This window comes from Nyctibius grandis, chromosome 33 (genome assembly GCF_013368605.1).
Source record: "Nyctibius grandis isolate bNycGra1 chromosome 33, bNycGra1.pri, whole genome shotgun sequence".
NCBI classification, from domain to species: domain Eukaryota; kingdom Metazoa; phylum Chordata; class Aves; order Nyctibiiformes; family Nyctibiidae; genus Nyctibius; species Nyctibius grandis.
In genome coordinates, this window is record NC_090690.1 from 4189215 (window position 1) to 4247092 (window position 57878).

The window sequence follows — 57878 nt, forward strand, 5'->3', positions numbered from 1 at the left end:
GAATTAACTTTTATAATATTTATTTTTTAGCACAAAAAACTTGGTGATCAAGGCAGGAATTCCCTCCTGCATCACTCGGGATATGGGAATTAAATAGGCAGCGTGTGTTGCATCCAACCCTGGACCGGTAAGTTGAGCAGCATTGGGAAACGACCTCGCGGAGGGAAACCTCAAGGAAGATGAATTGCAAAAATACGACTGTGTTTTTATCAAAAAAAAACCCACTAAAACCCTCTGCAAAGCTCCCTGGGCTGCTCTGGTGTGGGCTCAGCAATAACCTACCGACGGCAAAGCTTCCCCCAGCAGCCATAAGTCAAGTGCAGAGCGGGGAGCAGAGAGCAGGGACCTGATTTCTTTCTGAACCAAAGCCCCGCGGGTGCCCCGGGGCGGCTGTTGTTGCCGCATCTGTCAAGGAAGAGGAATCATTTCAAAAGTGAAACGCAAAGAAAAATAAATCTATTTTTCCAAAGAGCGACACGTCCGCAGAGCCGCGGGGTTTATTACCGGCGCTTTTTATTAATAAGGGTATTTTGGAAGCCGGAGGTTGGCTTCGTGTCAATCTGCTGGAGGGTAGAAAGGGTAGGTAGATCCCCTACAGAGGGATCTGGACAGGTTGGATCGATGGGCCGAGACCAGCGGCATGAGGTTCAACAAGAACAAGTGCCAGGTCTGACACTTGGGCCACACCAACCCCCTGCAGCGCTACAGGCTGGGGAAGAGTGGTTAGAAAGAGCCCTGGGGGTGCTGATGGACAGCCGGCTGAACAGGAGCCAGCAGTGTGCCCAGGTGGCCAAGCAGGCCAATGGCATCCTGGCCTCTGTTAGGATTAGTGTAGCCAGCCGGTCTGGGGAAGGGATCATCCCTCTGGACTTGGCACTGGTGAGGCCACACCTTGAGTACTGTGTCCAGTTCTGGGCCCCGCACTTCAAGAGAGATGTTGAGGTGTTGGAGCGAGGCCAGAGGAGGGCGACCAAGCTGGGGAAGGGTCTGGAGGGTCTGACCTGCGAGGAACGGCTGAGGGAGCTGGGGGTGTTTAGCCTGGAGAAGAGGAGGCTCAGAGGTGACCTTAGTGCAGTCTACAACTACCTGAAGGGAGGTTGTAGTGAAGTGGGAGTCGGCCTCTTCTCCCAGGCAACCAGCGCTAGGACAAGAGGACACAGCCTCAAGCTTGGCCAGGGGAGGTTCAGGTTGGCCATTAGGAAGCATTTCTTCTCAGCAAGGGTCATTAGCCATTGGAAGGGGCTGCCCAGGGAGGTGGTGGGGTCACCATCTCTGGAGGGGTTTAAGAAAAGTCTGGCCATGGCCCTTAGTGCCCTGGTCTAGTTGCCATGGTGGTGTCAGGGCCATGGTTGGACTCGATGAGCCCAGAGGGCTCTTCCAACCTCATTGATTCTGTGGTTCTGTGATTCTGTTTGTCTGGATGCCCAAGCAGGGAAGGGTGGGTGAGCGCTGGCCTGCGACTGCCGGGCTCTGTCTCCCTCTTCTGACTGTTCCCAGGCTTTATTTCATACCTAAACAAGAAGCAATTCCCTGCACAGGCCTGAAAAAAAACACTTTTCGAACCGTTTTCTTCTTCAAATCACGTTGAAAATGGAGCTGTGAACTACAAGAGCTGAGCAATGGGGTTATTGAAATTTTTTAAAACACTATGGCCAAAATTGAGGTGGTTTATTTTTTTTTTTGCAAGTGGAGAAGGTAAAACCTGCAGCCTGGGGAAATGGAGTTAAGGAATAACAGGGTGGCTGCCTTTACCCAAGCGGCTCGTGGGCTCTGGGAATTTTGCTTTTCTTCCTTTTTCCCCCTCTCTCCAGGAGTTGTTTAGTAAAACCTTATAAAATACAAGCTGATAAATTCAACCTGCTCTTTATATTTCCATGTATTTAGAGAGAGAAAGTTCATTTCTATTATTTTTCTCCCTTCTTTTTTCATTTCTATTATTTTTCTCCCCTTTTTTTCACCAGGACAAGCAGCCACCAACATCTTTATACCATTTTCATGACTGGGCAGACCCTGCCGAGGCTGGACCCCCACACAGGCACCATCGAACAGCTCGGATGCAAGTGGGTTTTCACTCCTGGGTTAATACTGGGAGCGATGGGATGTGGGGAGAAGTCCAGTTCACGCATCTTGGGCACCTCTATTCCCACGGACAGTTGGGCTGCAAGTGCCTGGACAAGAGAAAGGAGGATTTAAGCAAGAGCATAAATCATAAGTGCATTTTGCAGAAGCTTTTATCTCTGCTTTTGTCTCATGACTCTGACTAAAGGGGATGCCGATAACATTGCTTAATTCACCCTAAATTTTGCATCTTGAAATCGCTGCTGCCTTGCTCCAGACCTGACCCTGCTACACATGGAAGAGTAAATATTAAAATATATAAAAATATATTAATATAATTAATATATTTTAATAAAAAATATAATAAAAGTATAAAAACACAAGCTGAGAAGAAAAAGAGAGCAAGGGATAAAGTATCCAACAGGTTTTGCTTTGCTTCTCCTGACACTCTGGATCGTGCCATCAAATAATCTCCCGAGAGACGAGAGAAAAGCCCCGATCCCGGCTGACCTTAAAGCACAAAGTCTGATTTCCCAGCCCTCATTTTTTTGCTGAACGATGAGGCCGGCCATGATGAAGTGCCGGGCGCTGCTTCGACGTGGATTTATCGATCCCCCCGTTAAAAGGCTAAGCGGAGGCGAGGAAGCCAGGCGTTAAATAGAAGCGGACATCTCGGGGAGCGAAGCGGCTGTACGCTTGTGACCGCCAGCTTGCTTCTCGTGTAATCAAATTTACAGATGTTCAACGTGTTAAAAGCAAAACGTGGAAATTGCAAAATAATTCAGTGTGCAACTCTCATCAAAAAACCCCTCCAAACTGTATTTGATGGCTGTGGGGCTGATCCTATCGTCCCCGGGGGTTTTAGGAGCTTCCCCACCGATGATGAAGTTTTTCTGAACCTCCCTGAAGAATTTCCATCCATTCCTTAAGATCCAGATGTAGATGATATCGCACAGAGCAAAAAAAAATCAACGCAGTTGCCCTCCCAAATCACAGAATCACAGACTCAATGAGGTTGGAAGAGCCCTCTGGGCTCATCGAGTCCAACCATCGCCCTGACACCACCATGGCAACTAGACCAGGGCACTATGTGCCACGTCCAGGTTTTTCTTAAACCCCTCCAGAGATGGTGACTCCACCACCTCCCTGGGCAGCCCCTTCCAATGGCTAATGACCCTTGCTGAGAAGAAATGCTTCCTGATGTCCAACCTGACCCTCCCCTGGCGAAGCTTGAGGCTGTGTCCTCTTGTCCTATCACTAGTTGCCTGGGAGAAGCGATCAAGCCAAAACTGATGAAAAAAAAAAACCCAAAACCCCCAACAACCCCAGAAGATGCAGATTCTGCAAGCTGGGGATGGACAACTTGATTTTTCCTACATCCTCATGGTCTGGTATCTAAAGATATCTCTATGCAAGACCAGGTCTCTGCTGGCTTGACTCTCCTCTCCTCTCCGGAGGTCTATTTGCATCCCGTGATGCCTTTCTGCTCCCAAAGTCAATCAGCGTCGCCCCAAATACATTTTAACCTGGGAGCTACAGAGCATTTGGCAGTAGGCATCGATACGATGGTCACGAGAGCAGCTTTATCTCAAGGCAATCCAGGCTCCTGCACCCACCCGCACCCGTGACTTTACTCCGCAGCCCCGTCCTCCGATTTCTGAGTGTTTTTGGGGAGCTCGAGGTGAGTTTGTTAATGGTTAAACTTATTTTTGTGCAACTGAGAGCTGGTGGGGGGGGAGTGGGGTTTAATTGACAAAGATAACTGCACTCTTCTTTTCCTCCCCCTTATTTCTAGAGCGCTTATGGTCGTGTTTTCAAACAGTTCTAGTTTGTGTAATGTTTGTGTTTGTATGCGAGGATTTAGAGAGGGAAAAGCTTTATATATATAAAAAATTAGAGGAAAAAATCCCAGGCTGAATGACTCTCATAAATCAGCCGTAATCAATCAGGACCTTTCATTTATCGGTGGGACCTTTCATCAGTATCAGATGGGTTCTTTTTGCTGCCCAACAGAGCCGTGGTAGAGCTCTCACCAGCCAAGCTGGGTTGGAAGAAAGAAAAAGTCATATTTCTTCCCAATATAGACCCGGCTGAAGGGTTGTGTGTCCCCGTCCATTAGCTGGGGACCCCCTGACCCAGCGTAGGGAAATCTCTTGGGGCTGGGAGGGTTGTGACACTTCATCTGTTAGAAGGTACCGGCTCATTTTTAGAGCAAAAATATATATACCTGCAACTAAGTGGATATTTTGGTGTTTCTCCTGCCAGCACCAGCTTCCTAAAATCTTCAGAATTAGCCCCATAACATTATTCTCAGGAAGCCAAGGCTTGTGACTCTTGTTATGGCCAGGTTTGGGGCACGGTTGTCCATCCAGAGACGTTTGCACCTAAAATAAACTGGTTCCTGCAGCTCTGCAAAAAGTATTGAGTTAATGTGGTCAAAAAAAAAAAATGCCAAATCTGTTAAATCAAAAGGGGTCTTTAAATAGCAACTGGGTTAAGGCTGGAGCCTGTATTGGGCTAAAGATGGTCTTTGCCTTGGGGGAAAATGGGTCAATAATTCAGCAACCCAAGCAGAGCCGACCAGGCCAGCCCTGGATCCTTCCAGCTATTTAGGTTTGCTTTATATTTTTAACCTATTTGGCTTAAATGGAGACTTTTCACCCCTAAAATAGATGGATAATATGATATTGCCATGGATGCGAGCAGCCGGAACGGGGGACACGGAGAGGCTGGCTCTGCGACCGCTCTCAAAGTGACTTTGGGAGGTATCGACCGGGCTGCCATGAATAGTAACCGTTCTCCCATCCAAGTCAAGTGTGAAAGGCAATGACTGGAGGTCAGATAATTAGGAGATTAATTAGCATCTGTGGCAAAACCCTAAGAAACTCCTCTGGGGAATAAAACAGCAGGTTTGAAGGAAGATATTGGGAAGCGGCAGCATGTGTAGGGTGTAAAATCTGTGCTTAGGAGGTGGGGAAAAGTAAACTCTGCTTCACAAAACCCCTTTTATCTGTGCAGGTCCCCCCAAAAAACATTTAACGGGTGTTTATTGCCAGCAAGCAACCGCTGTTAACTGAACTTGTGTCCATAATGGTATCGGCAAATCTCTGTACTAATCTCTTACACTTCACTCATGCCTTTGAGCAGCAGAAATAAGAGACCGGAGACGTAACCCCGGTGAAATTTATCTGGATTTTCTTAAACATGGGGAGAGAGCGGAGGTGGAGCACGAGCAGGGCCAGGAGCTCGCTGAGGTGAGCGACACAGGTGCTCGCAGGAGGTGCTGGAGGGTCCCCGGTGCATCCGTGGGGAAGGTCCTGGCTCCCCAGTGCCTCCTCGCCCTGGCCAGGAAGGACCCTGTGGTTTCAGTGGGGTCCCCACAGCGGGGAGCACCCAGCGGGTGTGCAAAGAGCCTGTTCCCATACCCAGCACCCTTTAAAATCTCTCTCCTGTCTCCTCCCCACGGCTCAGCTCTCCCCGAGCAGCAGGACCATGCTGGAGGATGAGGATGGGATGAGCGAGAGGGGGCTCAGCAGCTCCAGGAGGAGATACGACGATGAGGAAGGTGAGCGAAACCCCGGGGATGCCCCAAGCGGCGGCGGGGTCTTCCCTGCATCAGATCGCTCAGCTCAGCACATCCCACGCACGACGTGGGAAAAGCTCTTGAGGGTTTTTTAAGCCTGGTGGGAAAAAGTCAAATATCTCTCTGGCTTTTTTTATTCCAAATGAGTAACACCCAGATCTGCTCCCTAAAGCGTTTCCCCCCCCATCTAGATTACCACTCCATCTATATCGGGGTGCCGGTACCCCGGGGTTACCGGAGGAAACGGCGTCGGCGAAGATCTACCTCCAGCCGGGACAGGACGAGCGAGAGCGAGCGGCACTACGAGCGCCAGGATCGCTCCGACACCGACGACGGCGGCCACGGCTACTACGATAGTGGCAACGAGAACGCCAGCAGGACCAGTGAGTCGCCCTCGGGCTTCCCGAAAAAGCAGGAGGGGTTTTGCAGCATCATTTAATCCAGGATTAAATCGCCCTTGTGCACCTCGCCATGGCGCTTGGTCCAGTGTTTGCACTTGGCGCTGCTTTTCCTGACGCTTCCCAGGTTTATTTTTCCCTGTGGATGTCTCTGAGAGCTGGGCACAGGGTGTGAACTGGGATTTGAGGCTGCTTGGGTCATGGGTGGGCTAAAAAGAGGTTGTCTTTGCCCTTGGGACGTTGTCCTTGCCCTTGGGACGTTGTCCTTGCTCTTGGGACATTGGCCTTGCCCTTGGGACGTTGGCCTTGCCCTTGGGACGTTGGCCTTGCCCTTGGGACGTTGGCCTTGCCGTTGGGATGTTGTCATCGCTCTTGGGACGTTGTTGTTGCCCTCGGGACATTGTTGTTGTTCTCAGGAGGTTGTCCTCGCCCTTGGGACGTTGTCCTCACCCTTGGGACGTTTCCCTCGCCCTTGGGAGGTTGCCCTCACCCTTGGGAGGTTGTCCTTGCCCTTGGGAGATTGCCCTCACCCTCGGGAGCTTGTCATTACCATCGGGAGGTTGTCCTTGCCCTTGGGAGGTTGTCCTTGCCCTTGGGACTTTGTCCTTGCCCTTGGGACGTTGTCCTTGCCCTTGGGACGTTGTCCTTGCCCTTGGGATGTTGTCTTCACCCTCGGGAGGTTGTTCTTGCCCTCGGGAGGTTGTTCTTGCCCTCGGGAGATTGTCCTTGCCCTTGGGAGGTTGTCCTTGCTCTTGGGATGTTGCTAACGAGGAAGTCTGGGTACAGCGAGGTCCCGGGGGTGCAGACATCCTCCAGGCATCCCTCCTTGTTCCCTCCAGGCTTTTGCCCGGGGCTTTGCCTGGTCTCCTTAAATCTCCTTAGCGCAGATTAACATTTTGCACAGCAAAGGACCTGTCGATCTCTTGGTTGGCATTTTTTTTCCGCTCCCTCCTATAGAAATTTGCGTTAGGCGTCATGTAGAGCAGACCCCGGCGCGGCTCAGCAGCGCGGGCAGGGGCTCGGCTTTGCTTTTCCCTACGGAGGGGAAAGTTTTCCAGGTTATTTTTCACGGGGAGAGGTTTTTTATTTGCTTTGCTCGCAGCTCGTTCGTGCCTTCAGCGGCGCAAGAGGGACCACGTCCCCTCCTTCCGCAGGCGGTAAATACCACCGGGTTGTAACACTGGGCTGGTTTTGAGGGGGGCAAAGTCCTTTTATGGAGGAAAAACACCCCAGAAAGCCTCAACTCCACAGCAGCCCAGCTTTCCCCCAGGAAATCTCCCTCATTTCATGGTTTTTCCCCCCAAAAAATCTCTACCCTGAACTTGCAATACAAGTGCCTGTCTATAACACAGATCTGCAGACGCTTTTAATATCAATAGTGGTGTTTTTCCCACTTCAATCCAAATGGGAAGGAAAAACCCTCCACAAAATAACCCTGAATTTGGATTTCTGTCCTCCTGCCTCTCCCTCCCTCCCCTTTTCTCCCTCGCTCCGTCCCGCTGCCACCCAAAGCGCTCACCTCTCCTACACCGCATCCCGTTTGATTTGGTAACTTCCCGTCATGAGAGCCCAAGGGAAAGGAAAGTGCTTTATATTCTTTATAATCTGCTCCTTAAGCCGTGGGAGTTTAACAAGCCTGAGTGGATAAAGGAGGAAGTTTGGGGTTTGGTGGGGTTTTTTTTTTGGTACGGTGCAGCGAAGGTTTGGTTTAGCCGGGAAGAAACGGGAGAAAAAATGGAAACGATTCTAGGTAGGTTATTTCCATCGCTCTTTGCGGGGAGCTGGAGGGGAAGAAAAGCTCCATTTGGGGTTTTTTTTCAGCTTTGCTTTTTTTCCCCCTTGTAAAAACAACTCGGGTGCTTGCGTGGGGTTGGGTTGGGCGCTCGCTCAGGGCACCGAGCTCCAAAGCTCACCCTAAAAATATAACGGGGCGAGATGGGGGGGAATCTATCAGCTTCCACCGCTCGGGGAAGCAGAAAAAATATTTGAAAGGAGAAAAGTCTCCCAGACTTGAATGTTTCTTGAACAGGAACGGAGCATCTAGTCCCATGGGATGTGCACCTCGGCCTCTGGGCTTTTTTTTTTGGAGGGGGGGGACCCTTCTGAGCCCCGAAACGCCGGGGAAAGGCTGTTGTATATTCACAAGGACCACGACAGCGGATGGTTAATGAGCCGGAGCCTTAAATGAGGCTTAGTCCCGCTGCCCAGCCGGATTGCAAACCCCAGGCGGCACCGCGTTCCCCCGTCCCCCGTTTTATCACCTTTTTTTTATTGTACCTAAAGCCAGAGGGGGAGTTTTGGTTTGGAAAAGCATCGTTAGGTGAGGTTTTAGGGCTGGATCAAAGCTGGGGTGTGAAGGGCTCTGTGCACCTCAAATTAAAGGAGGTCTAAATCAGTGCGACTGGTCTGTCCTGTCCAATGCCCCAGGGAAATGCAGGTTCTTGTGCGTGTAGAATTATCCTGTATTAGCACCAACATCAATTCTGAGTTAATTCCGCGGCCGTGGGCTCGATTCGGATCCACCGTGGCTGAAACCGCGATGGAGGTTTGGTGGGTGTAAAGCAGGAATTGCAGCTGTGAGTGGTTTTCCCATCGTAAAAGCTTGTTCGGGGAGGTAGGGATCTGCTCTGGGCACCCATTGAACTACGTCTCGCAAGAAATTGGTGCCGATTTTGGGGTGACTTTGGGGGTTTTGGCCAGCGTCGCTGCAGCAGGTTTTACTCTTGTGTTCCACGGAGGTGCCAAGCCCTGGATGTCGTTATTCAGAATATCCTCCCGAGCGAATACCTGCTGCTTCCCGGGGTTAATTTAGGTGCTGGATCCAAAAAAAACGCCATGGAGAGTTGGTTGGAACCAGACGCTGGGCTGGGTGTTTTCCCTGGCACGAAAGGGTCCTCGGGGTGAATAAACCCCCCGGATTTCAGCTGCGCGGTGAAGCCCCGGCGCTGTTGGTTTAGCAACCGGCTTCTTGCTCGGGTCAGCGAGCAGCGGGGAGAGGAGGTGGCTGGAGGGAAGCGCACGTGTGGTGTTGAGAGAGGGGTTTATTCCTTAAACTGAGGGAGAATGGGGGGAAAAAAGCTTAAAATACCCCAAAAAAAGCTCTTTATGTGTAAGTTTTCCCTTTTTCTTTTGTGGTTTCCAGTAGTTTGAGTGTGTCACAGCCCCGACAGCCCAAAATGAGGTACTGGGGGGACCCTCCGGCAGGCTGAAGCAGGAGGGACCCGTTCTTAACGCCACAATTTGAGCAGAGTTGGGAGCAACAACCGCCAAGTCAAGGATTTACAAAGCTCCAACCCCTCCGCCCCCACAAGATCACAAATCCCCCTTTTTTTTTTTACACATGCAGCCAGAGATCCCGCCCCAGATGTGTATTTCCAGCAAACTCCTTTTATTTTTTATGGTCCCGCTCATGAATTTGAGTGTTTGCAGGAAATTTGAAGTTTGGGCTGTAGAACAAAGCGGACGGCGTGAGGCCAAGGCGGGGGTTGTTGTCGCTATCGCACCGATTTCATCCCCTTTTCCGCGAACAGCACTTAGGCTTAAAGAGCCTGAAGCCTTCCAGGCATGTAGCCCAGCTCTAAAATTAACAGGAATATTAATAATCATAATAATGAAGCTTATGGAAGTGGAAGGAGGACTTGACAACGGGGCTTTAGACCTGGTGGTGGGGCTTAAAGGGCTTAAGCGGTTAAGCAGGCTCAGAGTGCAAGGGACATCCTATTCTTTCGCGGCTGTCGCGACTTGGGTCTTGTCTGCTTTGGGGGGGGGACAGGGGCAATATTCCTGGTTTTTAATTCCACTCACACATGTCAGTTGAATCACCTGCTTTTTTTGGATACACCGTTACCCGACTTTCTTATTCCCAGGTTTGAGAACAGGAGGATTCTGCTAACAACGACATTTTCCGAGCTGGATTAACTCCTGCTGTATTAGGAGAGGGCTAAGACCCAAGATTTTATTAAAAATATGCTATTTCCATGGAGCCCTGGCGTGGGGCTGATTTTAACCTCTTGTTTGAATAACAGGGCAACTGGGGAGCGATCCCATCCGTACCACGTCCAGGTTCATACCCAGGTGTTTGATTCCTCCCTGCAAGCGAATTGAGGAGAGGGTTAAGACAAAAAAACAGCCTGGCTTTTTTTTTGGCTGGAGAGGGCAGGTCCGTCACCCTCCCGTGGCCGTGGGGAATGCACTGAAGATGAAAAAACCCTTTTCCCATCAGTCGGGCAGGTGACGTGTCACCGTTCCCCTTCCCGAAACACACCGCGGGGAACAGGAGGCAATAAGTGCCCTCCCCAGCCTGGCCGGTTTATTTGCAGCAAGAAGCTGGATTTTTTCTGCAGAAATAGTAAATTTATATTATTCCCCTCAAATGATACACATTCCTCTCGGGGATCCAGCAGGAAAACGTGTGCCGAGCACTCGTGCTTCCCAATACACGGTGCCAGAGACCATCAGGGTTTTGTTGCTGATGGCAGGAGGCTCTAATTTGGCAAAACCAGGCTCCGTGGTGGGGAAAAATGTGGGATACCCCATGGAAACAGGGTGCACGATGCTCCTGGAAGGGGAATTTGACCATATTGTCTACAGGGGTGGCCACGTTCCTCGATTCCCAGCCTGGACCTATATATTCCCCTCCTGGCCTCTGCTCATGCTTTCCACCAGCATCCCGTATCTCTTTGCACAGGGATTTTGGGACAGGATTACTTAGAGTTTCCCCACTCCTCAATGTCTCTCACCTTCAACATTTTCCTCAAAATCTCCTTTTTTTTACCCCAGGATCCTAAATAACCCTACAGATCCCTTTTTTACCCCTCCAGGGCTTTCCATATGGGAATGGGGTGGGATCATCTCATCTCCAGCTGATGTTAAACCTCTTTTTTTTTTCCCACCCCTGACAGTGTCACCGGCTGCCGAACGCCTCCGCTACATCTTGGGGGATGACGATGAGCCTCCCAACCCCACGCTCTTCACGGAGATGGACACGCTGCAGCACGACGGCGAGGACATGGAGTGGAAAGAGTCAGCCAGGTGAGGTGGGGGGGTAAATGCTTTGGGGTGAAAATGTGTCAGGTAAAGATCCCCCCCTTAAATATCCCTGGGTAGAAATGGGGTCAGGGAATGAGCATCATTTTTAATGAAGTTAAAAAAATGAGGCAGGTTTTAATGAGCCTGATGAGGAGGAGGAGAAGGGAGGAAGATTTCCCATCTTGTCCCACATCTCCCCAGGTGGGATCGACCCCAAAGCTGGGGTTTTTCCCATTCCCAGTTACAGAAAGGGCTGGGGGGTTGAAAAAAACCCGGGTAACACGCTGGGAAACTGGAGAATTAGAGCAGAGAGCTGGGCAATGGGAATAGGGGACGTAAAATACATTTTCCCAGGTCTATTTTTTTTCCCCCCACACTTTTGCTGGCCAGGGCAAGAGTTAAACTTCTCCTACCCCTCAAGCAATAATAATAACAATAATAAAAACCCACCCACTATATCTTTAATAAAAGTGTTAGAGGAATTGCAAGTGGCTTTATTGAATGAGGAGCTCATCCAAGGGAAAAATCCCAAATCCAAGTGGGATTTTTCTCTTCCCAGTCTCAGCTGTGTAAGGGCTAGTAGGGTTGGGAGTTTTTTGGGGGGCTATTTTGGAGGGGAGTCAGGGGTGCTGCTGCCATCCGAAGCCCTTTCCTTTCAGTGGCACATGTGGGATTTCTGAGCCTGGGCATGGAGGTTTGCTTGAGGGATGAGGAGAGAGCATGATCGGGCCCTGCAGGTGCTCATCTTATCTCTTGGGTTGGTTATTTGCATCACCAAAAAATTTGGAAAGCTCTTAAGCATCCTCCTGGTTAAGCAGCGCAGGGATGGTTGTTGCTAAAGTCCTTTATTCCCCTCCCAATTTTGCATAGATCTGTATCTACTCATCCCAAAAAGGTGGGAAGACAAAAAATCAGCGATTGCTTTGGGATTTTCATCAGGGAGGGCTTGAGATGGAGGTGCCCAAATTCCCCCTGGGAGGATGGAGGTTTCTCAAGTCCCGGATTTCCGCTCGCCGGGTGAGGAGAGGTTGAGCCTCTTTAGCCACGGGAGAGCAGCTCCTTGGTGGGAGCAGCGGCTAAACCCGCAATAAATGGAAATCAATGGAAATAAAGCAGCCGAGCACAGCAGGGAGACGGGGTTTTGCCGTAGCCTTGGCAAAAGCATCGTGGGATGCCGGTGCTGGGGGCAAAGGCGCCGCTGGAGACGTGCCTCGAGTCCCGCGCGCAACCCCGAGCTGCTGCCTCAGCCCGCGAGCACCAATAACCCACTTTCCGCAGGAAAACGGGGCAAAAAAGAAACGAGGAGCGACGTAATCGGCTTTGGGCGAGCTCAGACAGTGCTGCCGTGGGAAGTTTGAATTTCCTCCCAATAAAAGCATCGTTTAAAGGGCTGGAGAAGGGGTTTCTGCAAAGGAATTGGGGTGGGGAGATCCACACGCTTTGGAGTGATGGGCGCTAGGGCCAAATTTTCTATTTTTGGATGCTCTGGGGTTTTGTCCCCAGCACAGACCATTCCTGGCACTCCCAGATAATATTTTGGGGCTTTTTTTAATAGGGCCACCCAATATTTTCTCTTTGCAGCAGCATTTTAATGCACCCCCCTGCAGATACAACCCCAGGCTCTCCCCACCATCAGCTATTCCCCAAAACCCTTCTCCTCCTACATCCTTTCTGTCTGTGCCCTCTGTGGTGACAGGAGCCCAAATCCCAGTCATACCAGTTAAAAAGTTGCAGGCTAAGCCCTGCGAAGGCTAATCCAGGGAGCCTGCAAACCTCCTGTAAAGAAGAAGCAGTTTTCTTCCTCAAAGCAACATCTTTGTTGTCTGCCCTCCCCGGAGCCTGAGCCCCGTTCCTGGGGAGCTGGGAGAAATCAGTCACCGTTCCCAGATTTCCTCCGAAGTCTTTGGTTCGTAAAATGAAGGAAAAATAAGGAGGTGGAAGGGCTGATGTCCAAGGGCTTGCAAACCCTCTCTTCTCCTGCCATGGGAACGAAGCCCAGGTTGAAGTCTGAGTGTTGCTAAGGAGTTGAACAGACATTTGGAACCCCCTGGGTTTTTGCTTTCCTGCGTGCACGGCTGGTCCATGCGGGTGTGGATCCTGGCTAAGGCAAGGTCAGCTCCGTGGGAAAACCTCCCAACCCTCGCAGGAGCAATTTAAGGAGAGTGAGATCGTAGAATCACGAGATGGTTTGGGTTGGAAGGGACCTTAAAACCTGTCTCGTTCCAACCCCCCTGCCACGGGCAGGGACACCTTCCACCAGACCAGGGTGCTCCCAGCCCCATCCAACCTGGCCTTGGACACTGCCAGGGAGGGGGCAGCCACAGCTTCTCTGGGCAACCTGGGCCAGGAAAGAATTTCTTCCTCAGATCTCATCTCAATCTCCCCTCTTTCAGTTTAAAACCGTTCCCCCTCGTCCTGTCACTCCATGCCCTTGTCAAAAGCCCCTCTCCAGATTTCCTATAGCCCCTTCAGGCACTGGAAGGTGCTTGAAGGTCTCTGGAGCCTTCTCTTCTCCAGCCCCAACTCTCTCAGCCTGTCTCCAGAGCAGAGGGGCTCCAGCCCTCAGATCATCTTTGTGGTCCTCCTCTGGCCTTGCTCCAACAGGTCTGGACTCGCTCCAAATCTGTAGGGTGAAGTTCAGTGGTGGAGCTGAGAGCTTTTGCTCCGCTCTGCAACTGTGCAAGCAGGACTTTGTCTAATGATGTTACTTGATTTCTCTATTCCCATCCTGAATAACAAGCAAAAACGTTGCAGGATGAATTAATTCAGGCTTGCAAAGCCGCCTGCAGAAGGGAAACGTCGCAGGAAAAGCAATTCTCCTCTTCTCGTACGCCATCCCCGCTCTGTGCCTGTCCCCACGGCTGCTGCTCTCGTTTCAGGTGGATAAAGTTTGAAGAAAAGGTGGAGGAAGGCGGGGAGAGGTGGAGCAAGCCCCACGTGTCCACGTTGTCTTTGCATAGCCTGTTTGAGCTGCGGACGTGTCTACAGACGGGAACGGTGCTCCTGGACTTAGACGGCTACTCTTTGCCCCAAATTATAGGTAGGAGCTGGTGGATATCAGTGGTTTTGGTTGGCTTTTTCCCCATGTCTCAGAGTGCTGGGAACAGATTTAAATTTGCATTTACTTGCTGCATGCAAATATAAACCAACTTGCACGGGAATAAGCAAAGACAGGAGCTGAGAGCCATCACCTTGGTTCAGTAAGTGTTGTTGTCTTGAGCTTTCTGGGAGGGTTTGCAGTGGGGTAACCCATGCACCTCCCTCATTTGGTGCTTGCAGATGATGTTATTGAGAAGCAGATTGAGGACGGTCTGCTCAAGCCGGAGCTGCGGGAGAAGATAAGCTACGTGCTCCTCAGGAAGCACCGTCACCAAACCAAGAAGCCAATCCACCGGTCCTTGGCTGACATAGGCAAGTCCGTCTCCTCCAGCACAAGTGAGTTCTTGGGGTCCAACCTGCGCCTGGTTGCATCCTTGAATCTTTGGTGAGCAAACCCGGCGCGGGGGGGGATCTCAGGAGAAGGAAAGGGGAGAAACCCAACCATTTGGGGCACCGAACTACTTACAGCCCCAAGAAAGACCCCAAAAGCTCTGCCACTGGTGGCTTTAAGGGTGGGGGGTCATTGGGAGACAGAAGCCGAGGAGATGTCTGCTGAGATGTACGATGGCGTTGTTGTGATGGACAACAGTGTTGTGTGATGGGACAATGGCGTGGTGTGAGGGACAATGGCGTGGTGTGATGGACAATGGTGTTGTGTTGGACAACAGTGTTGCGTGATGGACAACAGCACTGGCGGTCACTCGGCCAAGGGCCTTTCTGGCACAGCACCCTACAGACAAATCCAGTCTGCTCCGTGGTTGAACCTGCCTATTTTTGAGCCATTATAAAAGGGGATTTGTTTGTTTTCACGCTAGATTATTTACTTAGGTTTAAACAGAGGTCATTTGGTGGAGCCTGGGATTTGCCGGGCTTTGGCTGCTCCCCAGGTAGACAGAAACAGCAGCGCCCAAGCTCAAAGTGCACATGGAAGAGGCCATCAATAAGCAATATTCCCACCCCATGGGCATCCCCAAGTTTCAAAGCAGCCATCATCCACGCTGGAGGACTAGATATTTGAGCAAACATTTGCCCAGAAGCTCTCAAAACGGAGCACGACTTGGAAATGTTGGAAAGCAAGTCCAGAGGAGGGCGACCAAGCTGTTGAAGGGTCTGGAGGGTCTGAGCTACGAGGAACGGCTGAGGGAGCTGGGGGTGTTTAGCCTGGAGAAGAGGAGGCTCAGAGGTGACCTTAGTGCAGTCTACAACTACCTGAAGGGAGGTTGTAGTGGAGTGGGAGTCGGCCTCTTCTCCCGGGCAACTAGCGATAGGACAAGAGGACACAGCCTCAAGCTGTGCCAGGGGAGGGTCAGGTTGGACATCAGGAAGCATTTCTTGTCAGCAAGGGTCATTAGCCATTGGAAGGGGCTGCCCAGGGAGGTGGTGGAGTCACCATCTCTGGAGGGGTTTAAGAAGAGCCTGGACATGGCACTTAATGCCATGGTCTAGTTGCCATGGTGGTGTCAGGGCAATGGTTGGACTCGATGAGCCCAGAGGGCTCTTCCAGCCTGATTGATTCTGTGATTCTGTGATGTTGTGGTTAGTTCCTGTAGATAGGAAAAATAGGGGCATCTTTGGTGTTTCTAGTTCCTTGCTGAGATGATGGCATCGCTTTGAGTTTGCCAATAGGGACACCAAGGAAAAGGTGATCATTGTCAGGAGCAGAAGGGTCCCTCGCATTTTTTGTGCCAACGGCAACTCTGTGATATTGGAATAAATACCACCAGCATGCCTGGTGGGGATTTCATCATTAGTGGGTTTAACAACAAAAAATTATAAGGATAGGTGCTGTGGTTGCAGCTGGTGTCTCCGAGAGATGTGGAGCAGCTCAACAAAACCAGTCTAGAGGGTTTTCCAAAAGGAAAACACAATTTGGGGAACTCAGGAGGTTTTCTGAGAAAATGCTGGGCTTAACACAGAAAATGCACGGGGGAAGAGGGAAGTCTTTATAGCTAAGTCACTTTAAACATCTGAGGTGAAAAATGGGACTTGTCACCCATTTAGGGAGGAGAAACGTTCACGTGAAACTCGGTGATGGCCAATGTAAATATTTTAAGCGTGAAGTTCGTGGCAAATCTCAAGTGTAGGTTTCTTTGGAGAATTAGGAGATTAAGAAGCCAAATAAAGTGTTGAGTCTTTCTAAGTGACAGAAATTGCACTTCTGAACCCATTTATAGCCTTGAAGAGAGCGTTGGTGGGGCGGGGGGTGGTTGCATGGAGCCTCTGCAGTGGGAAGACTTGGGTTAAGGCAGTTTATTCTTTGCTAATGGGAAAACTACTATGGGTGGGATAAAAGTGCAAATGAGAGTGGGAGGGAAAAGCAAATTGCTGGTGGATCAGCGCTGGAAGGGTCACGTCTGTGCCAGGCAGCTGATTTTCAGCCCAGCCTCTTGCCTTGAGCATCACCCAACAGTTCCCCATGGCACCTACATCTCCTCTAATGGCTCCTTTCCCCCAGCCCGCAGCCCCGTCCGGAGCCCGGCCACCGGCACCGCCTTCCACCGCTCCACCGAGGACCTGCGGATGCGGCAGAGCGCGAGTTATGGCCGCCTACGTAAGTCGGGGAGGTGGAAACAGTCCTAAAAGAAGAGGGGGGCGGAAAAATCCACTGCAATATGCGAGTGGGCGATTGCAGTTACAAAGGGATCCCACCACGACCATAAATGAGATGTGGTTTGTGTAACCACGGGGTGACTGATATCAGAAAAACTCATATTATTGGGTTTTCTTCTTATTGCATCTGGTATTGCATCAGCTATAATAAATAATGGGTTTTTTCTTCGCGCTGAAGTCATAGAATCATAGAATTGTTTTGGTTGACAGCCGGTCCAGGGAAGTGATCGTCCCTCTGTACGTCCCTCCCCACTGGTGAGGCCACACCTTGAATCCTGTGTCCAGTTCTGGGCCCCGCACTTCAAGATGGATGTTGAGGTGTTGGAGCGAGTGCAGAGGAGGACGACCAAGCTGGTGAAGGGTCTGGAGGGTCTGACCTCCGAGGAACGGCTGAGGGAGCTGGGGGTGTTTAGCCTGGAGAAGAGGAGGCTCAGAGGTGACCTTAGTGCAGTCTACAACTACCTGAAGGGAGGTTGTAGTGGGGTGGGAGTCGGCCTCTTCTCCAGGCAACCAGCGACAGGACAAGAGGACACAGCCTCAAGCTTTGCCAGGGGAGGGTCAGGTTGGACATTAGGAAGCATTTCTTCTCAGGAAGGGTCATTAGACACTGGAAGGTGCTGCCCAGGGAGGTGGTGGAGTCACCATCTCTGGAGGGGTTTAAGAAAAGACTGGACATGGCACTTAGTGCCCTGGTCTAGTTGCCATGGTGGTGTCAGGGCAATGGTTGGACTCGATGATCCCAGAGGGCTCTTCCAACCTCATTGATTCTGTGACCTTTAAGCTCATTGATCCAACTGTCACCCCAGCACTGCCAAGGCCGCCACTAACCCATGTCCCTCAGCACCACATCTACATGGCTTTTAAATACCAGTCCTCCCACCACATTTTCTCCTTGGAGCTGAAATCAGGCTGCGCATCACGGGGTGATTTTCTCACCTTCTCTCTCTCATCTCCATCAGGTCAGGCGCAGAGTCGGAGTATGAACGACATCTCGGACACGCCGAGCACCGACCAGGTAATCATCCTCAAAAAGATTAGTGTGATGCTGTGGGGAGCATCTCCAACACGACCCGCAGTTGTTAAGGTCCTTGTGTGGCTTTGCTCGGTCGATAACGACACAAATTCTTAATTAGGGCAATTAATACGTATATTGATCCCTGCTAATTCATGGGGAAGCTGGCCCAGAAATAATACCTTGTGCTTGCAAGCTGAATGCAGAATTAAAGGATGTGTGAGGATGCTGATGGAGCTGAGATCCTTAGGATGGAGAAAATACTCTTTCAGATCTTTGGGTAGGAAAGGAAAGGTGCTTGGGAGAGTGCAGGGATCCTAAAAGAGCAATTTAAGGAGAAGAGAAGGATGGAAATTCATGCGTTTCTGGGAGTCACGGGACGGGGGATGCCACGATATCAGGGAGGCAGAAGGTTCCCAGGACACCTTCCAAAATCAGAGCTGCAATAAAGCAAGCCACCCGCCCACTAACGAACCCCAAATCTCCGCCTCCAGCAGTAGGGTGCGGAGGGTTAATCCCAAAATATGCAAAGCATTTAGGTTTAATCGCCCTATTAGGCCCACTACAAAGGGACTTTTTAAGTGTTACTTGAAGCTTAGTGGTCACCGTTAACTCCTGCTCTTGCTTGTTCCAAGCTGCGTTGGAGGAGTTGCTTTATTATTATTATTTTTTTGTTGTTCCATTTGGGTTTAAAAGATTAGAAAGGGGCGAGCTTGCTGCTCGGCTCACATGCCTCCCCTCACGCTGGCATATAGATTATAATAACACCCTGCCTGGGTTGGTGTTGAACCCTTGGAGACTCATAATGAAAGAGCTGAAGGGGAGAAGAGACCCCAGGGAAGAAATCCAGGAACGACGTTTCCTACTTCCATTAGGGCCCCGCAAGGCCCCCGAAGGGCCCTCCCCCACCACGAAGGGCCCCGCACTTCAAGAAAGATGTTGAGGTGTTGGAGCAAGTCCAGAGGAGGGCGACCAAGCTGGGGAAGGGTCTGGAGGGTCTGACCTGCGAGGAACGGCTGAGGGAGCTGGGGGTGTTTAGCCTGGAGAAGAGGAGGCTCAGAGGTGACCTTAGTGCAGTCTACAACTACCTGAAGGGAGGTTGGAGCGGGGTGGGAGTCGGCCTCTTCTCCCAGGCAACCAGCGATAGGACAAGAGGACACAGCCTCAGGCTGCGCCAGGGGAGGGTCAGGTTGGACATTAGGAAGCATTTCTTCTCAGCAAGGGTCATTAGCCATTGGAAGGGGCTGCCCAGGGAGGTGGTGGAGTCACCATCTCTGGAGGGGTTTAAGAAAAGACTGGACATGGCACTTAGTGCCCTGGTCTAGTTGCCATGGTGGTGTCAGGGCAATGGTTGGACTCAATGATCCCAGAGGGCTCTTCCAACCTGGTTGATTCTGTGATTCTGTGATTATTTGTTCCTGCTCCAAGGATGGGATTGGGGAGGAAGGAAGCCACAAAAACATCTCCCCGTGCGTGGTGCCGAGCGGGGTTTCTGCATTATATAGGGAAAACCCTGGGTTTACACAGGGGGTTCCTGGCGTAGACCCCACCTTGTGCAAACCCACCCAGCTGCATGTCGCGTTATGGAGCTCCAAGCGTGTGATTTCGAGTTCACCTCGGGCTCGGTGATGGTTTTGAATGATGAAGAAATTCAGCTTTATGAATTCTTGCTGGTTTATTCTTGGATATGGCTCTTGAATCCCCACCTCCGGGAGTTCCGTGACTATGAGAGATCAAGAGGTTTGAGCCTGCGGCTTCAGCTGGTGGTGTCAGGGCAATGGTTGGACTCGATGATCCCAGAGGTCTCTTCCAACCTCATTGATTCTGGGATTCTGTGATTCTTTTGCGTTCAGGGTGTGGAAAAGAGGGAGAAAAGCCAAAGTTGGCCACCTGCTCCCTTCCCCACCCTTGTCTTTCCAACAGCTGAAGAACAAGTTCATGAAGAAGATCCCCAAAGATGCAGAGGCCTCCAACGTGCTGGTGGGAGAAGTGGAGTTCCTGGAGAAGCCCTTCGTGGCTTTTGTGCGGCTCCTCCAGGCAACGATGCTGGGAGGGGTGACAGAGGTGCCCGTCCCCACCAGGTGAGAACCATTCCTTTGGGTCCGAAGCACCGAGTGGTCTCATGACATGGATGCTGGTGGTCCGAGCAAGCAACATGGCACCTTTCCCTCCCCAGGTTCCTCTTTATTCTCCTTGGTCCTGCGGGAAAAACTAAATCCTACAACGAGATCGGCAGAGCCATCGCGACCCTCATGGTGGATGATGTGAGTAGATGCAATGCTTGGCCCTCACCAGGAACCCCCTTGCTCAGAGCCAAGAAGAAAACGTGATTTTCATCCTATCACCCAAACAAATGAGCTTTAAAATCCCATAATGACGTGGAACACGTGTGTGCTGGACGGCGTTCCCAGCTGACACTTCTTCTCTCTCGACCCCCAGCTCTTCAGCGACGTTGCCTACAAAGCCCGGGATAGAGAAGACCTGATCGCCGGCATAGATGAGTTTCTGGATGAAGTCATCGTCCTGCCGCCCGGCGAGTGGGACCCCAACATTCGGATTGAGCCACCCAAAAAAGTGCCCTCAGCTGACAAGAGGTAAGTAGGAGACATGGGGCTGGTCCCAACCCTGTGGCCATCCCCATCTCTTCTGGTTTGGAGATGCTGGAGGAGGACAGCAGCTTTGCTTGCCTTCGTTCCTAGACAGAATCTGCAAGTTTTCCCAAAATGCTGCTTTTTCAGCAGTTTTTGCCCCCAGATCAGCTCAGAGCTGTTTCCACTCTGCAAAATCTGCATTTACCCCCCTGGGCTGAGCAAATCCAGCTCTTGGTCTTTCCAAATTCACCCCAAAACCCAAGCTCTAGTGCAGGCAGAGAACTATGCCATGGCCTTGGTCGTGGTCCCTGTATCAGGACCAGCTTGGTGTAGGGCAGGTGCCGTGGCCGACGCCGGTGGCTCTGTACCGCAGGAAATCGGTTTTCTCACTGAACGAAGTGGGGCAGATGAACGGCACGGCCGGTGGGGCAGGCACCGGGGGCGGTGGAGGAGGCAGCGATGACGAGGAGATGCCCGAAGTTCACGAAATCGGAGAAGAGCTCGCATGGACCGGCAGGTGAGCAAGCACCCCACCACCCAAAAAACCTCAGAGGGTGCTAGCACCCATCAGCATCTCCTGGTGGTTCACCCCGTGGTCTCCTGGGGCACGCAGGGGTGAAATCCTTTTGGGCACAGGCTTTTGCGTGGCACCGTATCTATTTTGGTGGAAGTCACATGCATCTGATCCTTGGTGGTGTCTCCCCCAGGTTTTGTGGTGGTCTCTATTTGGATATCAAGAGGAAGCTGCCCTGGTTCCCAAGCGACTTCTATGAAGGCTTTCATATCCAGTCCATCTCTGCCATCTTGTTCATCTACCTGGGCTGCATCACCAACGCCATCACATTTGGGGGCTTGCTTGGGGATGCTACGGACAACTACCAGGTCAAGTCCAAGGAGGGAGGGGTTGCTTTGGCTTGGGACCAGCAAGCTGGGATGGGATGGGATGGGATGGGATGGGATGGGATGGGTTTTACCCTCCTTGTGCCATGCCAAGCCTTAATCTGGGGATGGAAATCCATTGCCAAGTGGGACTGGCAGTCCTGAAAACCCCGCAGGATGGGAAAACCCATCTCAACGGCAATGCCAGGAGCAAGAGGACATGGCCCCAACCATCCTCTTTAGGTCGAAGCAGAGGTCCTTAATTCCCATCTCCACCCGGGGTGTCCGTAGGGATGTTACGTGGCACAGCATCACCATAACGCTGGGTTTGATCCAATCCCAGGGCGTCATGGAGAGCTTCCTCGGCACGGCGATGGCAGGCTCTGTGTTCTGCCTCTTCGCTGGGCAGCCGCTCATCATCCTCAGCAGCACCGGCCCCATCCTCATCTTCGAGAAGCTGCTCTTCGACTTCAGCAAGTAGGTGCTGGGTGATGCCGGGGGGAACCAGGACCCATCCATACCGGGTGGGACCTGTCCTCCAGCCCATGGCGTGCTCTCAGGGGACCACTCTTGCCTTGTCCCCGCTTTCAGAGGCAACGGCATCGACTACATGGAGTTTCGCCTCTGGATCGGCTTGCACTCTGCCCTACAGTGCCTTATCCTGGTGGCCACCGACGCCAGCTTCATTATAAAGTACATCACCCGCTTCACGGAGGAAGGCTTCTCCACCCTCATCAGCTTCATCTTCATCTACGATGCCATCAAGAAGATGATCGGAGCCTTTCAGTACTATCCCATCAATTCGGACTTCAAGCCAGACTACGTGACCACGTACAAGTGCGAGTGCATTGCGCCCGACCCAGGTGAGTACACGTCTTTTTGGGGAAGATGAAGGGGATGGGAGGGTCCCACCACAGATCGTTGGCCGAGGACATGGAAGGAGGTAGCTACCTGGTCAGCGCGGGGTGGAGAGACCTCATCCTCCTCCTCTGAGGGTGATTTTGGGCAAGATGGAAGTACAGCCTTGGCCTCCATGGATGAGTGCGTCGATGCTTGGCAGGGACAGGGCGAATGGTGCCGGAGGGACGGGGCCTCAGCCTGGAGCAGCCAGACCTGGATGGATAAAAAGGAAATATGGAAAATAAAAGACATTTTAGGTCACTAATTCCAGCCTGTTGCCGATGGAAACTTATTCTTCAGGAAATACACTGGAGGGGTTTTGTCCTCTCTGGTGTCTGGGATACACCAGGATGTCCCGGTTGGGTGTGGAAACCTCCTTGGACTGTTTTTTCTCCTCTTTCTTACTCCTTTTCAAAGAGGAGAGGCCATCAGGCTCGGACCAGACGGTCTTTTAGTGGCTTCCCTGGTTTTGCTCTTGGATAGACGTACCCAATGATCCCCAGTCCGAATCGTGCAGCTCAGATGCTCTCGTGGCCACCTGGAAGGGAGTGGAGATCTTCGGTTTGGGCTGATGCCGGTGACTGCCTGCTCTCAGACGAGCTGAATTTATTTAAAAAGCTGAAATTCTGACAATTTTGGGGAGTCTCAGCTGCAACCAGAGGAGACAGAGGTGTGACGGGGAAGCTCTCCCCAGAAATAAAAGCATCCAAGACCTGCCGCTCAACGTGTTCCCAATATATCCATCATCACGGGACGAGATCTGCCCTGCCACGATGGAAATAACATTTATTGGGTTTAATTTTGTATTTTGCCTCCATTTCTGCTTATCCACCACCTGCTGAGCGAACCCATCCCGCTGGATTTTGAAAGCCCTGCGCGCAGCGAGGAGCACGGGCAGATGACGTGATCCTTCCCACCCCAAAACCCTCCCAAACCTGACCTGCAGGAAAGCAGAGCCCGATGCCCGATGCAGTCCCCAAGGGCCTGAAATATCACAGAATCCCAGAATCACTGAGGTTGGAAGAGCCCTCTGGGCTCATCGAGTCCAACCATTGCCCTGACACCACCATGGCAACTAGACCAGGGCACTAAGTGCCATGTCCAGGCTTTTCTTAAACCCCTCCAGAGATGGTGACTCCACCACCCCCCTGGGCAGCCCCTTCCAATGGCTAATGACCCTTGCTGAGAAGAAATGCTTCCTAATGTCCAACCTGACCCTCCCCTGGCGAAGCTTGGGGCTGTGTCCTCTTGTCCTAGCGCTGGTTGCCTGGGAGAAGAGGCCGACTCCCACCCTGCTACACCCTCCCTTCAGGTAGTTGTAGACTGCACTAAGGTCACCTCTGAGCCTCCTCTTCTCCAGGCTAAACACCCCCAGCTCCCTCAGCCGTTCCTCATAGGTCAGACCCTCCAGACCCTTCCCCACCTTGGTCACCCTCCTCTGGACTCGCTCCAACACCTCAACATCCATCTTGAAGTGCAGGGCCCAGAACTGGACACAGGATTCAAGGTGCGGCCTCACCAGTGCCGAGCACAGAGGGACGATCCCTTCCCCAGACCGGCTGGCTACACTAGTCCTAATAGAGGCCAGGATGCCATTGGCCTTCTTGGCCACCTGGGCACGCTGCTGGCTCATGTTTAGCCCAAATGGGACCAACCACCTTCATCCACCCACGTGTGCCGGCAGCACCCACTGCCGTGGCTGAACGCAGGGGGAAGGTGAAGCCTTCAGCCTCCGGGGAGGTCTCCCCCTTTTCCAAGCCCCGTCCCAAGCCTCTTTGCCACCCCACTCCTCGCCCTCGCTGCCCCGGGCACCCAAAGCAGTGCTGGATTTTCCATTCCTCTAGATATTGAGAAATTATATTTATTCCTCCCTACATCCTTTTTTTTAATCTTTTTTTTTTTTTAATTACTTCTGATTTTTAATTATTATAACTGATTTGTACCATATTTATCTCTGCTGCACACATCAATTTGGGCTGATTTCAATCTCAAGTGAGTATCGCCTTCTAAATATTAAAACTCTTTTAATATTTGATACTCTTCCCCCGTGGGGGGGGGTTTATTGTTGTTTTTTTTTCCCCATGTATTTTACTTTTCTCTCTGCTCTGCTGAAAGGGTTTGTGTAGAGCCCTTAGGGGTCCTCTCTTAAACTACCACCGGTGGTTTGCTACCTTTTAAGTTGTAGAAATCACAAATAAGGATGATTTTTGGAAAAATAAAAGGTTATGGAGGGGAAAATATTAATAATAATAATAATAATTGATTATTATTATTAATTTTATATATAATATTTTTTATTATTATTAATTATTATATACCCAAGAGCAGAGCTTTTTGCACTGGAGGAGAAGGTGCTGGGCGCTAGAAAGGAGTGAGACCCCAAAATACCCCTAAAATATTAAAAAAAAACAAAAAAAAAAGCAAAATAAAAGCAATTTGGGAGCCGCCTCTCTGTTATTACAGGCTGAAAAACAGTCTTCTACCCCCATGGTTTAAGATGTGGGTGTTGGGATGCTCGACCCCGCTGCCAGCTGGGAAGCTCCTAAAAATTTTAGGAGCTGGGAAACTCCTTAAAACACCTTCCCCCACCCCGGCACTCGCCAGCCCCGGAGGGAGAAGCCCCGTTCTCCGCCGGCACGTGGGGATTAGGGAGGGAGAAGTGGCTGCGGGGTTAGAAATGAGGGGGTTTCTCCCCAAATGTCTCTCCGGGTAAAACCCATCTGCTTTTAATTACAGAAACCTCGTTATTAGCCCCCAAAACCTCAATAACAAACTCCTTTCCCGCAGCCAACGCGACCTTGTTCGATGCTTCAGCTCCGGTGGCACCAAACACCACTAACGTTTCTCTGGTAAGTGGGTTTGCTCGTCCCAACTTGGGGACGAGGGAGGGAAATACCCTTTTCCTTGCACTTTGCTGTTCCTCAAAATGCTAATTTTGCTTTTTTTGGGGAGAAACACCCTTTTCTTTGCATTTTTCTCTTCCTCAAAATGCTAATTTTGCTTTTTTGGGGGAGAAATACCCTTTTCCTCGCATGCTGCAATGGCTTAAACTTCTAATTTTGCTTTTTTTTGAGAGAAATACCCTTTTCCTTGCACTTTGCTGTTCCTCAAAATGCTAATTTTGCTCTTTTGGGGGAGAAATACCCTTTTCCTTGCACTTTGCTGCTCCTCAAAATGCTAATTTTGCTTTTTTTGGGGGAGAAATACCCTTTTCCTCACATGCTGCAACGGCTTAAACTTCTAATTTTGCTTTTCTTTTTGGAAAAATACCCTTTTCTTTGCAATTTGCCGTTCCTCAAAATTCTAATTTTGCCTTTTTTGGGGAGAAATACCCTTTTCCTTGCACTTTGCTGTTCCTCAAAATGCTAATTTTGCCTTTTTCGGGGGGGTTTCTCCCCAGTACAATGCTATTAACCTCACAGCTCTGGACTGGACTCAGCTGAGTAAGAAGGAATGTCTCAAATACGGCGGCAGCTTAGTGGGGAAATCCTGTAAATTCGTGCCCGACTTGGCCCTTATGTCCTTCATCCTCTTCTTTGGGACCTATTCCATGACCTTGACTTTGAAAAAATTCAAATTCAGCCGCTATTTCCCCACCAAGGTAAGGAAAACGCCAGGTTTTAACCCTCCTTTTTTCCAAAAGGTAGGAAAAGTGGGAGCTGTGGGTCTCTTTGCTGGATGTGAAGAACTCCAGGAAAATAAATCTACATTTCTAGATGTCGGTAGCAATTAGGAAAACCCTTCCCTGAGCTTTTAGCCGCTGATTTGGCTCTTGCACGCTGAATAACCCATCACCTTGTGATGCAAAGGGGAAAAAAATCTGCATTTTATGGGTTATACCCAGGTTATTGGTGGGTGAGTGGAGCTGGAAGGATGCTGAAGCAGGAGCAAACCTCTCCATCCCATTAGTTACCCTCTCCATCCCATTAATTCCCCTCTCCATCCCATTAATCACCCTCTCCACCCCCGTTTCCCTGTCTTACCTCCAGGTCAGGGCTTTCATTGCTGATTTTTCCAATGTCTTCTCCATCCTCCTCTTCTGCGGAGTGGACGCCTGCTTCGGCCTGGACACCCCGAAGCTCCACATCCCCACTATCATCAAGGTTTGGTCACACCAGGGGGGACCCCTCCCCTCTCCGCCCGCGCTCTCTTTCCAGCTCCTCACTGCTTTTTGGGGGAAAATCGTGGCTCCTGCAGCGTCCAGGCACCTTCTTAAATGCTACTTTGTCTTTTCTGGGGGAATATTCTAATTCTGTGACTTTTTTTCCTTCCTTTTTTTGTTGTGTTTTTTGTTTTTCTCCCCCTTTTCTTTTTCTCTCAGCTGCGTAAACTTATTAGCGATTTCTCTATCTTTATGTCCATACTAATGTTTGTGGGGCTGGATGTGCTTTTTGGACTCAACACCCCAAAGCTCCAAGTGCCTACTGATTTTAAGGTAAAAAAATAAAAAAAAAGGAATAAAATCCCTTTCTGGAAATGTTGCCAAAAATTTCCAGGAGAAATTTATTCCCCCCATCCAGGAGGATAATTTGGGGTTGAGGCATGTGGATGCCTGGGGGTGGTTTGGGTACCGATGCGTGGTGGTGGGATTGAGGGATGGGTGTGGGATAGGGTGATGCTCGGCGGTGTTGGGGTTCAGGGGTGATGGCTTTGTCCCCGTCTCTTCCTCCCCAGCCCACGCGCCTGGACCGAGGGTGGTTCGTGTTTCCCTTTGGGAAAAACCCGTGGTGGGTTTATCTGGCGAGCGCCCTGCCCGCCCTCCTTGTCACCATCCTCATCTTCATGGACCAGCAGATCACAGCCGTCATCGTCAACAGGAAGGAGCACAAGCTGCGGGTGAGCCGGGTGCAGCAGGGTGATGTGGGGTGCTTCAGGATGGTGTGGGGTGATGCAGGGTGCAGCGTGGCAATGTGGGGTGCATCAGGGTGATGCAGGGTGCTTCAGGATGGTGTGGGGTGATGCAGGGTGCAGCGTGGCAGTGTGGGGTGCATCAGGGGGGTGCACGGTGCACCATGGCAATGTGGGGTGCATTAGGGTGATGTGGGGTGCACTGCAGCAGTGATGGGTAATGCAGGGTGCACTGCATGGGATGCAGGGTGCAGCGTGGCAATGTGGGGTGCTTCAGGGTGATGTGGGGTGATGAAGGGTGATGCAGGGTGCACCAATAGCAATGGGGGGTGTATCAGCACAATGTGGGGTGCTCTGCAGCAATGATGGGTGATGCAGGGTGCTCTGTAGAGGATGAAGGGTGCAGCGTGGCAATGTGGGGTGCTTCAGAGTGATGCAGGGTGCTCTGCAGCGATACGGCATGCACTATGACAATGTGGGGTGCACCATGGCAATGTGGGGTGCATTAGGGTGATGCAGGGTGCACCATGGGGCTGCAGGGTGCACCATAACAATGTGGGGTGCATTAGGGTGGTACAGGGTGCACCATGGGGCTGTGGGGTGCATCGGGGTGAGGCAGGGTGCACCATAGTGATGAAGGACACTTCAGGGTGTGTGATCGGGGTGTTGCAGGGTGCATCCCAGGGGAACCCCCACCTTGCTGGGCTCTGGGGTGAATCTAGGACCAGCTTTGTTGCCCCCCTGACCCTCCTGGGTGCTGTGTTGCAGAAAGCCGCGGGCTACCACCTGGACCTCTTCTGGGTGGGCATCCTCATGGCCATCTGCTCCTTCATGGGACTGCCCTGGTACGTGGCGGCCACCGTCATCTCCATCGCCCACATCGACAGCTTGAAGATGGAGACGGAAACCAGCGCCCCGGGGGAGCAGCCCCAATTCCTGGGCGTCAGGTGAGGAAGGCTCGGCCGTGCTCTTCCTCAGGGTGGGAGCGGGGGGATTCCAGACGCAGCAGCGGGTCCAGCCAACGTGGCCTCATCCTGCTTCTCTCGCCCTTCCAGGGAGCAGAGGGTGACGGGCATCATGGTCTTTGTCCTCACGGGGATTTCTGTCTTCCTGGCCCCTATCCTGAAGGTAAAACAACCCCGTTCCCCATCCCTGCTCCCTCCCTGGGGATGTTTGGGGACCTGGGAAGAAAAAGCAGGATTTCCCACCCCCGCCACAGCCCCCAGCATTGGTCCCCGTCCCCAGGAATGAGCTGCCGCCTTCCTTGGGGTAAGCGCCGTGTTTTTTCCGTGTCCCCAGTACATCCCCATGCCGGTGCTCTACGGCGTCTTTCTGTACATGGGCGTCGCATCGCTGAATGGCATCCAGGTAAGCGCTCCTCCTCCTCCTCCTCTTCCTCCTTAACGGCCACGAAGGGGTCCTACACTGGGGCAAAAAGGGGCGTTTTGCCCCCCAAATTTGCTTGTGTCCAATATTTCCTGCTGCACGGGACAGCAGATACCCAAAACCCTTCGAGAAACATCAAAAAGCCCCAAATTCCCCATTTTGGGGACCAAAAGAGGGTCTATCTGGGGAACGGGGCCGAAGGCTAACGCCGGCCTTCATCCCACCACAGTTTTGGGACCGCTGCAAGCTCTTCCTCATGCCGGCCAAGCACCAACCCGACTACGTCTTCCTCCGGCACGTGCCGTTGCGTCGCATCCACCTCTTCACGTTGGTGCAGATCATCTGCCTGGGCATCCTCTGGATCCTCAAATCCACCGTGGCCGCTATCATCTTCCCCGTCATGGTAAGGCCATCCCTTTAGAAGAAGGGTCTTTTTTGGAGATTTAAGGAATTTTTGGGGCTTGTGCTCGTGGTTGGTCACCAGGTCTTGGGATGAGAGATGCTCTTGCAGATCCTGCTTCTTGCATCTCTTCCCCTCTTAGATCTTAGCCCTGATCCTGGTGAGGCGGCTGCTGGATTTTGTCTTCTCCCAACATGACCTGGCCTGGATTGACAACATCATCCCCGAGAAGGAGAAGAAGAAGGAAGATGACAAGAAGAAGAAGAAAAAAGGCAACAAAGGAGACAGCAGCAGCGATGAGGAGGTGGGTGGGGAGTTCCAAAGGATGACGGGGCCATCTCGGACTGGCTGGGGAGGGAAAGGTCCCACCGAAACCTCCAGGTTGGTGGATTTGGGATGAAGATCTTTGATTCATGGAGATGTTTCACTGCATATATAGGACAGGCTGATTGAGGGCCTTTAAGTGATGCTTAGGGGCTGGCCAGAGGCTCCAGGGAATGCTCAAAGTGTCCTGAAAGCTGGAAAATCGTGGCAAAAAAAAAGAAATCATTAGGGAGAGGAACCAAAACCCCGTGGCTGAGGGTACGGCACCCATTGTACGGTGGCAAAGAGTCATTAACCCGTGCCAACCCCCTGCTGCAGACCCTTCCCCGGGCAGAAGGGCTGCGAGTTTATTTGGGAAGAGGAAGGCAAAGCCTCCTCCTCCTCCTCATGCACCCACCTCCAGAGATGTCGGGTTCCTTTGGGTGCTCTCGGAGCCCACCCAGGCGCTGCCTTCACCGACTTTCCCCGCTTTCCTCCCCAGTTCCCACCTCCCTCAGTCATTAAGATCCCCATGGAGCCCCTGCCATCGCAGCCCCGAAACGGGGGGCCCCATTGCCTCAGCCGTAAGTAAAGAGCCTCAGGAGCTTCTCTCACCTTCCCTATCGCTCCCTAACCCCCCGCAACGGGATCCCCTCGGCCACCGACCCACTAACCCCGCTCAAAGACGCACCCTGGATCCGTTTGCTCTATTTAAAGCAGGTTGGAGAGGACGCAGCAGGCTCAGTGCTGCTGAGAATTTTCTGTTCCAGGTGGCTGGGAAGCCCGGAGTGTCCTGGGTCTTCCCCACCGAGCCAACACTGATGGGGATTTTTAAAAATATATATAGTCAGGAAGGTTTTGAGCCCCTAAAAGCAGGAGATGCAGAGCTTGTGACCACGTTATCCCCGCTGCGAAAGAGCAGATGTGTTCAATTTGGCTCAACATCATACGTGAGCCGGTGCAAAGCCAGCCACGACCCAAAAAAATCCCCAATAAATCGGGGTGAGTCGATTCCAGCTCGGCACCAGGTTGCGTCACGCCGCCAGCGAGATTTAACGTGATAATTCATTGACTCTGTCCTCAAGCTGCCGCTCGCAGGGGCTGGTGGGACCTTGCTCTTTCTCTAATCAGCCCAAAAATCAGCATTTCTCAGGAGCTTTTCTCCTCCTCCCACCATCCGGAGGATGCTGGACCCAGTAGCACATTGGAGGAGGGGGGTGAGTGGTTTTTTGGGGGCTCCTTCCCCACCTGAGAAGTGTTTCACCTCTTATGTCCTCCCCCCCCAGGAAAGAGGTCCTCTACCTGGAGCTTTGCGTTCTGATTCCTCCCCGAACGGTTCAGACCTGGATCGCAGGTAAACGGCAGCAAACGGGCTCCCCCCACCCTCTCCCCCATCCCCGAGGGACCATTTTTGGGGTCACCGGCTGATGCTCCCGGCTGAGCATCGCTCACTCGAGCCAGTTACCATCATCCTTGTGTATTTCTGGAATATCTGAGTATATTTTGGCAGCATCTCTCTGTATTTTGGGGGTTTTTTGCTTGCCAGCCCCAGCTATCAGGTTGTGGGGAGCACGAGCCCAAACCTGGCACGAGGGGAATAAATTTTTATAATATATTTATAGGAATAAATTTTTATCATATATTTATAGGAATAAAAATGCCGCTGGGCAACAGCCATGGGGATTTTTAGGATGTAAAGCTGAATCCTGCGAGCTTGGGGTTCTTCCCCACCTGCAGCTTGTCCATATTAAAGGCAAAAAAATAATATTTTAATTAATTTTTGATTAATATCAATGCGGTAGCATCATCCAAAGCCTTTTGCTGGGGGTGCTGGGGTGGTTTTGGGATGTGGGTACCCAGACGCTCACTTCCCTCTCTCCTCCTCCTCCTCCTCCTCTTCAGTATCACGCTTCACCTGAAGATTTCGTGCCCGTCGTCTCCCGCGTTTAACTACTCCCGAACCCCCATCTGCGCCGTGCCCCAGGTGAAGATAGAGATGGAGTCGGACTACGAGGACACCGACACCGACAAACCGCCTCGGGACATGGGCAGTGAGACCACGCTCTAGCCCCGCGCAGCCCCGCTGCCATTTTATATATATATAGAGATATTTAGGTATTTATATATATATATAAAGCAAATTGGGCTTATTTTTCTATATGAGACGGAGGAGACCGGTGGCCTCAGGGGTCTGTTGCTCCGGTAGTTTTTAGTGTCACGAGTTGTTGGATTTTCTGCCGGGCGAAGGGGGCGAAACGGGGCTGAAAAGGTGGAATTGGTGATTTTTGGCCTCCGCTCGCTGGGCTGGAGAAGCCGAAGAGCGTTGGGGCTGTGGGAGCAGCTGGGCTGCGCGCGTGGCTGCTGGGGAAGGGGGGATGGTTTTGAGGGGGGATTTTTGGGGTGGGGAGGAGGTTTGTGTGGATGGGAAGGAAGGGGGAGCGCGCATCCTTGCTCCCCCCGATCCTTAAAATCGCAGCGCAGCTCTCGGGGAGTTTTGTTTGGTGAAGGGGACGATGCGCTGGGAAGGGAAGGAGGAAAAGCAGCTCAGGACTGAGGTTGTTGCCGCTCGAGGGTGGGAGAGCGGAGCAGGGAGCGGGGTTTTGGGTCCCGCGGGGAATCGGGGATGGTTTCTGCAAGCGTTTGGTCACCCCGTCCCCGTGTCCTCACCCGCAGGGTCCCCCCTGACCCCGGGGTTGATAACAGCAGCTCTATCTCTCCCTCCGGAGCCGTTATCTCGCTGGAGGAACCTGCTCTGCCCCCTTCATCTCCTCCATCCTGGTTATTCGTATGTGATTTAACAGCGAGTGGCTCGTAACGAGGAGGGGAGAGCGTGTCCCCCCGCCACGTACCTACCCCTGCTTTGGGGCTCGCATCCAGCTCACTCTCCGGCAGCATTTCGGCCCCGCAAAGGGCTTTTCCCACCCGCTGCTGCCTCTGGCTCCTCCAGGAGAGGAAGGGAAGGGAGCAGGGTGGGAGCCAGCATGGGCACCCAGCTCCGTTTGGCTCTGCCCAGCTCCCACCACCTTTTTTTCCAGCAGCGCCGGGGCGGTGATGAGGCTTTTGAAGGTTTTTTTTCCTTCCACGGGCTGCAGTTTGGAAACACTCCTTTGAATCAACCCTCTCAACTCTGTTTCTTTTACTCATTTTTGCTAGATGGATTTTTTTTTGCTTTATTTTAAGCCTCACAGAACCCCAACCCTTCCCCTGAGCAGAACCAACCTACCTGATATTTATACCAACCGTACTGGGGGGTTTCTGGGACACCAGTTAAATATTGAAACTGGTCTGAACCTTTGCGTGGGACAGATCCCACTTCTCTGTAAATAGTCGAGTCCAACAGAGAGACTTTAACACAGTTTCCTATTTATAGCGATTTTTTTCTCGTTCAAGTCCACGTCCTGCAGGAAGGTGGTGAGATAAATAACAGTATTGCTCCCGTCGCTGCTTAAGCGAGAGCCACGTAGCTCGACGTTGACATTTTTCACCTCGAAACGCGCCGTGTCTGTTCTGTAGCCGTTTTGTACCCATCTCCTGCGCCGTGGGACACGTAGGCTTATGATTTTAATCAAACAGGTTAATTTGCTTTATCCGGTACGTCAGCTCTGCTCCCCCCCACCCCCCTTAAAGGCTTTGTGGACTCTGGTAAGACGTTTCACGGAGCGGAGCTGAAGCCCCTCTAGCTCCTTTCGACTCAATTTGTCCCTTTTGCGACGTTCCCACGTGCTTTTAGACTTTTTGTATCTGAAAAGAGCGGAGCGGCTCGGCTTTGCCACCTCCATCACGGTCCCACTTTAAGCCATTTTGTATTTTATCGGTGATACAACCCAATAAACCTCATTTCAATGAGTGTCTCAGTGTGTTTCTGGTGGAGAGTCCTTGACCCTCAGCTTTCCTTCCCCCTTGGTCAGTGTTTTTAGAAGCACTCTCCTCTCCAGGAGAGAGCCATGAACTTGGGGTTAGCACTGACACCCCAGGTGCCTCCAGCAACAGCCCTTTGGTGTCACCCCGACCCTCTCCTGCTCCGGGAAGGTGGGATCAGCCTTCGCAGGGAATACACAGCCACACTTTTCACCCAAGAGGAAGAAGTCCCAGACTCACCTCCCTGCCCCCAAACAACTCCTGCGTGTTAAGTTTTGCATCACACCCTCAGGTAAGGTTAATGTTCAGTGGGTAATTAGAGCTTGCAAACAAACTTGTTAGAGCACTGATTACACTGTCATGTTGATGGAGTTAGGAAACAGAGGCAGGGAGGTGAGCAGGTTTTGTTCGGGCATGGAGAGACCTGAGCAGTCATGTCTTAGTTAAACTCAGGGAGAAAGCCAGACCTAACCCTGCTCTGCAGGGATTAAAGGGAGCTCACGGCACAAGTGCTTTAATAAACCAGCGCTGAGCACAGCTCTCCTTTTCTGTGAGAAGTGAAAAACTTGCTTAGTAATAATTTTAAGATATAAGGAGGGTTTTTTCTTTTTTCCTTCTCATACTTTATTTATTAGCCTGCATTATTCACTAAGTACTTGTACACTTCACAATACAGTCCAGGAAAGCTCCGTGTGCCCAATGCAGACACCAACAGCCCCCACCAACCAGTTCTTTGGTTAGAAAAAAAAGAAAGGCTTTTAAAAAAAAAAGTCACCATCCAAACAGCAAAAAAACAGCTTAGCTGCACACTAGAACATGTTACAACAGATCTGCCGCTGCCCCAGGCCCCGCACAGGCCGAGAACAGACAGATGGCTTTTGTGTTTGTTTTTTTCAAGTAACTTCTTCTACAGAAGAGCTTAAACCAAACATCCAGTTGAGTAGGAGACTCCAGCGAGAGCAGTCCAGGCAGACCGAGCAGTTGTGAGAACAGAACCATGAAGGCCGTTGCTTTAGCACCACGGAGCAGCACTTTACCTCCCCCTGGGATTGCGAACGCCACACCGGACCCCAACCGCTGCCTGGGCCCTGCAAGAAGAGCTAGCTTAAACATAGAGCAGCTTTGCTAGGAGTAGGCCAGGAGTGTAGCTCCTTACACCTTAGTACGACTAATGTGCATATGCTTCATCTTCCCATAAATAGCTGTAACCTCAGAGTAGGAAATTCCACCTCCAACACAATAAATAACAATATTGCATTTTGTATCGGCCTGTTTGGGAGTGAGTTTGGAATGTGGTTTTCAGTGCTAAAGAGAAAGTCCCAAGTTAAGCAGTTAATGCTTCCAGCTCTTTGGGTTTCAGCAGCTTCTTGGCGGCGATGATGGTGTTCTTCATCAGCATGGCGACTGTCATGGGCCCAACTCCCCCCGGGACCGGAGTGATGTAGCTGGCTTTCTTCTTCACCCCTGCAGGAAGGAAAGCTAGAGCTGAGCATGCCAGCCTGGCTTGTAACGAAGCTGTCACCAGTCTAACAGTGCTCAAATTCCTTCAAGGTTACCAGCTAAGGAACTGTAGTTTCTCAAGGTGGACCTTCTCCCCCATTAGCCAGGACAGAGCACACCGTAGTCCATCCATCCCTGCTACTGAGCAAGCTTAACTGCAAAGCTCGAGCTGGGGGAAGAGCAAAAAGCAAGGTCTAATAGCTGGACTTAGAGCTAGTCCAAGACTAGCTGGGGGCTTCCCACGTGCCCTTGAGGGCAGCCACAGTGAAGTACCAACAGTCTGAACATTCACCCTCTCTCTTTCTTCCAGGAGCAGGTTCCAGTGGCTTTCACCGGGCACCCGGAGGCGCAGGGCTCATCGCAACAGCCCCTGCAGCTCTGTGGTGAGCAAGGCCAGCGACTAGCAAGCCAGAAGGTAAGTTCTGCATGGTTTTATTTAAAAGCAGGAGTAAGAGTGATGGAGTAGAGGCAAAGGAACCAAACCGCTTAGGCTCAGGAGGAGTCTCCTCTGCCTTGCAGCATAAAGCTCTCCCATGGTGTATTACAGGAAGGCTGCACCCTGGCATATGGGGCAATATTGGATGCACCAAGGGACAGAAACATGGGTCTGCATGTGCTCAGTCATGTCAAGCAGGACTTTCTCCTCCCCTTCTCAGCACCCTCGATGTTTAACGCTCGAGGAACCTGATGCAGAGCCCTTCCATACCTTCAAAATCCACATCCCCAACCAGCCTCGACTTGGCAGTGACAGGATCCTGCACTCTCGTTATCCCCACGTCAATAACTGCAGCTCCTTCTTTGATCATGTCGGCTGTGATCAGATTGGGAATGCCTGCAAGAAGGAAACAGGACCCCACGCTCAGGGTGGTGCTGCACAGCCCCCCTGCTCCCCCTCACCTCATCTTCATGTTATATTTTGACCCATCTGGGCCTTCCTGCCTCACACAACGGTTGGACTCAATAATCACAGAATCACTGAGGCTGGAAGAGCCCTCTGGGATCATCGAGTCCAACCATTGCCCTGACACCACCACATCAACTAGACCAGGGCACTAAGTGCCATGGCCAGGCTTTTCTTAAACCCCTTCAGAGATGGTGACTCCACCACCTCCCTGGGCAGCCCCTTCCAATGTCTAACGACGCTTTCTGAGAAGAAATTCTTAATCTTAAGGGTCTTTTCCAACCCTGTCATTCTGTGAATGCAAATCTACCCTCAGTTTGCACAATACAGCACTACTCCAGCACTACTCCTTGATGTTCAGCTCAATCAGGAATTTGAGTGGTTTACTGACAACCTCAGAGTGTTCCAAAGAGCTGGAATCCACCCCCAGAAAGGGGTCTGACAAAGCAGCTGGGACCAAAGCACCCTCTCCAAGGTGAAACCTCAAAGCTTGTATTTGATGTCTGTGGCTGTGTTCGTTCACGCAGCTCCAGCAATGGTTTTTGCACCTGCACTAAGCGAGCTGGAGCAGTGTCCCAGGCCTCCGCAGCCCAGCTTGGCAGAGCCACCTGCTTCACCCAGGGGCTGTAAAACCCCCAGCGTGGCAGGGCAAGGGGTGGGGAGCAGCAGCTGAGCCACCCTTTGAGGGTGGGGTGTGTTTGTCTGGTTCTGCCAGATACTGTGTCCTCAGCTGACTGAGGAGAGGAGCTCGTTCCCACCCTCTGCTTCGTTAACTCCTTCATGCAAGCCTTCCTCTGGTCTGCTGGCCACCTTTGGCCATCTCAGTGTCTTATCTGCCAGCAGCACTTACATGCGCTGACCCCTTTGACACTTCTAATCCATCCAGCACCTTGGCTCTTCACACCCAATTTCCAACAGACATTTTTTTTCCTCCTCCCTCCCCTCAGGCTCACACCCAGCTGCTGCTGCCAGACCAACCCCCCAAATCAGCTCAACGCCTCTGCTGATGAACCACCTCCATAGCAAGGAGGAGAGCACACCTCTGAGTGATCCCCTGTGCTCTGAAGTCGGCACTGCAGCCGCCCCTCAGCAGTTTGACTGTCTCCAGGTAAGCAGATGCTATCTGGGGATTTTTTTCTCCTCCCCATGTAAACACAGAACCGCCTGCGTGTCTGTAGCTGTTCTCTGGACGTGATCAGGTGCTGGCTGGCAGACGCAGCCCTCCTGCCAGATGTTATTTTACATTTCAAAGGCAGAGATACAAACAACTCTGCTAGGAAGATCAAGTATGTGGCTCCTAAGGCTTAATCACAGGATTAACTGGCTGGTGAAAACATCCCCTCACTCACTCGCTGTGCTAGCCCTCACCTAGGGCAGCTGCCAACAGCCATGACAGCACCAGCCTCTCCTGCGCTGCCAGAGCTTCTTCAGATAGGGAGGCCCCAAGACATTCAATATCAACAGGATTGTCTCCCACGTGCAAGGATTCCCAGCAGAAGCCCCACACAAGCTGTGGCACGGCCCCCTCCGCCCACCTTGCCCGTGCCGTTGAGCCAGGGCTCACCTGCTGCCGCTACCACAATGTCAGCGCGGATCGTGTGTTGCTTCAGCTGCTCCTTGGGGGTGTAGCGGTGGGATATTGTGACTGTGGCATCACCTGCAAGAGTGGTTACATGGAGCTTTATCATTCCCATATACGACACAAACCCAGCCGCTGCTCTAAATTTTCCCCTTCGAGGCCACTCTTGTATTTATCAGGAATGTCAGAGGCTGATGAGAAACCCCAGGGAACAGCCTACAGGGGCAGAGGGAGGGACCTGGTATGGAAGAGGACAAGGACTCACTAAAGGCGGCCCCGAGATGTTACAAGACTGACTATGTGCAGAGTTAACTCCTCAGCTTTGACCCTAAGGCACTCCTGGGATTGGTTTAGGAGCCTCAAGAGGCCAGTGGGGCAGGCTGAGGGCTTGCTTCCGCAGCTGCCTGGCACGCAGGCTCCGAGGCCACCGAGCTCCTACCTCCTGGGCGCTCGTGCCTGCCGTCCGTGTGCAGCAACATGGCGATGGGCATGCCCACGTTCTTTGACCTGCCAGCCACCACCACATTCTTCCCCAGCGTTGGGATGCCTGCAGAGGACAAGATGGAGTCTTAAACCAACCACAAGCTGGAGTTGTGCTAGATAACAGCCAAACACTGCAGCAGCAGCTTACCAGTTCTCTTGATGATCTCCCACACCCCCCACGGGGTAGCTGGCAGCATGGAGTACTGGTCGAGGCACATGCGCCCCACGTTTATCACATGAAAGCCATCAACGTCTTTGTCCGGAGTCACAGCGTTGCAAATCTTGCGCTCGTCAATATGTTCTGGAAGAGAACAAAGAGCTTTAGCCCCAGGGATCAGCCCAAAAGCCTGCTCTTTACAGCCAGCCAGAGCCCTGACCTGCTGCACCAGCCCCTGCAGAGTTTGGAAGCTTGAAGCTACTCAAGACTTCCAGCAAGCTCAAGGCTAACGGCTCCCAGTAAAGGGGACTGGAACCACTTTGGGACTACAGCGTTGCTAATACTGAGAGGATATTTTTAGGCAGCCTCAGTGTCACAACCTTCTGGCTCTGGAAGCTGAAACTCCCCACACAAGAATAGATTTCTGTGACCCCCCTCCAGCAACTTAACTCGTACAGGCAGCTGTGTGATGGAGTAGCTGCATCAACTTTAAGCTGCATCGTGGCAGAGTGCCACGTCCCATGTCACAGGATAGCCCCTGTGCTGCTACTCGTCCTTCTGGCACATAAGAAGCTTTATGTGAAAATGAAAGAGATGGAAATCCAGCTACTCACCGGGTAAAGGAAGCTGTACTAACAGGCCATCTACATTGGCATCGTTATTGAGTTTGCTTATCAACTCCAGGAGCTCCTCTTCAGTAACAGAAGCTGGCCTGAGGATGGTTTCACTGCTGATTCCTGCACGATCATTGACAGCGCTGCATTAATGTGTGCACCAATGGGAGAGCAACTTTCTTAACCCATGCAGATTTAAGCCATGTTTCACTGCTCTGACAAATCTGATAGGCCCACACCGAGGTTTGTATGCTTTGTGTAACAACGAGCCCCTTCCAGGCTGGAGACCTTCACAAGTCTTGTGAGTTACTGTCAAGGACCATCAGTATCAGTTTAATGAGCTGGGAAAGGCTATTTGAAAGCAGAGACTCTGAGTGCAGAGAGGGGTTGGAGACACCCAACCAAAGCGTGCTACGATGAAGATGCAACTTCAAGGCACTCTGTGCTTTATTTGGCCCTAGGAAGGCTGCAAATCCATCTACAGAGCTTGATGTTGCCCTCAAGGATTCAAACAGCACAACGCACACGGGAACATGTTTATTAACTACATCCCAGTACAGCAGTGATGGCAGCCAAGAAAAGTCACAGCAAATACTGGGACAACCATGGAGGTGAAAAGCTGCCAGATAGATACATCACAGACTGGTTTGGGTTGGAAGGGACCTTAAAGGTCATCCAGTTCCAACCCCCCGCCACAGGCAGGGACACCTTCCACCAGACCAGGTTGCTCCAATACATGCCAAAAAAGCTCCCAGTAGAGGGACTCCCAACTAAAGCAAGATAAACCAGTCACTTGCTCCACTTTATCAGAACAGAGGGCAAGACATACCGACATCAGCGGCCGCTCTGGTTTTGTTCAGCACGTAGGAGTGACTCGCTGGGTTTTCACCGACGAGAACAACGCTGAGGTGAGGTCTCTTGTTTCCAGCCGCTACCCACTGCTCAACCTCGTGACGGGCTTCCTGCCTGATCTGCCGGGCCAGCTTCCTTCCAGAAATCACCACCGCATCATTTCTGCGACAGAGAAAGCATCGTTAGGGCCATCAGATCCAAACTCTGCGCAACACAGACCAGCAAAAACAGATGCCAACCACAAGCCAGGGCAGAAAAGGCTCTTTTACTCGAGCTCTGTACAAGCCCGTTGCCCCTTTATGCCAAATCATGTGAAGCAGCATATTTCAGTCTTCATTTCCAGCTTTGCTGCCCAAAGCCGGGATCAGCAAAGAAAACTGCCGGAGGGACCAACGTATTTGTGCAGCCCGAGAAAGCACACGCGCTGTTTATCTCTGCAAGGCCAAAAGTCCATGTGCATCATTCACCTGGTGTGTTTCAAGCTAAGATACTATTAGCTCCGTTTTTAGAAAGCCGGTCACCCGTTCCTTGCGAAGCTGTGACAGCTTCACTACAAAGGACTTACACAAAGCAGAACTCACTCCACTTAAACGGAGCTTCAACAAGGTCTATGGAGTGACTCTGGCTTGTTGGACGCGGGAGGCACAGCGTGCCGTGCTTCTGTTCCTGGAGAGCCTCGTCCCCCCCAAATTCCTCGGTGAGGCCATCAGCCCATCTAGCACAGACCTCGCACGAGCCACCCTCATGCCCTCCCCTGCTCAAGTAACTGCTGCCGCAGCTCCAGTCGTGGCTTCAGGCTGGTAATGCCGGGCTGGGGGTATGCGGTGTCACCCCCTCCCAGACTCCAACATCTAGCTGGAGCAGAAGGGACACTCGCCCGTTTGAAACAGCTCCTCACGTACATTTCTGGTCTAAATTGGTAACGGGATTACCCTGTCACTGTCAAAAGCATTCCAGGCAACTGGACACCCCACAGGGCATAGAAAGGCTGGTCTGACCTACAGCCAGCAGGGAGGCCACAGCTGCCAGTCCCCCCTCACACCAGGCTGTCCACGCTCCTCACCCTTGGTTTATTTTCCTTCAGGTTATCAATATAACTCATTTGAACATCATTCTCATTCCATAATTCCTTTTTGTGAGAGGATTCACCTTCACAAGCCTCACTTCTAGACCACTACAGCATTTAAATCTTGCCTTGCTGCTGCAAGGCCTCATGACGAGCACCTTACTCACCTAATTATCGCTACCTCTGAGCCGGAGCAGGCAGAGATGCTCCCCGCAGCCTTACTCTCATTTATGGTGCCTTCCCAAAGCGCAAGGACCAGCCCCTTTCTGCAGCAATCACCGAGCAATACACATCACAGCTCCACAAGCTACAGGAATCCAGCAGACAACCGACCCAGGGGACAAAGCCCGACTGTTTCCAACCCTCCCTGGACCACACCATCCAACGGGAACGAGCTGAACTGCTGCAGTTCCTCCTCAAAAAAAATCCATCAGCTGCCTGGTGTACAGACCTTCTCCTACCAGGATCCCATGCCAAGTCCAACGCTGCTGCTTTCTGACCTTCTCTAGGTGTAATCCTGATCCCAGAGCTCTGGGGACAGCCACCATGAGACCTGCTCCAGACCCACACCAGGTACTGTCCCAGGTAGGAAAGCCTTTTGCCTAAGTACTTACTTAGAGATGCAGAGGATCTTTCATGCTTCTTTAATCCCTGACCTACTCAAATACGTAGTTTTCCCCATTTACTGGGAGTTAAACGTTACTTTGTCCCTAACAGCAATTGCCCCCGTCAAACCTATTTAACAACAACCAGTAAAAACCCATCCCACACCAGCTCAGCCCACTGACCCTCTAATTCTCATTTTACCTTCAGTGCTAAACTACCATACTCCCACTTTGATGCAAAAGGAATTATTATGAGTACCTGGTAAGGCAGGGAAAGGAGAATGCATTAAATCAGTGACACCTCATGCCAAGAACAGGAACCTACCCGAATCTTTCCCCTTACGTAAGCCTGAGGCTGGTGGTGCCCAGCCTGGGCTCCCGGGGGATGGGCTCCAGCAGCCCCTCTGTGAGCTACAGAAAAGGCAAAATAAGAGCTCGGAGCCCTGTTTAGGGCAGGGAACATCAGTGAAACCAAAGCACCCGAGCAGCAGCAGCTCCCTTAAGGGCTTTTTTGGTGTATTAGAGCAAAATCCACGGGGGGTGCGTGCAGAAAGGAAGGGGGAAACCATTCGGTGCACGGCCGGAGCCACAGGGGGGATGCTCGGGGTTCTCTGGTCCTTCTCACACCGCTTAGATCCGGGGGGAGCCCAGGGCTTGGGCCCTGAGAGGCCTCTCTGGGGGTGTGGGGAGAGCCCGGTAGACCTGGTGTCCCCCTGCCCCCGGGAGAGGAGGGGGGAGCCCGGCACACGCCATGCAAGGCAGCAGCGGGATTTCATCAGCCTGCACCGCCCGGGCCGGCCGCTGGGGGCCCGCCCCATTCATTCCCGGTACCGGTGAGCCAAGCCCGGTACGTGACGGTGGGGGGGACACACCGGGCTGGGCCGCCCCCTCCTCAGCCCGGCCCCCGCCGGGATGGGGTGAAGGAGGCGGGCGGGTCCCGCTTCCCCCCCTCACATAAACCCCCCGCCCGGGTAGGACCGGGCCGTACCTGGGCGCGCTGAGGTGGAGGCGGCGGGAGCGGGGCCGCAGCGCGGCGCGGCCGAAGGCGCGGAGCGGGCAGAGCGCGGTTGCCATAGCGGGGGGCGTCAGCGACTGATAAGAGGCGTGAGGCGACTGTGCTGCCCTCCGCACCGCCCGCCGCCTTATATAGCGCGGAGCAGCCAATCGCCGCGGCGAGCGGCGCGGAGGGGAGAGGTGAATGGCGGAGGAGAGGGAGAGGGCGGGGCGGAGCGAGAAGGGAGGGTTGGGATTGGTGGAGGTGGGCGGGGCTGCTCCACCCTAATTGGGCACGGCGGCGCTCATTGGTTGGGCCCGGGGCGGGCGGTAAGAGGGGCTGCAAGAGGGGCTGCGGGTTGCGTAAGGCGGGGCTGGGTCTAGGACTGGGACTAGGCCAGGGACTGGGGTTGGGATTGGGGTCGGGATTAGGGCTGGGGGTGAGGTTTAAGGCTGCGATTTGGGGCAGGATTAGGGCTGAGAGGGAGGAGGGCTGGGACTGGGGCTGGGATTGGGGGGTCAGTCTTAAAGCTGCAATTTGGTCTGGGGTTAAAGTGGGATTAGGGCTGAGAGGGAGGATGGGATTGGGGCTGGTATTGGGGGGAGTTAGGGCTAAATGTGGGGTTGAGGTTAGGGCTGGGGTTGGGATTGGGTTAGGGCTAGGCTCAAGTCTGGGACTGGGATGAGATAAAATATAGGACTGTGAACATGTGTAAAACCGGACTGAGATTAGGATTAGGGTTAGATTTGGGACTAAGCGTACCCAGACCGGGACAGGTGGTTTAGCTGCTAAAAACTAGGGGAGGTTTTTACTGCAGGACGTTGCTGGTGTCGTCCCAGCCCTCCTCAAGCATCGCAGAACCCGAGTCTGTAAGTCTTCGGGCCCCCGCGCCGAGCGAGTTTAGCCATCTCCCGTGGGTTTATTTTCCTTAGTTTTACCCCACGTACCCCCTGAGCTGTAAAAAGTGGCCTTGGAGGTTTATCCTGAGGTCATTGAGGCGCTCGGTAAAGTCTGGGGAGGTTTTTATGCCTCCTGAGTATTAAATAAATACTGAGGAGCACTGGCCGCCGTCGCCGTGTTTATTTTAGTTTTTAACTTATTTAGAGCGGCCACAATCGCTCCCTGGTTTTAAAAATAATTTTTTAGGTTAATAACAGCAGTTCCTTGCTAAGACGATGGCTGGAAGGGCCAAGTAGCTGAAAAAAAAGGGTGAAAACCTGCAGAAATCAGCCCTGGGAAAAGGGTTCGATAAACTTGGGGATGTTCTGGGGGAATTTCAGCCTGTGAAGTTGGTCTTGGGGGTTTGGATGGGTTCGGCCTGGTGCGATGCTGAAAAGGAGGCGCTGAAATAAGATGGTGAAGGGTTATGGGGGGGTGTGGGGAAGTGCCTGTGAGTTGGGGGGGACCCTGGGGGAGGAAGGCCCATGGGGAGGGTCTTTGGGGGTGCCCAGGCCCATGGGGGATGCCCAGATCCATGAAAAGGGGGCTCGGGAGGTGCCCAGGCCCATGGGGAGGGTCTTTGGGAGTGCTCAGACTCATGGGGGGCTGCCCAGGCTCATGTGGAGGGGGCTCTGGGGGTGCCCAGGCCCATGGGGAGGAGCTTTAGGGGTGCCCAGGCCCACGAGGATGTGCCCAGGTGCATGAGGAGGGGGCTCTGGGGGTGCCCAGACTCAAGGAGGCTGCCCAGGCCTATGGGGAAGGAGTTTTGAGGGTGTGCAGGCCCATGGTGGGGGGTACCCAGGCCCCTAGGAAGGGCCTTTAAGGGTCCCCAGGCCCATGGAGAGGGGGCTCTGGGGGTCTCCAGGCCCGTCAGGGGTGCTCAGACCCATGGGGAGGGGGCTCTGGGAGATGCCCAGGCACATGAGGAGGGGGCTTTGAGGGTCCCCAGGCTCATGGGGGGGTCCCCAAGCCCATGAGGAGGGGGGTCTGGGGGTCCCCAGGCCCACAAGGGTTGTCATCAGGCCCATGCGAGGTGCCTAAACCCATGTGGGGAGGCTCTGGGGGTCTCCAGGCCTATGAGTGGTGCCTAGGCCCATGAGGAGGGGGCTTTGAGGGTCTCCAGGCCCATGGGGGAGTCCCTAGGCCCAGGAAGGGTACCCAGACCTATGGGGATGGTGCTCTGGGGATCACCAGGCCCATGGGGGGGTCCCCAGGCCCATGGGGAGGGGGCTTTGAGGGTCTCCAGGCCCGTGGAGGGGGTCCCCACGTCTATGGGGCTGCTCAGACTCATAGGGAGGGGGCTCAGGGTGTCCCCAGGCCCATAGGAACGGCCCCCAGACCCCTAGGAAGGGCCTTTGAGGGTCCCCAGGCCCACGGCGGGGCTCTGGGGGTCCGCTGGCCCACGGCGGGGGCGGGGCCGGCACAGCCCCACGCGCTGCTCGGCCCAGCGGCCGTTGCCATGGTGACGGCGCCGCGCGAGGCCCCGCCTCCCCCGTGGCGTTGAACTCTCGCGAGAGTTGGGTGGCGGGGCAGGGCGGGGCGGGCGCTGCCCGCGAGGAGCTGGGGCCGCGCGCGAGCAACGGTCGGCGCCGCGTCCGCCTCAGCCCGGCCCGGCCTGGCCCGGCTCGGCCCTGGCTCCGCTCGCCATGAGCTTCCTCTTGTGAGTGCCCGGGCCCCGGGGGTTGCCTTGAGGGAGGCCCTGAGGGAGCGGGTTGGCTGTGACGGGCTTTAGGGGGGAAATAAGGCCTTTGCGGGGGGGTCGCTGGAGAGGCTTTGGTGGGGAAGGCCTGAGGGGGGTGGGTGTCTGTGAGGGGCTTTGGGGGGGTTCTGAGAGAATTTAGCGTGGGGGGTGCTTGGGCTTGGTCTGGGAGAGGTATTGGGGTTTGAGGGCTGGGTCTGTGAGGGGCTTAAGCCGGGGGGAAGGTGTTTAGGGAGGTCCTGGGGCTGGGGGTGCTGAGGGAGGCCTTGCAGGGAGGTGCTGGTGGTGTTTTGGGAGCTTGGGAGGACGTGGGGTGAGGTCCGGAGGGAAGTCCTGGGTCTCGAGGAGGACTTTTGGGGGTGGGAGGCCCCAGTGGTGCCCAGGAGCTGAGGAAGGCCTGGTGATGAGGTTGGGAGGGTTCTTAAGGGAAGTTTTAGAGGGAAGCTCTGTGTGGCTTTGGGCAGAGGACCTGGGGGCTCCCAAGGGGCTTTGGGAGGGCTTTAGCGGGGGGACCCTGGGTGTGTGTGGAGGGGGAAGGCTTTGAAAAGAGGCCCTGGGGATGTACGAGGAGGAGCTGAGGCCCTGGAGGGACATTGGGAGGAAGCCTTGGGGGTGTAGTGCTTTTTTAGGAGTACTAAAAAAGGAGTACTCCTTTTTTAGGAGGAAGGTGGGGTGAGAGAGGGTGCCTTGCAGGGCTGGGGTGCCAGGCTGGGATGTGGAGGGGGGCTGGCAGCAGGAGCAGGGTGGCCCTGGAGGGCAGGCACCCCGGGGAGTGCCCATGTTGTGTGAGTGCCATGGAGGGGTACAGGGAGGGTTTTGGGGGGTGTATGAAGGGATGGGAAGCCTTTTGGGGGGCAGTCTTAGAGGGAAGGCTCTGGGGAGGGGTTGTTTTGTGAGGGTTAATCCCTCCCAGGTGAGGAGAATGGGTTGGTCTTCCAGGGGAATTGGGGGAGGTCCTGAGGGAGTGGGGGTGTCTGCAGGGATGTTCTGCCATGGTGGGAGGCCCTGGGAGTTGGAGGGGGCTTTGGGGGTGTGGGGTGAGGTGGAAAAGAGGAGGCCTTGGCCCTGAGGGTGTGGGGTTTCCACCTGGGTGGGCTTTGGGTGGGCCTGACCCTACATCTGGTGGGCTGGTGTAGTGCAAAGGGGGTTGGCTTTTGGTGCTGGCTGGTGTTTGTGTGAGGGGCTGCCCTCCTGGGAGGTGGGGCAGGCCTGACTGCAGGGGGAAGGGGGTTAATTTGGTAGGCTTACAGGCATGTGGTGTAAAAAATCCATCTTTAACAAGCTGCAGGGGGTGGGCTGTTGCATACCTGTGGTGTAGATGTGAAGGCTTGTAAAGTGTGAGAGGGCTTCTGGCTCTTAAGGACTGGTAGGTGCTGTTGGATGAGGACTGGAGGCGTTTTGTGGTGTAAGAAGGGGCCGGGGAACCTCTTCTTAGGGTTGGCGATGCGCTGGGTCTGCCTTTTGGAACCCTCTGCCGGGGGTCACCCTCGCTCGGAAGCAGAGAGCTGGCGGGGTCTGAAAGTTAATGTTTTGTGGTTGAGAGATATTGAAATGCCTCCAGCTTTTGGCAGCGCTGGCTGTTTGGGGAGAGGCTGCGGCACTGCCGGCCCCGTCGGAGGGACGAGGGGGTTTGGCGAGGAGTCGTGCGATGGCTCAGCTGCTGAGGGCGGCTGTCGGTACGACACAGCAAGGGAAGGTTACGATGACAATTTGCATCTTGGGGCTGGAGTCTGTTAAGCTGCTATTTTTAGCAAACCGTTTCTTACGGTGCGTTTGAGCGCTGTTAATATTTGCCGCTGTCAAACTGACCCGGTGGGTCGTTACAGTGCAGTTACGTGGGCTTTTCTTTCCGCGGTCGAAAGCGAGTGTCGCTCAGTGAGTCTTCGGGCCTTGGCACAGAATGTTTGTGATTAAAAAGAGGAGGCTAAAGAGGGAAGCGGGCGTGCGGCGTGTTTGTGACGCCGGCAGAAACGCTTCGGCTTGCACGTAGGGTCGGCGGGGGAAATGGGGAAGGGCCGGCGTCACCCCGGTTAGAAGCGCCGGATGGCGAGGGGTGAATCGGGCAATGCTTCTGGGAAGGGAACGCTGTTAAAGGACTAACTGGAAATGTTTTCTCTCTTGTCAGTGGGAGTCGATCTTCGAAAACATTCAAACCCAAGAAGAACATTCCCGAAGGCTCCCATCAGTATGAACTCTTGAAACATGCGGAAGCGACGCTGGGGAGCGGTAACCTCAGACAAGCGGTGATGCTGCCGGAGGGAGAGGACCTTAACGAGTGGATCGCAGTTAACAGTAAGGCCTATGAAAGAGGGATCCACCTGTGCTTGGAAAACCAAAAATCTCTGGTTTTTGACCTTAGAAGAACCTAGAACTTCCCCAAAGGAAATTTTTATCCCAGGCACACTGTGTTTAGGTAACCGAGTTACCTAGGACAAGAGGATACAGCCTCAAGCTTGGCCAGGGGAGGGTCAGGTTGGCCATTAGGAAGCATTTCTTCTCAGCAAGGGTCATCAGCCATTGGAAGGGGCTGCCCAGGGAGGTGGTGGAGTCACCATCTCTGGAGGGGTTTAAGAAAAGACTGGACATGGCACTTAGTGCCCTGGTCTAGTTGCCATGGTGGTGTCAGGGCAACGGTTGGACTGGATGATCCCAGAGGGCTCTTCCAACCTCAGTGATTCTGGTGATGATTCTGGTGATGATTCTGTGAGTTGGGATAAAAGGAAAGCAAGCGGCGTGCCGTGCCAATGGCAGACAGGCTCTGTGCTCCGGAAGCGTGCTAAAAGCGAGACACAAACCCACACCTTTGTGGTTTTGGGGTGGGTTTTTTTGAGTTCAGACTTGCAAAGGTGATTAGGTTTGTGAATGGTTATTTTTGTACTGGGGAGCGAGCCTCGAGTATCGATGTTTGGAGTTACAAGGTTAGCGTTGTCGGCTGCAAAAATGGTGGCAGCGAATAGTCCAGGGAAAAAGCAGAACCATATTCCCCACTGAACTCGAGGTTTGTGGAGTTTCTTTTTTGTTTTCTGTTTTCCTTTTGTTATTGCTGCGTGTAATGTGTAAAAAGCCAAATACTACAAATTTATTTTAGGTTTAGTAGTTGCTCTCCCTGGCCTTGAGCTTTATTTCTTTGGAGGTTAGAGGAGAAAGAATTCTGAGCAATGGAAACCAGTAAGTCAGACCACAAGTGTTCACCCTAAGGAGGGTCTCCTGTATTATTTTGAGGTACTGTCATTTTTTAAAGACGCCTGGAACCTAAAGCTGTCGTTTCCAAGGTGTGCAAAGCGAAGTGGAGCTTCATGCTGTACAAATTGGTTGGAGCTGTAGCTGGAGGGTGAAAAATCGACAGAGCAATTCAAATACCTAGATGGCTGAAATGTCTCGGAGTCATTTGCCACGGGATGTTTGTTTTGGCTGAGCTTTGCGGCACGTTCACCCCCACGACAACGATCCTGGGAGGCTGCGTCAGCTGAACGACAGCGACCCGGTGCTCTGGGTGTTTGCACTTTGAGTAAACTCGATGCGTTTCCTTTCCAGCGGTGGATTTTTTCAACCAAATCAACATGCTGTACGGGACCATCACGGAGTTCTGCACGGAGGCGAGCTGTGCGGTCATGTCTGCAGGACCAAGGTAAGGCGTTCACTGCGCTCTATGGCCGCGATTTAAACGCAGGGAGGTAGGCGGAGGCGCGGGTTGCTCGAGCGTGCGTAGAAAGAAGCTAAAAAGAGGATGGGATGCGTCCAGATTGGGTCGAGGCGCAGCATCGTGGTGGTGTTTATTCATGTGTGAAGCCGTTATCTCTGTTAGGCTGCGTGGTGTCGGTAGCTGTCGGTTTGTCTGGCGTGTTGAATATCTGTCCAGGGGAAGCGTGTGTGGGGATCTGTTTTTTTTGCCCCCTGTGGATTAGGTCCCTATGTTGTTTGGAAGCTGAAGAGATGTGGTGTTGAAATGGTTTGTTTGAAGGAAAATGAGAGATTGAACTTCACTGGAAGCGTTTGGTCTTGCTGTTAAAAGTCTTTTAGTAACCTCTTGATGTGCTGTGTGGCAGAGCTGGTGCTCTGAGAGGCCGTAGAATGTTTTTTCTGAGCAGGAGCGGTTCTAAAGCTGTCCCTGCCAGTTGGTGGGGTTACCATCCGGTGTGTGCGATGGCTGATGTAGCGTAACTGCTTTGTAGGAGGAGGTCAGGGCAGCGTGGAAGGTGGAAAGGAAATAGCAAAGGCATATTTGGGATGCCTTGTTGTTTTTAGGAGATGTGACTACCTGCCACAGCAGAACGTTACGTGTCGGTTCTGCACTTGTGTGTGTTGTTGAGGTGAAGCTACAGCAGCGTATCTTGTTTGTAAGGTTACTCGAGGCTCTTTGGGGCAGCAGCGTGCAGTCTGGCTGGTGGGCAGGATTTGCAGGGTGCTGTGGAGCATCCTGCCCTGCTTTTCTACCCAGAAGTATCTAGATTGCAAGTTCCTGTTTCTATATTTGAGGACATTTCCTGTACCAACTTCCTGTGTAAATGGCACCGGTTGTTTTCACTTGTCGGTCGAGAGGCGACAGTCAAAACGTGGGGGTTTTTCCTCCTGCTTTTGAAGGATTTTAGAGAAGACTGTAGAGAAAGCAGGTTGTGTTGTTGCGTGGTGTTACAGTCAGTGTCTGCCCCAGCTCAGAGGAGCCGTGGGATAGATAAGCACGTGTGTTGATTTGAGACAGTGGCTTCCAACAGCCTTGGGCCGATGTGTGGCCCCAGGGATGGTGTCTTGGAGAAGTGTGTGAGGGGAGAGGGAGTGCCAAACACCCGGAGGTTTTCTGAAAGCCATAAGTGAATTGATTCAGATGGTGAGCGACGGCCCTGACGCTTCCCCTTTGGCCAGTTTTTGTCTCGTTTTAAGGAGATGTTGATGTCAGAGGAGGTTGCCACAAAGTTGAAGTTGATTTTTGAGGGTCAGACCCCAAGGGTGATCACGATGGAGGTGTTAGCTCTGACTCTGTTGTGTCGTGCTTGAGAAACTCAGACAGACAAAGCGCTGCTCTCCTCGCTTCTGAGGAGCACAAGTGTTGCAGCGTCACTCTTGGCTGAGATAAGGAGGAAGCGGCGGGGCCCCAAAGTGCAATTTTTCTTCTTAGAGCAACAAATTCATTTTCCTTCCCTCTCCCCGCAGGTACGAGTACCACTGGGCGGATGGCACCAACATCAAGAAGCCCATCAAGTGCTCGGCTCCGAAGTACATCGATTACTTGATGACGTGGGTGCAGGACCAGCTGGACGACGAGACGCTCTTCCCCTCAAAGATCGGTAAGTGCGACTGGAGGCCTCACGTACAGGACCAAGACGCTGCTGGAACATCTCGCTTTGGTACTTCAGGTGGAACTGAAGGACTTTCCATGTGCATTTCAGGTGTCCCTTTTCCCAAGAACTTCATGTCGGTGGCCAAGACGATCCTGAAGCGGCTGTTCCGCGTGTACGCCCACATCTACCACCAGCACTTTGACTCGGTCATGCGGCTGCAGGAGGAGGCCCACCTCAACACCTCCTTCAAGCACTTTATCTTCTTTGTGCAGGTGAGTCGCAAAATGGTGCCTGGTCACTTGGTTTTCTTGTTCCCTGTTTGCTTTTAAAGGGAGTTGGATTCTAACCGCCTCCTCACTTTGAAGATCTACAGCTGTGGTGTGTGCTGGAAGATATGCTCGGCTCCCACCCTCTGTACCACGTGAGCTGTGCAGCTGCAGCCTTGTGGGTTTGTGGTGTTGGGTTTGGTTTTATTTATTGGTATTTATTTAATTTTTTTGCAGGAAGCATGGCTGAGTTGGTTGGAAATGCTTGAATTTCCCTCTCAGGTTTTAGCTATTGGTCTGCCAGCAAAAGAAACCAGCCTTGGAGGAGAACTTGAGCTACAAAACCCCCAAGATTTGACTCAAGTAGCAGCAGCAGCAGCTTTTTTCCTTGCCAGTGTTTTAACAGCCTGTTCTGTGACCACACGTGCGACTCGCTGCGCAGAGCAGCATGGTACTTCTCAGTGATGCAGCAGAAAGAGTTTTTTGTTGTCTTGAAATGCTTGAATTTCTTTACAGAGAAACAGGAGAGGCAGCTAACGCCTGCGTGGTGGTTCTCGGAGGAGCTGGCACACATGGACAGGGCGAGTTCCCAGCACATGTACAGCGGTCACACATGTTTTCCAGCAGCTCTTTGAGAGATGCCTTTAGGTTTTTTTCCCTGTTTTTTTTCCCTGCCAGGAATTCAACTTGATCGACAGGCGGGAGTTGGCTCCTCTGCAGGAACTGATTGAGAAGCTGGGCTCCAAGGACAGATAACTTATGCCCTCTCCTTTCTGCTTTGTACGCCGGCCACTTCTACGCTTCGCCTTCAGCGATGCAAGCCCGAGATGCCAGACTGCTCCGAGAAGCATCAGCCTGAGAGGCCAAGCCTTGCTCCTGCTGTGCAGTCCCCTTGGTTTTCTAGGCTATGCTCAAGTCTGGCAAGAACTGCAGCCTGGGACTTGGATTCAGTTTTGTTTCCTGCAGCCATGGGGTCAAGTTCTAAGTGTTACACAGCTTTTTTTTCTACTCTCAAGAGTAAAGTTTTATTCTGGTCCCTACAAACACAGCACTTGGCCTATGAGCAGCCTGAGCAGGGCTGAGCCCAGGGGGTGCTTCCCCTGGGCAAGAGCAGAGTAGCTCAGCTTTTTTTTGAAGTGCTTCTTTTAAATGAGGTTGCACTGAGAGCCTTAAGCTTCCCTTGGCAGCAGCAGGAGTGTTGCAGGGGAAAAAAAGTGCCTGGCCTTGGAGCAGCTCTCGGGTGTTCCCACATACAGTGGTGGGGGGTTGAGGAAGGAACCATGCAAGGCAACAATAAAGTTTTTCTTTCTTGTTTCAGAGGCAGAGGGGGTGTCTCTCCTTCCTCCCCCCTCCCCTTAGAATGTAAATGCCCCCCCAGCCCTGCACAGGTGCCTTAATTGAAAACACAGCACTTGGCTGCCCACACTGCAGCCAGGGCTCATTTTCCAGGGCCTCCCTCTGCGGCAACATGTTTATTAGACTGGTCACACATGAGCATCAAGGTTTGGGGGTGGAGGTGAAGATGCGCAGTCCATGCATGTTCTTGATCTCCTCACTCAGTGCCTGCAACAAACAAGCACCAGCACTGAGAGTCTGGGGGAGCTCTGGAGTGTCACTGAGAGCAGAGTGGTGGAGTGCTTGTGCACAGTAAAGTGTCAGTGCTGCAGACCCAGAGGAGAGTCCCAGCTAGTTTGGAGGCATCAGTGCATTCACTAAGTACCAACTGTGCCCCACTATAAAGTGCTAAAGTCGGCACCAAGTATAAGAACTGCTACATCAGCCTCACTGTTCAAGAGCAGTATTAGCACTCAGTGCTACACAGGCTGAGTATTCCAGCAGGGCCCTGTGCACATACTCCAATAAATTACCTGTACACACAATCAAGCACCCCCCTCTAAGTGCTGGATACATGCACAGTACCCAAGTTTAAGTGTTTATTATTGCAGAAAAAAGACACTGAAATATACTGTGTCTTACTAGCACAGCCTAAGTGCTGTGCCTGTACACAGTCTGTGTAGCACTTCACACAGCCCCACACCAGAGTGCTCAAGTAAAGTAAGTAAAGTGCTGCATGCACACACACACAGAGTGCCTAGATTAAGTGCTATGCTATCAAATTGAGGGGGAAAAGAGGGCTGTGCTGGTCAGACACACCCCCACCCCCCAGAGTGAGTGCCCAACTCTGTACACACACACTTTCTATATATAAATATACACACACAGAACTACCCACCAATTTATGAAAGAAGAGAAAGAAAAAAACACAAAAGCTGGGCTATGCTGCTACAACACAGCACTTAATCCTCACTGGCACTTTAGTTCAGCACAGAGGGAGCAAGAAAGAGTGTGTGTGTGTGTGTGTGTGTGTGTATACACACACTTTTTTTTTTTTATATATATATATATATATACACACACACAGAGAGCGCCCAACAGGGAAGTGCTGCACACACAGAGCACCCAGGGATAAAGTGCTGCACCCACACAGCCACCCTGCCTATTACTGGGAAGGAAGGGCTGGCTATATTATTGAGTGGGAAGGAAGAGTGCACTATTCATTATTAGGAAGGGCTACACTATTTATTATGGAATAGGAAAGAAGGGCAGGCTATGCTATACTACTTACTGAGTAGGAAGGAAGGGCTACACTACTTGTTATTGAAGAGGAAGGAAGGGCCACGCTGTTTATTATTCAATAGGAAGGGCTACACTGTTTATTATTGAATAGAAAGGAAGGGCTACACTATTATTTAATAGGAAGGCCTACCCTATTTATTCTTGGGAAGGAAGGGCTACACTATTTCTTATTGAGTACGAAGGAAGGATACACTATTTCTTATTGAGAAAGAAGGGCTGTGCTATTTATTATTGGGGAAGGAAGGGCAGGCTGCACTAAGACACTGGGCCTGCAGCACTTCACAGCTGGGCGCTGTGCACAGGCACACCCAGGGTGCCCAGCTATACGTGCTGTGCACACAGCTACCCATGAACTAGGAAGGAAGAGCTACGCTGGTTTTTACTGGGCAGGAAGGGCACCTACACTGTTTATGTGGAAAAAGGAAGGGCTACACTGTTTTATTATGAGGGGGAGAAGGGCTACACTTTATTATGGGGGGAAAGGAAGGGCTACATGTTTATTATGGGGGGCTATGCTTTTAAGACACTGTGTGCAGGCACAGCACTTAATCCTCTCACCGTGTGTGTGCAGCACTTTAGGCAGAGTGCCTGGCTCTAACACAGCTCAGCTGAGCACTGCCCATGCGCTTACACACCGCAGAGCTCCAACACCACATGCTACGGGCAGAGCGCCCGTGCCGCGAGTGCAGCACACACAGAGCAGTGCTGTTTGGTGAGAAGGGACAGCTACGCTGTTTATTATTGGGAAGGAAGGGAAAAAGAGGGCTACAACTCTTTATTATTGGGGGTGAAGGGGGAAAAAGGGGCTACAACTATTATTGGGAAGGAAGGGGGAAAAGGGGCTGCAACTTTTTATTATTGGGAAGGAAAGGGGGAAAAAAGGGGCTACAACTCTTTATTATTGGGAAGGAAGGGGGGAAAAAAGGGGCTACAACTCTTTATTATTGGGAAGGAAGGGGAAAAAGGGGCTGCAACTCTTTATTATTGGGGGGAAAAAAGGGCAGGCTACGCTATTTATTCCTGGGAAGGAAGGGCCGTGCTGTCAGACACGCTGCGTGCAGGCACAGCACTTAACCCTCTCATGTGTGTGCAGCCCTTGGGCACTCTGCCTGTAACACACGCTCACTCGCACACACACACGGTGACACAAGTGCAATCGTGGCCCCCCCCCCTCACCTGATTAACCATCTGGTGCTGCTGCACCGTCCGCTTCTCTCTGAACTCCTCCGACTCGATGTGGATCTCGTACATGGCGCCGCAGCCTCCTGGAAAAACAAAAGCGGTGGCAAACGCTTGAGCAAAGATGAGGGTTCCTGATCCTTTGGGATCCCCAGCAAGGGGGGGGAAGGGGGCTGGGGACGGGCTTGACTCCCCCCTCGCAAAGCGCAGGGGTGGTTTTGGGGAAGGAAAAAAAACAACAATTAAAAAAAGAGCTTTTTGTGTACCTGAGATATCCACGACTTTGATGGCGGAGGCCCGGGGGAACTTCTCCCGCAGGACCCGGGTCACTCGGGCCTCCCCGTCCGTCTGCGAGGAGAAGCTTCGCCAGGGGCCGCGGCGCAGGAAGAGCTGGGGGGGGAGAAGCACCGCTGAGAAACGCTGCTGGGGGAGGGACCCTGCGGGGAACCCCTCCGGGCACACGGGCTGGGGGGGGGGCTACCGGCACCGGCGGGTGCTGGGGAAGCAAGGCCGGGGGGGGGGGGGGGAACACCGGGAGTGAGAGGGGGAAGAGCACCGGGAGGGGGGAGGCTGCCTACACCGGGGGGGAGAGCACTGGGAAGGGGTTGGGGGGGGTCCTGCCTTTACCGGCACCGGGATAGGAAGCACCGGGAAGAGGGGAAGAGCACCGGGAGGGGCCGAAGGCCGCCTTCACCGGCACCGGGAAAGGCACCGGGGGGGGGGCACCGGGAGGGCGGGGGGAGGCCGCCGTCACCGGCACCAAGGTGGGGGCGGGGCACACTTACCGTGAGGGGAGGGCACCCCCGCCGTTCCCAGGGACACTTACCGTGAGGAGGCGCAGGTCGCACTTACCGTTACCGGGGGGGGGGGGGGACACGACACAGAGGAAGACACGGGGAGACGGACCCCCCCCCCAAAAAAAAATGGGAGGGGGGTCTCGGACAACGGACAAAGCGCCCCCGGCCCCTGCCCCTGGACTGGGGAGGGGGGCACACACAGAGGGAAGGGGGGGACGGACAGACAGAGGACAGGGACAGACTCACGGACACGCACCGGCCCGCGGCACAGCGCCAGCCCCGCCGCGGCGGCCATACTGGGCGGCGCGCGCCCGCTGCCGCTCCCGGGGCCGCGCGCGGGGGTCACCCGCCGCTCAGCCAATCGCCGCGCGACCCCGGGGGGCGGGAGGGGCGGGGCCGGAGCTGCACCGCCTCCGCCGCAGCGACCCCTGGCGGCGGGGAGGACCCCGGCAGGGCCTAGGCCCGACACCCATTACCGGGGCGGGGGGGGCCCATCGTGACACCCCCGCGGGGACCCCGAGGCTCCTCCAGGCCTCATCCTGCACCCCCATCCAGCACAGGGCCCCATCCTGCCCCCCCAGTCCCATACCCAGGGCCTCATCCTGGCCCCCCAGTCCCATAAATAAGACCCCATCCTGACACCCCCCCCCAAATACATAGGGCCCCCTCCTGACCCCCATTCCCATACCCAGGGCCCCATCCTGCCCCCCCATTCCCATAAAGAAGGACCCATCCTGCCCCCCCCCCCCAATAGACAGGTTCCCATCCTGACCCCCCCACCCTATGTATAGGGCCCCATCCTGCCCCCCCCATTCCCATAACCAGGGCCCCATCCTGCCCCTCCAGTCCCATAAAGAAGGCCTCATTCTGCCCCCCCCCCCCCCCCCTAGACACCCCCATCCCATTCCCAGGGCCCCATCCTGCCCCCCCATCCCATAAAGAAGTCCCCATCCTGACCCCCCCCAATAGACAAGTCCCCATCCTGCCCCCCCACACCCAGGACCCCATCCTGCCCCCCAGTCCCATAAAGAAGGACCCATCCTGCCCCCCCATTCCCATAAAGAAGGCCTCATTCTGACACCCCCCCCCCCAGACACCCCCATCCCATACCCAGGGCCCCATCCTGCCCCCCCAGTCCCATAAATAAGACCCCATCCTGACTCCCCCCCCCCCCCAGTACATAGGATCCCATCCTGCCCCCCATCCCATACCCGGGGCCCCATCCTGCCCCCCCAGTCCCATAAAGAAGGTCCCATCCTGACACCCCCCCCTAAATACATAAGGCCCCATCCTGCCCCCCCATCCCACACCCAGGACCCCATCCTGCCCCCCCATCCCCTTTCCAGCCCCCCCCCCCCAACTCCGGTAGGAAACACAAAGCCGGGGGCTGCATATTGAGTGCAAAAAATAAATATAAAATTTATTAAAACACCCACAATATTTTAAAGATATCAGGAATAATACATTTCACGACCCAGGCGGCCGCGCGTAACTTAGAATAAAATACAAATTAAAAAAAAAAAAAACAACAAACAAACAACAAACCAACAATAAAACAAAAAAAAAACAAAACCAAAACCAAGGGGAGGAAGGGGGAGGATTCAAACTTGCAATTTTTAGGCATCCTAAAAAATAAATTTACCAAAAAACACTGGGGAGGGGGAAAGGGGGAAAAAAGGGTGTTAGGGGAAAAAAAAAACAACACAAAGAGGGGGAAAAAAAAAGACAAAAAAGGAAAAATTATACAAAATAAAATTATCAGCATAAATTTACTGTCCTAGAAGTATCTACAGTTTAATACACGTTAATCCTATTGCCTTGAGACATGGGAAAAACAAAAAAAAAATATAATTAAAATCTACCGGTCCTCGATCCGCCCCGGAAAAAAAACAAAACAACAAAAAAACTTCATTTCAAGTAACCACAGTCCCGAGCCGACCAAGAAAGCTTCAAGTGTGAATTTTTTCAGAGCCGCCGGGACACCCCCGCGGTGCCCCCCGCCACCTCCGCCTGCCGCCGTCCCACCTCCCCTCCTCAATTATCCCAAAAAACCCCGAAAATCTCGCCAAAAATACCCCCCCCACACCTCCAAATCTCCAAATCGGCGCTTGATTTTTGAAATTTTAATTTATTATTTTTTTTATTTATTTTTTTGGCGCCACGGCCACCAAAAAAAAAAAACCACAAACCCCCCCCCCAAAAAATTTGCTCCTGGAATAAAACTGAGGCTGAAATAATTACGGCGGTTTGTAATCCCTGAAGGATGTGGAAAAAAAAAAAAATGAGGAAAAAAATGGGCGGAAAGGGAGAAAGGAGGGAAAAAATACCCTAAAAAAAACCCAAAACCCCAAAAGAATTCAGGAAGAAACACCGCTGCGAAAGGATCCCTGATTTCGGCAAGATTCGCCCCGGTTTCGCTCGCCATCGCCGCCGCGGCGCCGTGGGGGGCTCGGGTGGGGAGGAGGGTTGAGGTATTTGCCTTGGTTTTGGGGGGGACGCGGGGGTGCTGACGGGGAGCCGAAGGGGGAGAAAGTAGCACCAATAAACCCCAAAAAAAGGAAAAAGAAAACAAAAAAAAAGGGAAATAAAGGAGGAAAATAGAGGGGCAGAAGCGGAGACACCAGTGATTCGGGGAGGGGAAGGAGCTGGGGGGAGCGCGGTGCTGAGCGCGGTGGGCACGGGGCCTGGGGGGTGCCTGCGGCGGGGGCGTGCGGGGGGCTGCGTGCCGTGGGGCCGTGCGTGGGCACGGCGGGGAAGCACCGTGGTCAAGCACCGTGTCCAAGCGCATCGGTGCCAGGGCACCGTGTCCGTGCGTGGTGGGCGAGCACCGTGCCCAGGAACCATGGCCAAGCACCGTGTCCATGCGTGGTGGGCGAGCACCGTGCCCAAGCACCGTGCCCAAGCACCGTGCCCAGGAACCATGGCCAAGCACTGTGGTCAAGCACCGTGTCCGTGCGTGGTGGGCGAGCACCGTGCCCAGGAACCACGGCCAAGCACTGTGGTCAAGCACCGTGTCCGTGCGTGGTGGGCGAGCACCGTGCCCAAGCACCATGCCCAGGAACCATGGCCAAGCACCGTGGTCAAGCACCATGTCCAAGCACCACATCTGTGCCAGGGCACCATGGCCAAGCACCATGTCTGTGCATGGTGGGTGAGCACCATGGCCAAGCACCACGTCTGTGCATGGTGGGCAAGCACCGTGCCCAGGAACCATGGCCAAGCACCACATCTGTGCATGGTGGGCGAGCACCGTGCCCGAGCACCGTATCTGTGGAGCACGCCCAAGCCCCGTGTCCATGCACCACGTCCATGCACCACGCCCGAGCACCCCCCCCATGCCCATGCGCCCTGTTCAAGCACCGTGGCTGAGAGCTGTCCCCG

General features: G+C 53.1%; 4 protein-coding genes across 4 annotated transcripts; 2 read left to right on the forward strand and 2 right to left on the reverse strand.

The window, feature by feature from the left end:
• The first annotated feature begins 5940 nt into the window (after positions 1-5940).
• SLC4A5 (solute carrier family 4 member 5) lies at positions 5941-31054 on the forward strand. The gene is made up of 25 exons (XM_068421622.1): positions 5941-6024; positions 10941-11070; positions 13947-14107; positions 14347-14502; positions 16622-16717; positions 17736-17791; positions 19712-19869; positions 19965-20052; positions 20228-20382; positions 20753-20896; positions 21087-21261; positions 21602-21735; positions 21850-22121; positions 24946-25007; positions 25559-25759; positions 26148-26261; positions 26833-26994; positions 27775-27953; positions 28062-28134; positions 28306-28374; positions 28622-28795; positions 28935-29096; positions 29598-29679; positions 30382-30449; positions 30998-31054. Coding segments are annotated over exons 1-24 (3039 nt in total). The 5' UTR covers positions 5941-6023; the 3' UTR covers positions 30417-30449; positions 30998-31054.
• A 2498-nt stretch (positions 31055-33552) lies between these two features.
• MTHFD2 (methylenetetrahydrofolate dehydrogenase (NADP+ dependent) 2, methenyltetrahydrofolate cyclohydrolase) lies at positions 33553-41815 on the reverse strand. The gene is made up of 8 exons (XM_068421623.1): positions 41699-41815; positions 39017-39201; positions 38188-38310; positions 37565-37717; positions 37373-37480; positions 36919-37011; positions 35160-35285; positions 33553-34417 (listed from the first exon to the last, which is right to left on the reverse strand). The coding sequence occupies exons 1-8, from the start codon at positions 41782-41784 to the stop codon at positions 34278-34280; spliced, it is 1014 nt and encodes a 337-aa protein (XP_068277724.1). The 5' UTR covers positions 41785-41815; the 3' UTR covers positions 33553-34277.
• Positions 41816-44191: 2376 nt separating this feature from the next.
• MOB1A (MOB kinase activator 1A) lies at positions 44192-51201 on the forward strand. Its single transcript, XM_068421373.1, has 6 exons — positions 44192-44303; positions 46468-46634; positions 47877-47970; positions 49491-49624; positions 49727-49890; positions 50563-51201. The coding sequence occupies exons 1-6, from the start codon at positions 44290-44292 to the stop codon at positions 50638-50640; spliced, it is 651 nt and encodes a 216-aa protein (XP_068277474.1). The 5' UTR covers positions 44192-44289; the 3' UTR covers positions 50641-51201.
• A 124-nt stretch (positions 51202-51325) lies between these two features.
• On the reverse strand, positions 51326-54825 carry BOLA3 (bolA family member 3). The gene is made up of 4 exons (XM_068421374.1): positions 54754-54825; positions 53967-54090; positions 53698-53786; positions 51326-51447 (listed from the first exon to the last, which is right to left on the reverse strand). Exons 1-4 carry the CDS (start codon positions 54790-54792, stop codon positions 51382-51384), a joined length of 318 nt encoding a protein of 105 aa, XP_068277475.1. The 5' UTR covers positions 54793-54825; the 3' UTR covers positions 51326-51381.
• Positions 54826-57878: the final 3053 nt, after the last annotated feature.

What these genes read in the sequence shown, in the direction of transcription:
- BOLA3 (XM_068421374.1), bottom strand. Translation starts at nt 54,792, where the DNA reads ATGGCCGCCGCGGCGGGGCTGGCGCTGTGCCGCGGGCCG. An exon ending in TGGCGCTGTGCCGCGGGCCG is followed by an intron (nt 54,091 to 54,753) that starts GTGCGTGTCCGT and finishes CTCCCCCCCCAG; the next exon opens with CTCTTCCTGCGCCGCGGCCC. An exon ending in AGCACCAGATGGTTAATCAG is followed by an intron (nt 51,448 to 53,697) that starts GTGAGGGGGGGG and finishes TGTTTGTTGCAG; the next exon opens with GCACTGAGTGAGGAGATCAA.
- MOB1A (XM_068421373.1), top strand. An exon ending in CGAGTGGATCGCAGTTAACA is followed by an intron (nt 46,635 to 47,876) that starts GTAAGGCCTATG and finishes TTTCCTTTCCAG; the next exon opens with CGGTGGATTTTTTCAACCAA. An exon ending in GTCATGTCTGCAGGACCAAG is followed by an intron (nt 47,971 to 49,490) that starts GTAAGGCGTTCA and finishes CTCTCCCCGCAG; the next exon opens with GTACGAGTACCACTGGGCGG.
- MTHFD2 (XM_068421623.1), bottom strand. Translation starts at nt 41,784, where the DNA reads ATGGCAACCGCGCTCTGCCCGCTCCGCGCCTTCGGCCGCGCCGCGCTG. An exon ending in CAGAGCGGCCGCTGATGTCG is followed by an intron (nt 38,311 to 39,016) that starts GTATGTCTTGCC and finishes ATGATCGTGCAG; the next exon opens with GAATCAGCAGTGAAACCATC. An exon ending in TGGGGATGTGGATTTTGAAG is followed by an intron (nt 34,418 to 35,159) that starts GTATGGAAGGGC and finishes TCCTTCCTGCAG; the next exon opens with GGGTGAAGAAGAAAGCCAGC.
- SLC4A5 (XM_068421622.1), top strand. An exon ending in GAGTGGAAAGAGTCAGCCAG is followed by an intron (nt 11,071 to 13,946) that starts GTGAGGTGGGGG and finishes CTCTCGTTTCAG; the next exon opens with GTGGATAAAGTTTGAAGAAA. An exon ending in CCCCAATTCCTGGGCGTCAG is followed by an intron (nt 27,954 to 28,061) that starts GTGAGGAAGGCT and finishes TCGCCCTTCCAG; the next exon opens with GGAGCAGAGGGTGACGGGCA.